General features: G+C 41.0%; 1 protein-coding gene across 3 annotated transcripts; it reads right to left on the bottom strand.

Moving 5' to 3' along the window:
- Positions 1–25,298: 25,298 nt before the first annotated feature.
- Positions 25,299–59,487, bottom strand: GPBP1 (GC-rich promoter binding protein 1). Of its 3 annotated transcripts, XM_061369236.1 has the most exons (14): positions 59,351–59,487; positions 58,285–58,594; positions 57,530–57,851; positions 56,698–56,768; positions 45,008–45,127; positions 39,371–39,494; positions 37,914–38,137; positions 37,201–37,267; positions 34,988–35,172; positions 34,042–34,182; positions 32,838–33,002; positions 28,871–29,049; positions 26,392–26,494; positions 25,299–25,774 (listed from the first exon to the last, which is right to left on the bottom strand). In XM_061369236.1, the coding sequence occupies exons 5-14, from the start codon at positions 45,068–45,070 to the stop codon at positions 25,616–25,618; spliced, it is 1,410 nt and encodes a 469-aa protein (XP_061225220.1). In that variant the 5' UTR covers positions 45,071–45,127; positions 56,698–56,768; positions 57,530–57,851; positions 58,285–58,594; positions 59,351–59,487; the 3' UTR covers positions 25,299–25,615. The 3 variants fall into 3 exon arrangements, with proteins under 3 accessions (XP_061225220.1, XP_061225221.1, XP_061225219.1); XM_061369237.1 differs by having other exon boundaries at positions 57,530–58,590; XM_061369235.1 differs by having other exon boundaries at positions 56,704–56,768; positions 57,530–58,594.
- Positions 59,488–60,948: the final 1,461 nt, after the last annotated feature.

A 60,948-nucleotide genomic window follows, 5' to 3' on the forward strand; every position in this document is an offset into this window, starting at 1 on the left:
TATATATCCGGCAAGAAAATGTCTCTTTCAAGGCCAGTATTGAAGTGTCTTAAACCTTTCAATTTTTCCTAATGACTTGACTGCTTTTTTGTTCACAGAGCAAAACACGTGTCAGTTGTTGTATTGTCCTTACAGTATCCATGTACTGGCTGAAGCCCAGAATTAGTTGAGATGGGAATGGGAGCACTGACAAAGATGTCTCTGCCTATAGAGCTTCAGTTCTTTAGGACAGATTCCTATTACATGCCCACAACAATTTCTGTGTTTCACTGGGACGTCACTCCATACACCACAACACATGGAATCACAGAAAGAAAACCACTGCAGTTACTAACAGACAAAACCAAAGACATAAATGCACCTTTCTAACACAGTTTACCCTTTCATCTGCTCTCAAAAGAAGCCCTCTTCTAAGCCACTTTTTATATGATTTGTGGAAACACAAAAGCTACCCATTCCCATGAGTTCTGGGGCCTCATCCAAAAATACAGCTCTGGATATATACATGCTGCAAATGTTCAGGTCCTTCAAATTAAGACTCGCTTCACTTTTAACTGCATCTATTATTTTTTTCCTAAAGCACAACACACACATAGAAAGATGCTCCTGCAGCTCACTGCATAAGCAACTGGAACCTGTGGCTCAACATTTTGTATCTTTGCAGCGTCTACACTAGTATTAATACCGGTAAGTGCAAAAAAACTGTAACTTCTCATTGGGCCTCAGCTCATCACTGAGTTTTTAAATTAAAAAGCCACCAAAAACTATTTAACAGTTTTTAACTATGTAACTATTTAACTACAAACAGAAATAGTGCTTCCTGCCGTAAAAGGAGTGCTTAATGGGGTAAAGGTAGTAGGGCAGCTGTACGTTCTTGGTTCTTGTGGGCAAGACATACATGTAAGTGACATTATTCAGCAGTGTGTGTGCATCCGTTCTTGCCACTGTGTTACAGGCTGATACAGAAGCTATGAAACAATACATAAGAAAGTGCTGTAGCTGAGCTCTCATCTGAGCCATATGCTAAGATGGTATCTCCTCCAGTTTACAGTCCAGTGCATTCAGTTTTTATCATGTGCAGTCTGGAAACACTCCGAGTTTTTCCCCCTCTGTAGTAGCCCAGTGGAACAAGATCTTTTTATCTTACCATACCTTCCCTGGCTTTAACCGGCTGCTTCGGTTAAAGAGAAATCTTTAGCATAAAAGGATGATAGAGTATCTGCTAAATACAAGGCTACTGAGTAGGACTTATTTGTTCTCATGCTTATTACTCCATTATTGGAAATTAAGTACGTTTGCCATCTGTTACCTTAGTGACCTACTGTGCACGTCAGTAGAGCTCTGTTCACATTGGCATCCCTTGTAATTGCCCTGGAAGTTTTTTTCAGGAACAGCAGCAGCAAGACAAGGAAACAAGAACAGCTGATAGAATGAGTGGAATTGACAGAATGCACACCGGGAACACAGTCATTAAAAAGCTGCAGAATTAATTTCAGCTTGGAAATTATCTGTGATCTAAATGCCTTTTATGGATTACCAATTCTAATGACTTTCTGCCTAATGGCACATTAAAAGCAGTTTTCCATCACTTTTAATTAATTGTTGAAAGCAAACAAACATCCTAATGTCTGATAGCATAGCCTCCATTCTGTAAACTGAGGTATGCATTTAATTTTACTCACATGAGTAGCTCTTTTAACTTCATACATACAAGAAACTCTGGAAACCAACCACATTCATCTGTGCTTGCAGAATCAGAGCCAAGTATCATCACCAACCTTGTCTCCTCACAAAGAAAAATGTGTCCTTCCTATTTGTTCCAGAGCACTTGTGGTGGAGACTGGTTAATTTCTTTGTTCTGAGGCTGGGGTGGGGGAGCAGGAGTTAGGAAGGAATGTGTAGAAATGAGAAAAAGAATAAAGTAAACATTTCACTACAAAGTCCAATGAAAGTGACCACAACACATGGCAGCACTGCCAGATGGATTGAGTAAATATGAATTTCAACAGACTTTTCTCAGAGATGTGGCCCTAGCTTGAAAAGTGACTCCATAAAAGTTGACTGTTTATGGTTTCGGTTTACAGCATCTCAGCAGCTTTAGCCTAGATGTGCTCCATTTAATAGAAAGACCACAAAGCAAACAAAATCCTTTTCTTAACTAAAACTTACTTCCCAAGAGGCATTAGAACAACACAAGATACAAATTTATCATATCCTGCTTTAGAAATATTCCTGAAATTACATCACGTTTCTTCCTTTAAGATGCTAATTTGAAATTTAGTGTTACTGTATGAGGTTAAGCAGCTGCTGTGAACAACTACAAGCATGGCTATCAACAAGGTGGGGTGATTTCTATACATACTATATACAAGCAGCTATACAGCACTGGCACAAGACACGTGAAACTTCAAGAAAGTAAATAATGCATCACAAGTAAGCAAATATTAATTATTATATGTAAGGATTTACAAATTGCATGGCAAATCAGAGCTTCCCGGGTCTGCAGCCCAGCAGATGAAAGCATATACACTAAAATATTACCTAAACCAGAAACAAACAGAGCTTCTGAGAGCAAATATTTGCTAGTTACACCTGAAGAGCTGATGTATCCTTCAGACCTGCAAGCCTTTATTCTGGGTTCTTACCACTTAATTAAATAGGTCAAAAGCAGGTCCTCTCAGGAGAACAAATATAAACATAGGCTTATGTAAGAAGCCACAGGCCTACTGTTTTAGACCTTATTGATAAAGGGGAATAGATTGGCAGCCTGGGAAGGCATTTCATGAAAATACACAATGCAAGTTGAACAGTGGGCTTTATACAGTTATTGGCCTCTGCTCAGCTGAAACTGCTTCTGCTACCAGTTATAACTGTGAAGCAATGTTGGCAACACCAAAGTCCTTAGGTATACCTGAATAGTTTCCTGCCCGTCCATCTTGGGCTGCAAGCACCACATGGAAGTCTCACAGGTCCCTCTGCCCCTTCCAAGGAGGAACTTGCTAGCCAAGCATCAGGGCCAAGTCTTTTTTACCTACCATCTGCCTGGATGAGAGGTTCACACACAGTGTTTTCCACTACTCCGTATTGCCATTCTGTTTCTTTCCTCCATTGACAAAATAGGTAAGCAGACCTTTACTGTGAAAAGCTCAAGGCAGCCAAGAACGGCAATGAGCAGAGAAAAGGAGAGCAAAAACTGCAAGGAGCTGCCTGCAATTTCATCACAGCCAGAATTACGGCCCCCAGACCACCACCTGAGCAAAATGTTCCCAGCTCATGCTCAAACTGTGGCAGAAAACTGTTATTAAGGCTGAAAAAAACAGTATGAGCAAAGTAAAAAACACCAGAAATTAGAATCACATTTGCAGTGTAGGTAGGACACAAACGTTTTTTCTAAGACAAGCCTAATGTTTTGGAATTGCTTCTCCGCTCAATTTTAGGTACAAAGATCACATTCTGAAAATTACTATTGCCTTAACAATTGGGTTATTTTAACATTTTCAGAACATTTGTTCTGATTTTGCCCTTTTAATTTTATAAATTATTTGATGTGAACTAAATACTTTAGGTGAAAAACTGTTTGGCACGTAAAAATAAATTGTCTCTAAATGAAAGGGGGGAAGAAGGAAATGGAGCATTTTGGGCAATTTTGATGTTTTTACACAGAACTATCTTACTGGATGCTGCTGTTAAACCAGCCCCTTCCCCACAAATATTTTTGCTTGATCAGCATTTCTGATTCTCCCTGTGGAGGACATACGCTCATGTCTTATTTACTGCCCACTCTTCTAACTGCTCTCAAAGAGCATAATTGTTACTCTCCCACTGAGCTTTGCTGTGGCTTTCCTCATCCACAGTGTCCCTTCCCAGGCTCCCCAGGAATATCTTGGACCCTTATGCCTGACACTGTCCAACTATGACACTCTCTTCTCCACCACACACAACATATTCTTGCCCCGGCTAAATGTTCTCCTTCAGCACCATTTTATATTGTTTCACTTCTGTCTGCTGATCACCTGGGTATTTTTATTTCCCATCCCAGGCTCCCACTAGCTGGGTTTGCTGTCCCCAGCCACTCATCTCTCCATCTGACATTCCCTGCCTGCAGCTCACAGACAGCCATGGGCAAAACTTCTCCATGCTCCACCAACCCTTTTCCAAAAATAAACACATACAGAAGTCAGATTGAGACAGACTCCTGGCACCCATAATTTCAGCCAATGCACTTCTAGTCTGTCAAAGTAATAAGAAACTAAAACATCTTCTGAAGGAAAGCATTAAGCAGCCTTAATAAATAATGTACTTTTTGCTGCTGGAGGAGACAGGCTTCATACAACATAATCCTGACTCCCCTGCTCAAGAGGGCATTTTTCCGGCTTTTACTTCTCTCTCCCTACCTGACTCTTGTGCCTTTGCCCACTCCCTTAGTCTCTTCTGTTCCTTCCCCCATTTTAGGCAAATGCCAGGTCTCATTAAAACAGGTCAAGGCCTGACTGACTGTCCTTTTCTATGGAGGAGAAAGTCATTGTGCCATTGCAAGGGAAGGCTCAGTTATCCAAGAAGCCACAGCAAGTGATGTCAACACTTTTATTTATTATTAGTCCATGGATTTTATAAATATAACTTAGTTTTTATCCCAGCAAGATTTCCTTCTCATTTAAAAAGTGAGTCTATAAAGCAAATAAGCATCATAGGCAGAGGTTATTGGCAGCGTGGACTCCAGAGATGCATTATTTAAAGCAATGGCCCTGGGTAGGTCAAAGATTGTGTATTTCAAAACCTGCTTACAGGTTCAGCAGCTGGAAATCATGCTGTGTTGTGGAAAGGGGAATTGCTGTAGGAAGTGGACACACATCAGGCAGAACCAGAGAGGCCTCCTGCACTCCTGTCCACCAACACTGTCATATTCTGTATTGACTGGCTTTGCCCAAGGGAAAGGGATATGCCACACACCAGGAGAGGTGTGTGGCACAGGCGAGATAGTCCTCCCACATGGAGGACTCACACATTTTCAAACGTGAAACAGAAAGTGAGGGGAGCACATAAATAAATTTGTACATTTGCTGCCAAATCACCTGGCGTACTGTCACAGGGATGTGTTTTTAGCATAATAGTTCATCACACAATCATCCCAGAAGTAGCACACAGTAGTGAAGGTGAATAAGAGCTGCTCGCATTGAAAGTGCTAATTTTCCTATGGCTGATGCCACAACAGCTACACCAATGCCTGAAGCGGCTCTGAGGGTCCCTTCCTGCTGGGCACAAAAACAGCCCAGAGCCAGAGGGCATACCTGGCAGTCCACAGAGACTAAGGTAGCAGCTTGCAGGCACCTGCCAAAACATTATGGCAGCACACAAGGATTAGGAGGAAGCTCTGCAATCTGGCAAGGGCTAAACTAGTATCAGCCGCCCTTGTCTGGGAATACAGCAGCTGTGCAGTGCAGCATGGATGGTGACCTGGTGCTAGGAGACAAGACTGCTCCAGCAGCTTCAAACCTTGCTGTTATATTCATTAAAAGGTGTCCTAGGGGGTGATAGATAAGAAAAATAACTACTGAGGGCTATTAGTTGTTATCTGATTTAATTAAAGAGATGCATAGTTGTGTGCTGATAAATACACAGAAAATGCTAAGCATCCACAGAAGAGTGCATTCCCACACCTTTCTTTCCACCTTAGGAGGGTATTAGAAGCACATGTGATGAGCTAAGCAGTTCATCATCTCTAAATGATGAACTTCATCTTTTCTTCATGAACAAGTTCAACAACTATTGGCAAATAAAAGTGTGCCAAGAAATTCTGATGCCCTGATACATCTACCAAAAACCTGAAACTCATAGTCGGTTCACCTGGAATTAGGCTTGAAGGTCATTTCCAGTGTACAGTTGTGCAGTAAGAGTCATCTAATAGTGGCAGAATATACTGTTGACAATTTAAGGCCTCAGATACAGAACACTGAAATTCAGATGTAGCAAAGACATGGTGAGAAGTGTGTTAAAAGAGAAAAAAACACATGAGACTGTAGAGACACAGCAGGGTGCAAGCTTTAAAGCAGGATAAGCACTCTGCATGAGAACCAGGGCAAAATAAGAGATGAGCAAAAGCAGTATTTACAAAACAAGGTAAACCTTTAGAAAACACCGTGTCCAATGAAGAAAACTTCATTTTCACTCCTGAGCCCAAAGGCTTGCAGGTCAGTGTTCTTCTTTATGGAGGATCAGTCTCCAGGAGAGCAGGATTCAGGTCCCACATCCAGAAAAGAGCCTGTTCCTAGCACTGGCTCCTACATTTCCTCAACCAGTTCCCCATCCTGCTCAGCACAACATTAGATCAGTCATGGGTGCTGTGAGGTTTCAGCAGGGCCAAAGGGGACACGCCACAAAACCAGACTGAACTAGGTAACTGATAAAGAAGCTATGGAAAATCAGAGGTTGAATAATATCTAGCAAACATAGAAGCAGTCTTAGTCCATTCCACTGGTTGACAGCAAGCTCTCAGCTGCAATTTCTCCCTCTCCATAAATGTAACTGTTGCATTTTTTAAAATTGCCTTATGCTGTACTTCTGTCTTCTGCTTTCATATCACATACTTTTCCTAACAACCCTGTTTGCACAAATTGCAAGAGACTCTGACTGATTTAGAGGAAAAGCAAAGTATATCAACAGTTAAACTATCTTCGCTTTGTTTAATGCTTTTTTAACTACTTCATTAAATAACATGAAAAAGTCTGGGTTTAAGCCCATTAGCTCAAACCAGCAGAAAATAAACAAGCAACAAGCTTTGCCAGGATCAAATGCACATTAAAGACCATTTTATTTCCATTAACCATGCAATTTCCAAACAATATACTATTTGCATGAACTTGGTGTGATTCCTTCTGGCTCAGTGAGTTTCAGATCATGTTGGTGATTTATGAGATGCTACACTTATGTGTCATGCTAACGTGAAAGCACTTGGAAGAGTTTCAGCTGCAGGAGGGGGCATTAGTTGCATGTAAACAGATTGTCTAAAAGCCAGGGAGACATTTTACAAGATGGGCCAAGCAAACAGCTCACAGTCAGCAGAAGACACAGTTCATGGAAGTCAGGTGAAGTTCCTGGTGACTGGAAAAAGGGAAATGTAACTTCTATTTTCAAGAAGGGGAAAATTCATTTCTGGTGTCCTCTCCATAAGAAGGACATGGATCTGTTGGAACAAAGCCAGAGGAGGGCCACGAGGATGATCAGGGGACTGGAGCACCTCCCATATGAAGACAGGCTAAGAAAGTTGGGGCTGTTCAGCCTGGAGAAGAGAAGGCTGCGTGGAGACCTCATAGCAGCCTTCCAGTATCTGAAGGGGGCCTATAGGGATGCTGGGGATGGACTCTTCATTAGGAACTGTAGTGACAGGACAAGGGGTAACGGGTTAAAACTTAAACAGGGGAAGTTTAGATTGGATATAAGGAAGAAGTTCTTTACTGTAAGGGTGGTGAGGCACTGGAATAGGTTGCCCAGGGAAGCTATGAATGCTCCATCCCTGGCAGTGTTCAAGGTCAGGTTGGACAGAGCCTTGGGTGACATGGTTTAGAGTGAGGTGTGCCTTCCTATAGCAGGGGGGTTGGAACTTGATGATCTTAAGGTCCTTTCCAACCCTAACTATTCTACAATTCTATGATTCTATAAAATGGAATACCCAGGAAACTACAGACATCCTTGTCTCTCACCTGGAAAGACATAAATGTGCTGAATGGACACCTGGCGGATGAGGAATTGGCTGGATGGTAGCACACAGAGAGTGGCAGTCAGTGGCCTAAGATCTATCTGGAGACGAGTAATGAGTGGTGTCCCTCAGGGATCAGTGCTGGGACCTATCCTTGTTCAACATCTTTGTCGCTGACATGGACAGTGGGATTGAGTGCGCCCTCAGCAAGTTTGCCAATGACACCAAGCTGTGTGGTTTGGTTGATACACTGGAGGGAAGGAATGCCATCCAGAGGGACCTTGACATGCTTCTGAGGTGGGCTGATGCCAACCTCATGAAGTTTAACCATGACAAGTGCAAGGTCCTACACCTGGGTCAGAGCAATCCCAGGCACAGCTATAGGTTGGGCAGAGAAGAGATTCAGAGCAGCCTTGTGGAGAAGGACTTGGGGGTGTTGGTCGATGAGAAAATGAACATGAGCCGGCTTCAGTGTGCGCTTGCAGCCCAGAAAGCCAACCGTATCCTGGGGTGCATCAAAAGGAGTGTGACCAGCAGGTCGAAGGAGGTGATCCTGCCCCTCTACTCTGCTCTTGTGAGACCTCACTTGGAGTATTGTGTGCAGTTGTGGTGTCCTCAACATAAAAAGGACATGGAACTGTTGGAACAAGTCCAGAGGAGGGCCACAAGGATGATCAGGGGGTAGGATAACTCCTAAGGAGACAGGAAGAGAAAGTTGGGGCTGTTCAGCCTGGAGAAGAGAAGGCTCCAAGGAGGCCTTAGAGCAGCCTCAGGTGCCTAAAGGGGCTGACAAGAAATATGGAGATTTTTAGAAGGACATGTAGTGAAAGAACAAGGGGGAATGGCTTTAAACTGGGAGAGGGGAGACTGAGATTAGACATTAGGAAAAAGTTCTTCTTTATGAAGGTGGTGAGACACCGACACAGAGTGCCCAGAGGAGCTGTGGCTGCCCCATCCCTGGCAGTGTTCAAGGCCAGGTTGTACGGGGCTTGGAACAACCTGGTCTAGTGGAAGGTGTCCCTGCCCATGCCAGGATTTTGGAACTGGATGAGCTTTAAGGTTGCTTCCAATCAAAATAATTCTGATTCTATGATCACCACCATCAGACTTGAAATCCTTATAGCCCTTTGTAACACGTGGTTTAAATCAGTGCCATTTTACTGTTTTCCGGTATAAAAGGCCTAGAGTAAAAACATCAGGAATCACAGTGACAGAAACTGGCACTGGATGTGCACAACAGCACCTGTCTGGGGAAAAACTACACTATGAATTCTCAACCTAACATAACAGAAACAAGGTCACTTTATAACTGCAATTGAATTTGTTTTTGTAGTTGCATAAGGTGGAACTCTCCTTCCCCAGATGCAGAAATTAGGACTCACTGGTAAGCCTGTGACTTAATCCAAAATGTGAAAATTATCTTTTGATAGACACATGAGACTTGACCTTATTTCTTCATGGTTGAAGCGTGCATTACAACTGAACATTGTAAGTCACATAAAGAGCTATTTTGGAACATTATTTTCCTTCTCATGAATGCCAAGAGCATCACTTGCTAGCAAGAGTGTACATCATATACATGTTCATATGAACATGAGAACTTTGAAAACTAATATAGAAGAAAAAAACCCTAATTTGAGTGAAAGCTCTTCAGATTCATTCCTGTCATCCTGCAGATAGTAAACAGGCCTCATCATAGATCCCATGTTTTGCAAAGAACCCAGTGTGGTTCCTAGAATCCACCTACGTGTCAGATGAATAAATAAATAAATAAACAAACAGAACTTCTCCTGCCCACCATCCCAAAGAGGATGTCAAACAAAAAAATATAACCTTGAATTTCCTGTGGAGATTTGCTTATTTTTATAAATCTAGTGCAGAAAATATAAATTTCTGTGCTTTGCTCTCATGTTTTCTGTCTCCTGAGCAACAACTCTACAGCCAGAATTGCTGGCTGTTTATGTGATTAGAGACCAGACAGATGTCAGCGCGCCTGCTGCAGCAACCAAACTGAAGTCCAACCAAATTAAACAAATACACGTGACCAGGCAGGACTAGGGAAGGACTCATCAGCACGTGTCACTGCCTCACGTGAGCTGGCCTAACACTGTGTTTCAGACTCATTTCAGATTGCTGCATCCAGTTCCTGCCACCCCTTTCAATTCTATGCTTAGTTTGGAAATCAGAGGCACTTCCCCTTGTAGCCAGATTTGTTTCAAGGAGGAAAGTACCAAGGCAAAAACAAACTTGAACATCCTGAAGCACTATCTCCAGGATTATCCAATTAATATTAAAAAAAAAAAAAAAAAAAAACCAAAAAAACTAATCATGAGCTATTTTGATGCATTAATAACCTTTGAATTTTTTTGTTGTCCTGTGAGTTGGGACCCACAACCAGATTCCAATCTCCTTTCAGTCATCTTCTCTTATGAAAAGAGATGTAATATAACACAAGACTGTCCAAAAGGAGTAAACTGGGAGCAAAAGGCACAGAGTAACTCCCAGGAGTTACTACAACTGAATTTGAGAAGTCAGTTTTTACAAAAACCAACGTATCCTTGCACCTTTTTACTCTTCAGCCCCTAAAGCATCTCCAAATAAGTTGCATCCATAGACTTCACTGGTCTCTCTTTATTTGCTTTCAGACTGTACTACCATTTTGCTGTGTTGATGCTGGCTTTCATACCAAGCAAACTGTTTTAAGAACCTCAGACTTTGAAATAGTGGCCAGGATGTGCCTAGCATAAAAATCAGTGCCACCATCTAAAGACTAGTAACCCTAATCACAACATGATAGCTCCCAAAAATGTCATAAGGTCAACTAGGCACAGAAAATTGAAGTTGTTGTTATGAACCCAAACCTCACCAAATCAACCCATGAGAGTAATTTCACATTTGGACTAAGTCCACTGAGCACTCTGTCTCCCCAGTAGCCAGCAACAGAAGTATGGGTGCAAGCAGAATGGCACCACAGTGATCATTCCTTATGACATTACCTCAGCTTCCAAACTTCTGTACCTACAGGCCTCCATGAATCAGAGTTTGGGTATTCGATCTATTATCATTAAATTACCTAAGGTCTTCTTAAGATCTTTTTGCTCAGCTGTTACTTACTTTGCTTCAATCCACTATCAAGTTGCTTCCTATTGCTACTACAAAGGACAGAGGGCAAAGCTGGACTTCCATGGCTTCACCCACACTGAGCAGGAAAAAAAGCAGCATGGGGAAGCACAGTGAAGACATTGTCAATCTGCATGGATGCAAACCAAACCAACATAGTAATACTGGCTACCCTGTTTCATGTTCTTTGAACTTTAAGAACTTACTTTGGCATCTTGCTGCTTTGCTTTCATGTGGGCAAGAAACCTGGCAAGAGAAGAGAGACACAACTCCCAGTTTGCTGTGAGACTTGGTTGGGTTTTGTGGTTCCAAGTGAAACCTGAATAACAGGGAAAGATCCCCAGACCTTGCACTTCAGACATCACTGCTAACTTTTATCCTAACCAATCTCTCTGCTTAGAAGAGTGGGATGGATAAGGGGAGCAGTACCCACTCCCGCAGTTCTGACCCTGGATCTCTGTGTTGCCACAAACTGCTGTTGTCACCTAATTTAATATTATTGCAGCTCAGATGAGCACATGTTGGTAAACAGAGCTGCAATGGAATGGCAGCATCCTGTTTACATTTCACTGCAGGATGATTCATTTACAGTTCTTCAGCAGGGCAGAAGCTGTAATCATGCAAAAGGTCAGCAGTTTCGGCTAAGGCTTTTGAATTTAGTCAGATAGTGTTTAGGTTAAAAAAATCCAGTGTTGATATAATCTTGTTGAACATCTTCATCTTTCCTGGAAATCGAGAGTTTGACGTAAATGGAACTCCTTAAACTTAAGGTATGGAAAACACTCCCCATGTTTCAAAAGAAAGTTGATTGTCTGAGTACAGCAAATGTAATCTGCATCGCAAACTGTACCTTCTGGTGGACACTGGCAATACACCATCTCCCACAGATCCCCAAACCAGCACTGCCAGACTTGCAAGGTGAAGGAATAAGAAATGGCCCTGAGCATTATTGGCCTCTGTTCAGTGACGCTGGGGGAAGCTCTCTCATTGTTTGGATAAATAATTACAGATGAACAAATAATCTAAAGCACTTACCCTTCTATTATACAGCAGATGGCCTGCAGGATCAGCCATTTAACTTCAGCACTAAGATATCGAACACAACATCTAGCACAGTAGAACTTCTTCATGCTCAGCATTTGCCTGAAATCTCATCTTCCACCCAAACACTGAGCTTTACCTTTTGAATGTATTTTGTACAGTTTCTTATGCTGTGGCTTCCCTGTGAAGGTAAAACTACATGTGCAAGCAGTCTCTGCAGAAGCACACTTTACGAAATCTGTGCACAAACCCCCACATAAGCTACTGATCTAGTTGACACCAACTCTTAAATATAGCAAACCCTTCCAAGGTGTATCCTCTTCAAACACTAAACTTAGCTCATCTCTACCAGAATACACACACGGAATAACCTTCTGCAGCTGTTGAAGAGTCTGACCTTACAGTGTGACATGATTTATATTACATTCAAACAAACATGGCCTCTGAGAAGGTTAGAGCTACTTACTACATTCCAAATACTCCCTCACATACACACTTACAAGCCAAAGATGTCCTTAAATCAGTAACTGCTTCAACAAGCCCTCCAGGAACTAGGATGTAATTATTACAGCACCAGCTCCTGATTAAGGACTTGTTTGAAAAAGGGCTCATTAATTTGCATGCACATCTGACTGAACATGATGGAAGCAAGCCGGCAGAGAGTTATGCAGGGCACTGGTTCCCCTACACAGTGCTCAGAGCACCAAATAGGTGTCTGTCAGAAGAACTGTCACCTGCTTTTTAATTTCTCTCCTATACCTGAACTCCTAAAACTCAGATCTCTCCTTTTCTTGCTACTCTAATAAGTTCCAACAGTTCTGTGCAAGTCTATCCAGTCTGATCTGTTTCCAAAGCGTGCACAAAATGGGGCAGGGAGGACAGTATGGCTGGAAAATACCTCTCTGCCAATGCTCCACTCTGTTCCACTGCTATATAAAATGGAGCCATCTTCTAACAATATGAAAAGCAACACTGTACAATGGTTAACATATTAAAGACTGCTCTGAAAAATGTAAAAATAGCTCAATTTTATATTTTAATAAGCAGAAAGATTTAATCATGATTTTACCTGCACTCTGCAAAGGGAGGATCATAAGCTTTGGAAGCCTGGGGTATGCAACGGTATTATGACAGGAGAGTTGGCCAGAGTTATGCTGGAAACCACGAGGCAGCTAGCTAAAACTACCCCATTACTTAAGCAAGACGAAGGCCAATGGAACAGGAACAATTGGAATGATTAATACACAGGAGTACCCAGGCCCATTTACCTGGAAACGTTCCTCAGCATCAGCTAATAGTACCACAAACCCACAGCATGGATGGAGCCCTGTCTGCAGAGAATGCCAGGAGAAAAGCCTCCATCTCCAGTACCACCAGCAGTGCATGCATGTGTAGACACTTTGGCTTCAGTTTCCCATGCCTGCATATAGCTGGTGGGAAGTACCTACCATCTCGCTTTGAATATGATAATGCTGACTCTGTTTTGACAGAGCATTCTGTAAAAATGGGGAGAAGCTGTACAGGGATGTCAAGAAGTTTCATTTTCTTCCTGCCCTGGCTCAGTAGAAATGCAGAGCTAACACTTTTGTCCTCCCAGATACTTTTGCACTTCTTTCATTTGTGTAGTACACAGACTTTTAGGTCATACACTGGTTCTGCTTTTAAGTGAGTGGAACATCTTGTGCACAAAATCCTTCATCTTCTTAATTCTAGGGAATCATGCCCTGAATAAATGGTTGCAAGCTGTCTGGGGCCAATTAGCTCTGCCCTCTTAGAAGAATATTTGACTTTACCAGATCATTGGGCACTACCAGTAACACAAGCTATTCACCTGCTGCTGGTTAAAACCATTTGTAAATTTTATCTCCAAAAGTTTTTCATTTTGCTTTCCTGAATATCCACTTGCTTGTTTATCTTGGCAAAAACATTCCTGTGTTCAGTTAAATTTTCAAGAGCCTGAAGGAACTCGAGACATCCACCTTTTTCTACATAATCTCAAACTGATCACACTGGGAGCTGGTACCATTCTTCCAGGTTATACATACTCTTTCCAAAGACCACTTCTCCCTCTCTCCCCCTCCCTAAGGACTCATTCTTGCAGTCTTGACAACAGAGTACAATCTGATATCTAGACCCTGGAGAGCAATTTCATCTGCAAAAGGACCACCTCTGAGAAGGACAAATGCCAGTTATTCAGTTATTTTAAAGCTTTGCCCACAAAACCTGCACAAAGAAAAGCCTATTCCTCTGTCTTCCTATCCAGTTTGCTTCCCTTGCTTTGTTCTTTGTACTTTTATGATGGTGATAAACACAGAGGACTGATGGCAGTGAACACAGGCAGCTCTCTGCTGTTAGTAGCTATTTAACACCTGCAAGCACAAAAGGCTCGTCAGGGTTGGGCACATCCATACAACCCAGAATTAGGGACAAACCCTTTCTCAGCGCCACCGCAGCTCTGTCAGAGCAGCAGCCGGATCCAGCATCTTGCACTGTCCATGGTGGCTTGTTGAGGACTGTAGAACCAGAAAACAACACGAGATCTGAAAACCCATGCAATGCAAATCAGCATACTCAGATGAACACTGCCAGCTGGTGTTAGGTCCAAGAAAATCTTGATTTCCTGTATCAACATGGTTTTAGAAAGAGACCAGTTAGAATTGAAATATTTTCTTGAGGAGCAGAAAAATGGCTTAATCAATCTGTCTCTGCATGGCTGCAAATCAAACACCATTCCAGTGCATGAGAGCTCTTCAGCTTATGTAATCTGCCTAGAGACATCCAGAAAGACAAGTGAAAATTGCTCAAATCAGTATGGACGTGAAAATTCTAAAAATCAGTAAGACATGAAGTGAGTCACTTTCATTGCTCAATGAACAGAGAAGAAAACGCAGTTTCAAAACCTGCAGGTAATGAGCTACAGAAACACAGTTTAAAAAAAAAAAAAATTACTTTGCCCATACCTTTTTATTTTATTGATGTGACCAGCAGTGACAGAAAGAGTTTAATAAATAATGTCAACACAAAGCTAAATATTACAAAAGCATATTTGCAGTGCATTTAGGGAACATCTGATAGACAAAAGCCAAGAGCTGCTGATTGCTGCTTTTGTTTCCCAAATGTAAACCCATACATGTTGTAAGGTCTATAAAAACCAACAAACAGACATGATGAGTTCATTGAACCAAGTGTTTGCTTTAACCCCAGAATATATTAACCTGTATGTACAAACACTGCGGGAGAAGAGCTTTCTGTTTCTCAGTTACACACTGTGGTTTTTAAGCATACAGTAAATAACCTTTGGAATTCTGCCTCAAACTTTCCTGTGAAGTAAGCCAGTTTAGTGCTCAAACATGAGCGTAAATCACAAACTTCAAGGGGGGGGGGGCCCCCCCCGAACTTATATTGCACCGAGGGCTTTTTAGAAGCAGGCATAGTCCTGTGGGTAGGGATGAGAGCATCCTCTGAGTAACCTGGAGTGTAGAACTGCCCTTACATAAAGAGTGCATCCCTCTTGAGTAGGGCAGGAATGGGGATAGGCCAGAGCTCTGCAAGGAGGTGACCCCAGAAGTGATGCCCAGTGACAGCTTTATGCTCTGTGGTTCTCCTCACAACTGGGCAGAGCATGTCAGAGGGACAGACCAGCTCCTCACTTTGCACAGAAACACTTGCCATGTTCAGAAGTTATCACAGAGCTTAGTACATCCTAAAAAATCATCACTCCCAGCACAGGAAGGATCACTGAGATGTTTTTAGGAAGATCTGTAGGTATTATGCTGGCATAGATGCCACCTGTGGGTTATTAAATAAGCAGTACAAGGAAGGAGACAGCACAATTACTCTTAATCATTGTTTCAGATTATCCTGGGTTCAGCAGTAGCAGTCATTTTTCTCCTTAGCTGGTGCAGTGCTGTGGTTTTGACTTTCAGCCTGGGAACAGTGCTGGTACCACTGATGTTTTGGTTACTGCTCAAATTTTAAACCACTACACAGATTCTCGCTCAGACTTACTCAGTCCATACCTACCATACTTGAAAATAACCTGTGAGCACTCAAGCCTCAGCAAAGAGTTTACATTCTGCTTCCCCGAGGCAGGGTTTTAATCAGTAACAAACACAGACACTAACTTGTGACTCCTGGGAAGTAGCCCCAACCTGGAGGGAGGTTCAGGGCACATTCTGCTTACATAAAGCAGTACATGCTGTAGCTAGGTGCTCCTCTGAGCACCCTTACGTATCTTCAAATCAGGCGCCTTCAGCAAAAGTTGCATTTCTGATCACTGCAGCAACCAATGTGCCACTGGATAGCTGTGCCTTAGTGCCTGCAACAGCAGTTTTAAACTTCTGAGCAGTGTGTCCTTTAACAGGGAAGGCAGAAGCAATGAAACACCCCACAGAAAACGATATGGTTTTAGAAAAAAACGAAGGACTGAAACAGGATCTTTTCTTGGAGTCCTCACAGAGATTAAAAATTATATGCATATGCATGGGCTTTAAAGAATTTTCTGCGGGGTAAGAATTAAAAATCAGCAAACCCACAATGTATGTTTTTTATTCTTTAATAGATTTCCATATCCAGCAGAAAGTTACAGAAGATGCAAGAAGAAAAAAAAAAAACTCAAGTCTTCAGCTGAAGTACATTTCCTGCTTAAAAGTCTCATCTCCAGAATGTACTGCACCCTACATCACATCATACAGTAACAAGAAATGGTTGCTCAGTTCTCCTGTATTCCACCTTCCTCTGTTGTTCAGCTTCTCTAGAAAACAAAGAGTAGTGAGTTATGACCAGTGTCTTCACTCAGGCTCCTACTGCCCTGGCAGCCTGATCCTTCACATATCAGTCTGATTTACATATTCTGCTTTTACCTGTAGAGCAAGATAGAGTACAAAATGTTCATACCTAGAAAAATGAATGATTTGGGCCTGTGTTACAGGCAATAGAAATAATCTCATAGGACTTTCTTTTAGGTTTTCTTCTGCTGCGTCTGACTCGAGCACTAACACACAGTGGTGCTACCATCCACGTCCCAACTTCTGCAGCACTGCTGTAATCATCAGTGTGTGAAAGAGGGAATCTGCTCTGCCTCTGCCATGATGAGCAGAAATCCTTAGATTTGAAACACTGTGTGATAGTCCTGCCGAGTGGAGGGAGAATGCAAATGCCCAAGCTCTTCTTACAAGGCAAAAAAAAGCAACTGAAGAATGCTTCAAAAAGATGGGGGCAGAGGGCTTCTTTAAGATGACTTTTTGTAGGTACAAGTTTGAGGTTTTGTTTTTTTTGGGGGGAAAGGGAGGGATTGTTTTGCTTTAGTTTTTTTAAAGGAGTGAAAACCTAGGCCCTGATTCAAATGGTGGCAATTTGAAGGTCTGTATGAGAGGTATAGCAAAAACTCTTGAGTATCACCGTAACTCAAGTTGAGGCATAGGCAGATGGCGGAATAATTCCTCCACTACAGAACTAGCAAGACCAAGTTCTGTAGATTTATTTCTCCTCTCTTGAATGAACATTTCCAAGGAGCTGGAGACAGCAGCAGGGAGCTTTATTTTGCTTGGACCACTCCCAGGATAAAAGCTAGCTTCTCCTTCAGTGGTAGACTCTATAAATCCCCAAAGTCTTACTATAAAAGAACTTTGTACTATGTACATACACACATGGCCTTTGATTTTTACTTATAAAAATACTTCAGCAGCTTTCTTGCCCCACACATCTCTGTTCCCTACAACAGGATGGGCCAACGTCTGCAAACATGTGACCAATGAACTAGAGGGCATTTAACCCACTATGCAAACACCTGCTGCATCTCTTACCCAATTAGTGTGACAAGAAACTAGTGAGAACTGTTGTCTTCCTCCCACAGCAAGAGGCAGAGCATCACCTCACACCCTAGAGACAGGCAGGTGCATTAGTATTATCTCATTCCCTAACTCCCTTATGTTGGCATAGTTAAAACAAAATTGGTTTTAAATGAAAGTCTAAAACCCAGTTGTGAAGTCATATTTTCAGTCATAGTGAGAATCTGTTAATCCCGCTGGTGAAGAGGAAAGGGGGTTCCTCTCCATCTTTGAAAAGTGAAGCAATTGCATGTCAAAATAAGGGCGCTTCCCACTAGCTACCCAGATTTGAAGGTTTTGACCAAAAGCCACAAAAACTTGTTAGAAGTGCTCATGGCTCATCTCCAGCATGCAAGTATCCACATGAGAATTGCAATGCAGGAGAGAGACAAAATCTTCTTACAAAAATCCAGTGGAAAACAAAACTCTTGAGTTGTAAGGTGCAGACTGCAAAAAGCCTTCAAGTTCCAACTCCGAGAAGCAGTCTAGCTCTCATAAATGAGAGCATATCTCACCTGTATCTTTTCCGTTCTCTAGTGTCAGCTTTCCATGATGAACAAAATCGCAATCAACTTTTTCCTGTTATCTGTTTTAATCTGTTGGTTTTGGTTGGGGTTTTTTTAAGCAAAGAAATACCTCTGCTATTGTGAGCCCTAGCAGAAACACCTCTGACAAGAGGCCAATTTTTGAATGAAAAACATTAGTCTTCCCCAGACCCAACTGCAAAGTTTCAGACAGCGTCAGTGGATCACATCAACACAACCAGCAATCTTCAAACAGGAAATTTCCTTCAGGGATGAATCATGACAGAGAACACAACTGATTTTGCTCCCAGCCTTTCTTTAAAAAAACGGGTTTTTGAATGCAGAGAGTTTGTGAAGCTAAAAACATAACGGAACTGTGTTTCCCTCCTTGATTTACAATATACCTGCACGTGCAGGCTGGTCTGCCTAAAAACATCTCTAGCCAAACTCTGACCTGCACAGGCAGTTATTTCAGTCATTTCACAAGCAGAGTCATAAATTATATCAAAGTAGAGCAGTTCTATTAACAATTACCTCTGCATTTAGGTGCTGGTAAGGTATCCACAAAGCCGAGAATACTTAGTTCCACTAGTTCAGAAAAATGAAACCAGATTAACTAGTAACAGCTGTACAAAATCCGCGAGTAGAGCTGGAGCAGAGACCAGAGCCAGCCGTAGATCTCCAGCACCCTCTTTTGGTTCCTGGAGCCAACAGGCACGATCACAGCTAGAAACCATCCTGCTCAAGGGACATAGATAGATGCAGCTAATAGGCACCCAGATGAGAGCTAAAGGCATGCAGTGCCCTCAGCAGCACTACAGTGAACAACAGATGATATTCTATTGTTTTGAAAATTTCAGTAAGTTTCAGCTCTTGCTATATTGCTCCTATGAGTCTTAGCATCCATTAGTTGTGTTACTGCACTTGCTGGAAATCAGAGAGCAAGGGCCAAAATCTTAGTGTACTGGACAACGTAGAGACACTGTGGAAAATGGCTTACAAGAAGTGGGTGGAGAGAAGAGACACCTCACATGTGGTATGGTCCAAGAGCCAGGCAAAGATCAGAGGATCAAAGATGGAAGAACAACCTGTGCAGCATCATCCTGCGGCAGGGGGGGCGGGCCAAGATGGTGCTGAGGCCAGAGATGACACTGCTGACTCAAGAGCTGGGCAGATAAGAAGAGCCCCAGTGAAGAATCTTGAGGTACAGAGGCAGAGTAAGTTACACCTTAGAGATGTTATACAGTGAAAATCAGCAACAGCCAGAGGTGGATATGAGAACTCACAGACTGCCAAAGATGGAGACACAAGATAACAAATTAATAATTAGGAATGGAAGTGAAGAATGGAATGGTCAGAAGATACCATTTAAAAGTAAGAAAATATAAAACAAGTCACTGATTGGAAAGTTTGTTCTCTTGGCTAAGTCATACTGCTTCTGAACCGTGTGGAGCCATTCACTATTCTTCCTGTCAAGACTGGTATTTTAGGTCACTGGTGTTAATAGGTCTGAGGTCTCAGCCACACAACACTGAGCACTTTCTTTCTCTTGGGGATCAGATACTTCAAAAACAATCAGCACCAGCTCACCATTTTGGGGGTGCTGTTCAATGAGAAAATGAACATGAGCCAGCAGTGTGCGCTTGCAGCCCAGAAAGCCAACCATATCCTAGGCTGCATCAAAAGCAGTGTGACCAGCAGGTTGAAGGAAGTGATTCCCTTTGCTCTCAGGAGACCTCACCTGGAGTATTGTGTACAGTTGTGGTGTCCTCAACATAAAAAAGACATGGATCTGTTGGAACAAGTCCAGAGGAGGGCCACGAGGATGATCAGGGGACTGGAGCACCTCCCATATGAAGATCGGCTGAGAAAGTTGGGGCTGTTCAGCCTGTAGAAGGGTGCATGGAGACCTCATAGCAGCCTTCCAGTATCTGAAGGGGGCATATAGGGATGCTGGGGAGGGACTCTTCATTAGGGACTGTAGTGATAGGACAAGGGGTAATGGGTTAAAACTTAAACAGGGGAAGTTTAGATTGGATATAAGGAGGAAATTCTTTCCTGGTGGGGTGGTGAGGCACTGGAATAGGTTGTCCAGGGAGGTTGTGAATGCTCCATCCCTGGCAATGTTCAAGGCCAGACTGGACAAGGCCTTGGGTGATATGGCTTAGAGCGAGGTGTCCCTGCCCTTGGCAGGGGGTTTGGAACTTGATGATCTTAAGGTCCTTTCCAACCCTAACTATTCTATGATTATATCTCTGTTCTGTCTGGCCACATCAGGGTCTTTTCTCTCTGCAGTTACTAGAGCTCAGGGCTACCAGGTAGGTAACAAGCAGCTCCTGCTCCACAGCTGCAGCACTGCCAAAGCCCTTGTATTCAGCAGAGCCAGGGTGCCCATCTTTCACTGTTCTCAGATATCTCTGCTGTACAGTGCTGCTCATATGCTTTCTGCTGAATAGCTCCTCCACCACCCACCCCCACAAGCCATACTCCTGTATAGTCCTCTTTGCTCTTACCATTTCTTTACAAATCACTTTCCATTCTTTGAGCAGTTTCTGCTCCAGCCTTATCTTTTCACCTTGCTCCTTGAAGCCCACTCCAGCTGTAACTGCTGCCTGTCAAAAATGCAAAGGTGAGGCCATCTGCCATTCTGATGGCTTAATAGTATCCAGGCAAAAGAAAACAAGCTGAAGAAAATTTCAGATTTAACCTAGACTGTATCTGCCAGTTTTGATCAATGCATGGTTAAGCCAGGTTACACATACTTCTTTTGATTTCATTTCAGTCTAGTAGCAGCCTCACCTCCTTGCAGAGCTCTGACCTTTCCCCATTCCTGCCCTACTCAAGCAGTGATGCACTCTTTACTTAAGGGCAATTCTACACTCCAGGTTACTCGGAGGGTGCTCGCATCCCTAGCCACAGGACTGTGCCTGCTTCTAAAAAGCCCTCCAGGATTTTACAGAAGCTCCACTTTTTTCCTAATCCCTTTTTAAATCTTAATTTTCCCATTCTTAAAATCAAAAACTGTTCCAACACCAGGATCCCCTCCGTTAAGCAGCGAAAGCAAGGTATTTAAAGAAAATCAAGGTCAGGCACTAGGGAGGTGAGAAATACAGAACCTGACAAGGCCAGGAAACACAAGCCTGTGCAACCTGTCAGCCCTTGCAGGCATGAATTACTTGTTAGCTTTTAATCGCATAAGGACAAACCATCCACCTGGCAGGACACCTGCCTTACTCAGTATTTTTACCTACTTCACACATCATCCACACACACATTTTGTGCATAAAATACAGAACTACTCCCCTCCTCATAAGCATGCCTCTGGTACTTTCACACTAAGTCTTTCACTAACATTAACTTGCCTTCATATCCTTGTGGCTAGCCCACAGTATTCATTTTCTCCAAGTAAACAGATTACCAAGATAAAATTTTTCAGAAATATCCACTAAAATCAACATCTTGCTGGCTTATTGTTAAACCTGGCATGTCCTGACCAGCTTATTTTATCTCAACACAAAGAAAAAAAAACGTCAAAAATAGAGACAAGAAATAAGAGAACCACATCAAACCTCTATACAAAACATCTAGAATTTTTGCTTTTTTACAGGGCAACTGCATAACTTGAGGCCCTAGAATGATATAATCAAGAAATGGTTTGGGTTGGAAGGAACCTCAGAATTCATCCAGTTACAACTACCCTGCCTTGGGCAGGGACAGCTTCACTTACACGGGGTTTCTCCAAGCCCCATCCAGGCTGGCCTCGAACAACGCCAGGGATGAGGCAGCCACAGCTTCTCTCGCAAACCTATGCCAGGGCATCATCACCCTCACAGGGGAGAGTTTCCTCCTAATACCTCAGCTGTATTTCCCTTCCCCCAGTTTAAAGCCATTCCCTCTTGTCCTATCCCTAACTGCCCTTGTAAAGTCCCTCTCCAGATTTCTGGTTCACCCCTTTAGGCACTGGAAGCTGCTCTAAGGTGTTCCCTAAGCCTTCTCTTCTCCAGGCTGAACAAGCCTCATCTGGACTCACTCCAATAGGCCCATGTCCTTATGTTGAGGGCACCAGAGCTGAAGAGAGTAAAGGGGAAGAATCACCTCCTTCAACCTGCTAGTCATGCTCCTTTTGATGTGGCACAGGACACGGCTGGTTTCTGGGCTGAAAGAGCACACTGCCGTGTCACACAGAGCTTCTCATCAACCCATACACCTGACTTGTCTCAAGGCTGCTCTCAATCCAGTCTCTGCCCAGCCTCTGTTTGTGCCTGGGATTGCCTCAACCCAGTGTAGGACCTTACATTTGGCCTTGTTGAACTTCGTAAGGCTGGCACTGGCCCACTTCTCCAGGCCCCTCTGGAACCTATCCCTTCCCTCCAGCATGTCTACGGCACCACAGAGCTTGATGTATTCGGTAAACTTGCTGGGGGTGCAGTCATCACCAGTCTTCATTTGACACTGACCCATTGAACACAACTCTCTGAGTCACCTACCATTATCACCCATCACTTTTTCCTAGTTTCACCACTGCTTTCTTTGGTGCAGGCTTGTCTGCCAGACTTACCCCTAGTGTCTCTCCTGCTGTGGTGGGTCTTTCATCATTCAGCACTCAAAATATCTCCAGCAGACATTCTTTAACATCCAAAGCTTACTAGAATCTACTGAGGGAATGTACAAATTTAGTCCACAACTTCTTAAGCCTTTAAGGTAGACTTCCTTGCTCGTACTTAACCTGCTCAAGCAGAAAAACAACAGAGGATGTATCCTGGGCATGGATTACAAGCAATAGAAAAGAAAGGCCAATGAACAACTAAAATTGTCCTGGGTTAGGAACAAAGTCAAAGAAAGATGTAAAAAGCTGCATTGTTGCATACTACAGAATCAGATTTCCTTCTGCTTTACATCCTCATGCACTGAACAAATGGGAGGGGTACAGCACAAAAGAATGCTTTCATTTTACAGAAGCAAAATGTAAGAACTAAACTTTGTTTCAAGTGACATCTCCCAGGAAAACAGAAGTGAAAAACAGTTCTTTTGTGAGTGACTAAAAGATGTGTTTCTTAAGGTGGCAAAAAAGAGGATTAATATCCTACTTTCTCTGCCGTAAGTAAGTATAACATAAGGCAATCCAGTTCCTCACTGGAAACATCAAAGCTTCCCCACTTCCATACTGCAGTGAAGGGCAAGAAGTAGAAGAGGTGGCAGATAAGACAGAGGCAATGCAGAGTTCTGGCATGTCTCTGACCTGGCAGAACGAACCACTTTATAGAACTACAACTGAATCCACAATCAGTAAGTTAAGTTCTGCACAACACAAAATCAAGTATCATAGAATCATGAGCCAAACATGTCAGATTTCAGGAACACAAATATGGTGTAGGAGTATAGAGGAATTATATCATGTGCACAGTCAGGACAGACAACACAGCAGACACAAGAAAAGCTGCACACTTACAGAAAAGTTACAAAGGCCATAAAGGTGTTTTACTCTACAAAGCAAAACCACTGCTCACTTCCTGCTACCTCCTTTGCTCACAGTTCATTGTAACCACTGCTTCCATTACCAGTTTCATGCTATAAAGTAGTGAAACAGATGTACCACATATAACTATTTTTTCTACTTTCTCTGAAGAGAATTTTCTCAATTACATGACATTTGTTACTGAACCAAATAAAGAAGGGAAAAAGCCTACACGTCACTTTGAGAAATACCAAGGCAAAAAAGTTTCACTTAGTAATAAAAATAGCGAATCACATACCACTAAGTAATTTGGATAGGCAAAAGATCCTATTGCTAGGATGCGAACAGACCACAGCAAGGTGTCAATGTGGGTTAAATAAACAAACGGGAAAAAAAATGCAGGAGAGGAGAAGAAAAAGGTGAGGCAAACTCGTAGGAAAGACCTCATTACTGACAGAGCAGCATTCTCTTTAAAAAAAAAAAATAATCCTTATTTGGACAAGAAAATGGTGATTCCAATACATTGTGCCACAATTACCTGTATCAACATTTGCATGCCTGTTCCAGGACAAACACTGACCTCTTGAATAGAAATCTCTATTTAAACTAGTAATTTACAAAAGAAGCTTACCACCTTTGGCCAAAAATTGATAGGTACCACCCTATAAAATTGTCTTTTCCTAAAAAAGTCAAATATGGACAAAACCAAAAGCTTTACATATTTTTGCTTCAGAGTTTTACTTACTATAAGAAATACTACAGTTCAAAAATATCTTGAAGGAGGAATGTCTGTATGTATGCATTAGCTGTAAGTGTATGTGACAACACCATGAGCAATTGTTCTTATGAATTAATGCAACAGTTTGTTCAACCCTGTAGAAAATACTTAAAAGAACTAAAATGAACCAAATAAACCTACGAATAATATAATATAGGTTTTCAAATGTGTGATTATGAAGAAAAAATCTAACACCAGATAAGCAAAGCAGGTGCTTATTGCACAGATATACTTCTGCTGCTATAAAAGCAAGATCTGGCGATGAAAATATTTTTACCTCATTCTGCAATGCAGTCAATGCTGCCAGAGAACATTTAATACAAATGCAAACAAAACTTACCAGATCTAAAACCAATACCCTTGTTGCTATGCACTGAGACAATACTCCATAAAAGTTTGTTTTCCACGCAGCAGACAAATCCAGCCAGTGCAATTATTTTCCTGTATGTGAATAGTAAAATCAAAGGGTTTATTTTCCCATTAAGAAATGTGTTTGGTGCGAGAATGCTGGGTTTTACAATACCCCCCATAAAGCCTTCAGCTTAAAGGCTTGTTCTAGAAACTTTGAACTGCAACATAGGGTTTTGCCATTAATAACTACTACATTACAAATGGCTAAAGTGCAGTTATGGGCGGAAGAGTGAGTGGAAGAAGTACAGTACAACAGCTCAATTAAGAAAAAGAGATTTAGTGCACTTTACTCATTTTTAGCCAACACGCTACATTGCCTTTTTGCATACAAAGTGGACGCAAGGATTTCCATTGTAACAAAGAAATGACCTCGCAAGCAAAACGCTGCATCAAACTGCCCTTTTTTTCTTACAGACTTGGAAATTTGAAACAAAAGCTTTGCAAGACATTGCACAGCTCTTCAGTTTTACTATTAAACGTGAAAGTCTGCTTTGTTACACTGTCATACAGGTAGTCAGAAATGCTTCAGTGATGAAGGTCAATACTGGGTCAATCCAAGCCCTCATTCTACAGCATTTGCTTAAAAAGAAATTACAGTAATGCTCAACACTCCCACCCCAACATTTCTTGCTTTCTTCACAGAAAAGTTACAACAATTTTTCTCTGGTGTGTATATTACTATATAGATTAGAAAATCTTTTTGGACAACATATCCCCAAACTTTCAGGAGATCAAAACCAGCTTCTGCAGATGTTACAGAAGTCTTCACATATCATCATCATCTGATGTATCACTGCTGCTTGTCTCAGAATCCTCATTCTCCAGAGCAGGTTTGAAAGTGCTGGTTTTCCAGGGGCTAAATTTAAAATCACGGGTCAGACTATTTTTCAAAATGCCAGTTTTCCGAAGACCATTTTTTCGTAACTGAAATGAGAAAACAAGTTGTGTACAGAGAAAGAAAAACCTAAACACAACAACCTGTTGCATTTCAACATTCCAAATGCTCTAATACGTCTGTGGCTAGACTTACAGAAATATCAACTATTCATATTTAATACCATGTAAGGTTCCCTCTTCCAGCTCCTCCTGACCTACTCATTCCGGTATATACAACACTCCTAACTAAAATGAAATTAAAAATCAAGTCTAGACTGCCTTTTCAGTCTTTGTTACTAGTGAACTAAATGTCTCTTGATTTCCAGAGACAATTCAGATTTGGAGACCCAAGGACATGGCATAAAAAACCTTGGAGGAAAATTCCCTTTCTTCAGGCTAAGCTGACAAGGAGCTAGAAAGCCTGTGCTATTCTAGTAGCAGCAATTCTGAAACTACTCAGAAGCAATGCTCCTTTATTCCCCTTTCCCTGATACTCAGAGAATAGGCCTCACCAATCTTTTTAAAGCAATTACGCTTCCAAAAGCACAATACTGAAATGATACTGAAACAGCAACATCTGTAACCATCAAAATTACTGCAGATCTCCTCAAAGACAGGAATGTAGGGTAGCCAATTATAAGTTTATAAGGAAACATTACTGTTACCTGCTCACTAATGACCTGAAACTCTCTCATCTCATCCTCTGTTAGCGGAGCATATGCTTCATCATTTTCACTGTCTTCCTGCCAGCCCATCTCCTTTAATAACCTTTAAATTAAAAAGGACAAGGTTAAGGAATCTGCTCCACATACTCTGACATTTCAAGCTGTGCCTACATATTTGTGTGAGATCTGTAATAAATGGGTTAATCAGTCCATAGCATTTTTTGAACAAATGCTTATTAAAGATAGATTAAAAAGCTTACAAATGATAAATAAGGCATAGAAGCTGAGAAATTTTCAGGGCTTTCACAGACCACCCTGCTTTACCACTGCATGTGGTAAAAACGATACTTTTATTCCCAAGCAGAGATCTGTGTCAGGTAGAAAATTAAGAACGCATTTGCTTTGCATAACTGCTCTGGTGGAGCAAGTGGCTACATGATACTTAGTTACCACAAACCATAACAGGATGAAAACAAAGAAGAGACAGATTCCTCTCATAACTACGTTTTAAGATACCCAAAGATGCAACAATCAACATGGTTTAGCTAGTGCCAACATGCGACAGCAGTATCTGAGCAGGAAGACACTGGTTTTACATGAGCTGCTGTAAAAACGGGGGTTATCTGAGAATGAAGACACATTTATTTAACAACAAGGACAGTAAGTTCTCCTGCTCCAAAGTTTTTGCAAGAAGGATCAGCACATTTTTCAGGCAAACCATGAACCTTTGACCTTATATGGTGAGGGAAATTAAAGCTATTTCATAGAAAATAAAGATGTTTCATAGTAAAAGTCTGGAACTGTAGAAGGGAGAAACAGAAAAAAAACATTACTCTGTTAAACAAAACAAAACAAACAAGAAAAAAAGTACAGAAATGGAAATTATATTCTCTGTAGCATTTGGGCCAAATTGGACAATGTGACAGCCAGGAACAACTAAATCCTTAGGAAGCAGCAGGAATAATATGCAAGTCATCCAAAACTCTCTTTCAAGAGAATGCACGCATTTGTGTAGACATACAGAAAAAGACTCACGATGCCAAATTCAGTTCAATAATACTTACTTTTTGGCAACAGCAATTTGAGTTAGAAAATTTTACTGGAGCAAGGTAAAATCTTAAAAATATTATGTACAATAAAGTGAACAGCCACAGAGCTCCTGTTAATGTAAATTAAACTTAAGGCAATGGCTAACTAACGTTTAAGCAATGCTGTCTAAAGTTAGCAGGGCCACTGTTCTTTTAAACCAATACTAGACTTCTAGAATGGTTAAAAGGGTGAACTACATGAAAAAATTAAACTTCAGATTAGCAAACTTGACACCAGCAGGATGGCTGCATTTTGGCAACTTCCCCAGCAAAAGGAAAGCCCAAGATATATTTTGTACAAGATACACCAATGCTGTTACTAGGTATGCACAAGTATCCCGTTGAGTTAACCTGGCCACTTCAAATTAAATTAACTACAAAAAGGCTTACCACATAACATCTGTCTACATGTATGCAGAAATCACAGCCATAGGGCTGGGACACTACAGAGACACAGCCTTTCTGGAATACCACAAAAGACAGACACATGCATGGAAACCCTATGAAGGCCATTCAAATAACTTGAATTGAAAAATGAGAATTAGACTGGATGCCTATCTTCTAGTAAAAAAGTCAGCAGCAGTTGCCTCTAGTGCTCAAAGATTTCTGTTCCCATAGTCAATGGTGGAAAATAGGAACAAAGCAAGGTGCGTTTCATTTTCCATACTCATGAGGGATAAGGGGTCATGACAGGTTCCTCTGTGGGTACTATAAAGTTCTCTAGTCCAACGTAGACCTATCATCTATCACTATAAACAAACAAAATAACTGCAATTCTGTAGTTGGCAGGAAGAGTAAGAATCTGACAGAGCTCATAACAATTATCTCCAGACTGAGTTGTGATTTCCAAGCCAGTCATGTCCACCAGTTGCTACTGCAGTTACTTTTCTGAGATACTAGAACTATTTCAATCCCTTTTTTAAGTTACTTTCTCCTTTTCCAGTACATTTTCTTGTGTAACACTGCCAACTTGTCAGCTACAGGAGTAATTAACAAGGAAAAACTCACTGAAGATTTTTTTACATCAGATGCAGCCATTAAAAGATTATTAATACAAATAGCAGTTACATGCATTGCTCCTCATAGACATGCAGACCAAAATCAGAGGGATGAATTCAGTACGCAGTTTAAGGAAATACATCGGATTTTTAGTAAAGCAAGTTTAAACCAGCACTCAAATCTAGTGGAAATGAAGCATATGCCACATTACATCAGTACATGTCTAAAACTTAAACTTTGGCAGTGCTCATTAAATATTTTATGTGTTATCAGTTTTCAGATTCTGACTTCTTAACTAGTAAGAATTTATGACATGCTCACTTACCATGAAGGAACTCTCCATCTTATATAAAGCACATACCTTTGTTCTCCATATTATATAAAGTACATACCTATGCTCTGCCTCAAGTGAGCTTGAAAGAACGCCTGACTGAGGGAAACCTGAAGATTGCATGACCTGTTGAGATGCAACTGAAGTGCTGGCATTCTCCTGTGGAATTTGATTTTCAAAGTTTCCATCTCTCTCATGAGGAGGACTGTTGCTGTTATGCAAGTCAAAGGACTCATCGTTCTGTCAAAAAAATAATTATACATTGCAAATTTTAAAGAAAATTCTGTTCACAAGCAAGCACCTGCAAGTGCTGCAATTCAGTGATTCCATTTAAGTTCCGTTTAAATGGAGACACTCTATACTACCTCTGTGGTAATCCTGTTCATACTTTTACAGTTTGCAATACCTGAATACAACATAAATCTTAAATTATGCCACTGAAAAAGTAACATGGAAAGTAACTCCCATGCTCTGCCTCAAATTTTTTCCAAGAAGTTTCAAATGTATCTTAAAATTCAAACTTATTTAAGCTGCCTTTCAAACACACCAAAGTAACAGGTTATCTGTGAACTTGCAAACAATGCTCCTAATTAGGTATCAGAAATGTGTGTCAGGAGAAGTTTGAAAGCACTGAAGTTCTGAAATCTACTTAGTGTACAGGACACGTGACAGTCACCTCAATCAGCAAATTCACCTGCCACACATTCAGAAAGACAGGGTACTGCTCCTTAAATTCAGACAACTTCCCCTACATACATGTATTCACCACAGCTTCCCAGTTACAGCAACTGTAACTTAGTAGCCACAAAATAAGAAATATTAAGAAAGTTTATTTAGAAACAGGCTGTTCAGAAAACAGATGTTTCAGGTTCACTCAAATATTTAAAGCTCTTTAATCCTATAAACCAGTGTTGATTCTTTTTATTCTACTCATTCAGCAACCTGTAATTCTTATTTAATGCAATGAGCCAAATAGCCTTGTAAGTCTTACCAACTGTAAAAACAGAGAGGATAGTACAATGATTACCTAGTTAACACCCTTTTGACAACAAAATCCCTAATATGGGCATATGACAGCACTATCCACAGCATTTGGCAATCACTCAGCCAGTTCTGCACTTGCAAGAAAGTATACTTCAGAGTCCAGATCACCACCATCACTAACATTCCTTTCCCACTCCAGAAATTTTAGAATCCTCAGCAAGAGCTTAATATCACAATACACATATATTCAGCTGTTAAATCACACGCCTGAAGAATGGATCTCAGATTATTAAAAAAAAAATGACAAAATTTTTAAACAATTTCAATACACACAGGGCAAAATAGCTTCTTCCAAGCATGATTCAGCTACTGATTATGATTTGCCATATTTCAGAGGTGAAATCTGTTACTGCAGTCCTCAAAATTCTATCAACGAGATGATGTAAGACTGTTACGCAGTTACCTCCCCGTCCACTCAGTTGCACACCATGTCTTCTACTGATGATCACACAAATGAATGTTGAAAGCAGGACAACTATCAGATGACTGATCCAACATCTTTTCATACCTGCTAGTCTGATAACTATGCTTATATGGCTTATTAATGGCTGGTAGCACTGATACAAATATTCTCTGCTGATAGCTGAGTACCCAATAAACAGATCCAGATTGAAAGAAATCTGACAAATATTATATACTGACAGAACAGGCCTCCTGAGTTCTCAATTAGGAAATAAACCCAGGTTATTTATACATGCAGAAATTGAACAATTGCTCCTATGATTAGACCAAGATATGAGAATTTCTGGCTACCTAAACACTCTTAACTAGAAAGGAAACTGTTTGAGAAGTAGAACCAAGTTTTTTCGATTGAATGTTTTGCAGGATAACTAACAGCCAAGGTATGAAATCCTGCCCTCCATGAGGGGGGTAGATGGGATCAACCACCCAAGGCGATCAGCAGCATCCTGGCCTGTATCAGAAACAGTGCGGCCAGCAGGACCAAGGAAGTGACTATCCCCTGTACTGGGCACTTGAGGATGCACCTCAAATTCTGTGTTTGGTTCTGGGCCCCTCACTACAAGGAAAACGTTGAGGTCCTGGAGTGGCTCCAGAGAAGGGCAACAGAGCTGGTGAAGGGTCTGGAGCACAAGGAATAACACGGTGGATGGATGATGGTAGAGCGGTGGATGTGGTCTACCTCGACTTCAGCAAAGCGTTTGACACCGTCTCCCACAGCATCCTTGCGGCTAAATTGAGGAAGTGTGGTCTGGATGATCGGGTAGTGAGGTGGACTGTGAACTGGCTGAAGGAGAGAAGCCAGAGAGTTGTAGTCTATGGGGCGGAGTCCAGTTGGAGGCCTGTATCTAGTGGAGTGCCTCAAGGGTCGGTACTGGGACCAGTATTATTTAATATATTCATCAACGATTTAGATGAGGGAATTGAGTGTACTATCAGCAAGTTTGCTGATGACACTAAGCTGGGAGGGGTGGCCGACACGCCAGAAGGCTGTGCTGCCATCCAGAGGGACCTGGACAGGCTGGAGAGCTGGGCGGGGAATAACTTGATGAAATATAACAAGGGAAAGTGCAGAGTCCTGCATCTGGGCAGGAACAACCCCAGGTTCCAGTATAGATTGGGGAACGACCTGTTAGAGAGCAGTGTAGGGGAGAGGGACCTGGGGGTCCTGGTGGACGACAGGGTGACCATGAGCCGACACTGTGCCCTTGTGGCCAAGAAGGCCAATGGCATCCTGGGTTGTATTAGAAGGGGGGTGGTTAGTAGGTCGAGAGAGGTCCTCCTTCCCCTCTACTCTGCCCTGGTGAGACCTCATCTGGAATATTGTGTCCAGTTCTGGGCCCCTCAGTTTAAAAAGGACAGGGACCTGCTGGAGAGAGTCCAGCGCAGGGCAACTAAGATGATTAAGGGAGTGGAGCATCTCCCTTATGAGGAAAGACTGAGGGAGCTGGGTCTCTATAGTTTGGAGAAGAGGAGATTGAGGGGTGACCTTATTAGTGTATATAAATATATAAAGGGGGAGTGTCACGAGGATGGAGCCAGGCTCTTCTCAGTGGCAAACAATGAAAGGACAAGGGGAAATGGGTACAAATTGGAGCACAAGAGGTTCCACTTGAACCTGAGAAGAAACTTCTTCTCAGTGAGGGTGACGGAACACTGGAACAGGCTGCCCAGGGAGGTTGTGGAATCTCCTTCTTTGGAGACATTCAAGACCCGCCTGGACACGTTCCTGTGTAACCTTATCTAGGTGTTCCTGCTCCGGCAGGGGAATTGGACTAGATGATCTTTTGAGGTCCCTTCCAATCTCTAACCTACTGTGATACTGTGATACTGTGAATGTTTGAGGAACCTGGGGTTGTTTAGTCTGGAGAGGAGAAGGCTCAGGGGGGACCTGATCACTTTCTACAACTACCTGAAAGGAGGCTATAGTGAGATGCAGGTCAGTCTCTTCCCCCAAGTAACAAGCCATAGAACTGGAAATGGCCTCAAGTTGTGCTAGTGGAGGTTTGGATTGGATATTAGGAAAAACTTCTCTGAAATGAGAAGTCATTGGACCACACTGCCCAGGGAAGTGGTTGAGTCACCATCCCTGGAGGTATTTAAAGGATGTGCAGATGTGGCATTTAAGAGACATATTTAGAGGCATTTCATGGTGGACTTGGCAGTTCCAGGTTAATGGGTGGCCTCAATCTTAAAGGTCTTTTCCAACCTAAACAATTCTATGATTACATTAGTGTACTATGCTTAATTTATTCTTTTTATTGTTGCTATAGATAGAGATGTACCTGAGCTATTAACATGTATGAAAAGATACTGCAGAAGATAAACTATGAACAAGCACTGGAGGAAGAACAGTACTTCAAACAACTTCAAATTCATCAAAATGTAACTCTTTTCCTTCATTTAGAGATCCTAGAACATGACTTAACAGCTGTTTAGAGCAAAATAAAAACTAGTTTATGGTCCATATGAAAACTACTGCTGTAGTACGAGATACACATACAAAGGTAGGAAAACAAAACTACCTTATTTTGCGCAGCATCATTTGCATTTTCATGTTCCTCTTCCACTCTATCTTGTTTCAAAGTTTTCAAAAATTCACTCTTCTTATCTGTCTGCATTCTTGTCAATTTTGTTAACCGAGGCTGACTAACTTTGTCAACAGGGGATGAAGAATTTGACCGATTATACTAATATAGGGAATCAGAAAAAGAAAGAATGTTAGAAAATTTAGGCTCATTTAGAAAATTTTAAATGAAAGACAAAAAGACTCCCTGGTTCCTGTAGCTTCAGATTTTACATATATCCACAGCCAAAAGCAGATGGAAAATACTTGTATTTCAGGATATGTAGTTCTTCCATGGAAACCTAGAAATGCAGGTTTATGGAGCACTGCTAACAAACAGTGGGCCTTCTGAAGTGTTTCATACTATTAACAGTTTTGAAATTTAAAATCATCAGGTTTGTCGCAGTTTAAGCCCAGCTGGCAACTCAGAATCACGCAGTCGCCCGCTCACACCCCCCCCTTCTTCCTCCCCCAGCTCTCGGAGGGATGAGGAGGAGAACCGAAAGATGTAACTCCCACAGGTTGAGGTAAGAACAGTCCAGTAACTAAGGTTATAACAGAAACCACTACTGCTACCACCAGTAATAATAACGATAAGCAAAATAGCAAGAGAAGAGAATATAATAACAATAAGCAAAATAGCAAGAGAAGAGAATACAAACACTCACACCAGCGGACAGACACGAAGTCCCACCCAAGCAGCGATCTAGCCCTTCTGGGTAACTGCCCCGAGTTTATATAGTGGGCATGACGCCTTTGGCTAGTTTGGGTCAGGTGTCCTGTCTGTGCTTCCTCCTGGCTTCCCCTCCCCCCTGGCAGAGCTTGAGACTCAGAAAGTCCTTGGTCAGAGTAAACATTACTGAGCAGCAACTAAAACTATGGGTGTTATCTGCACTGTTCCCAACCTGAAAGGCAAAAACACAGCACTGCACCAGCTACTAAGCAGGACAAAAATGACTGCTATTGCTGAACCCAGGACATACTTCCTAATGCACCATTTTTACTCCAAACTTACAAAACAAATTGTGCAGTACTTGAAGGCCAGTGATACGCCTTCCAAAAAAAAATTATGAAATACAATTCTGCATAAAACTTCCTGATCTCCTTATCTAACTAGACTAAATATTTTATAGATTTCATAAAAACTACAGGCATTGCTTTACCTCTTTCACTGAATTCTGTGATACAGTAAACGCCTTGGCAGTTGATTTGATAGGACTGGAACTACAAACACCATATGCAGATTCACGAGGAAATAGATTTCCAAGTTTATTTTCTTTTGCTTGGCTTTTCCACTGTGTAGGCTAAACAAAAATTTAAATAGGAATTTAAAGAGTCATTAACTACAACAGGATTACTTTCAGGAATCTTCAGGAAAATGTTTACACAAAACCAAATCATAACTACAATTTAGTGCAAACAACTGTCTTCTTGTGCAAAAGAGACTGTTTATGAGCAACTTCACACTCACAAATACTATATAAAGACCAAAATTTAAAAACAAGCAAGACCCTCATATCTGAACTATTAAGACTGAACGTATGTCTTCAACAGAATAAAGAACTGTTTTTAATGTAGAATGTTAGAGAGTTAGGAACTACTCTATCATATGCTCTCAGGAGCACAGAAAAATTCCTGAAACAATCTAGAGATGAACATGGAAAGCTGCATTTGGCAAGGAACCAGAATGACACTAACAGGTTGCAATATTGTATCTATCAATAACTGGGATAAATTCTGAAGATATTTTTATGTTGGCTATCTCTTTCCACTAACTGTCTATTCTGTTAAAAATTGTATAAACAAAAGACATTGCTATTCCGTAAGTTAAAAACAACCTTTTCCCTCTCACTTATACAGCTCTTGCACTTCTCAAAAAAGGTAAATGAGAAACAAAGAAAGAGCAAGGTACAGTAAAGTTTAAAAAGAAAAGTGACAAAAAGTTGTTTCCATTCACTTTTAGGCTGTGCTGAACTTACCAAGAGCCAGAAGCACAGTACTCCAGAACAGTACTCTCAGGGTGAAATGAGCACATTCAGAACTAAAGAATCATTTTTTTCAGTATGTTGCTCATGTATCCATGAATGTATCCATACATGCAAGACTCACCTTTACAGTTGGAGTGACAGGCTTAGGGACTAATCCTTTGTAAACACTTGTGCCAGTTCCATTGTTTACTGATTGTGAATGAAGATTTCCTACTACTGGGAATCCAGTTATCTGCACTTCTTTTGTACTGCCCTTTTTAATAACCAGCATTTTCTGACACCTAGATTTAGGATTCAAAGGGTATTCTGGAAAAAAAAAAAAAATATAGATATATATGTTTGCATGTGTGTGCATGCTTCTGTATATGGTTTTAAATTTCTACTTTATTAGGTATTGCAGCCATATGGTCCAAAGGAAACAGACATAAATCAAGAACGTAGTCCAGTATTAGTTCCACAAATGACACACTGTACAAACCAGGATAGATGCAGGTTCTGTTCCGTTTTCTACAACCAACATTTGTAAAGTATTTCACTTGGCAAGGCTACAATTTGACTTTTGGAAAGTATTCTTTACAGTAGCCAGCTACACAGTTCTTGTTTGCAAATCTAAAATCCAAGTACTACTATTTGTTGATAGTTATTTAAAAGATATTATGGTTTTCATATTACTCTTTAAGATTACTACAAGAATAATTACTTATATATTAACAGGTCATTTTAGAGCCAAATGCTCCCCCGAGGCTCCATAAACAAGAAGTAAGTATGTGCACTATTGTAGACGATGGTAATGACCAGTTTCTCTAACTCCACACCTCAGATAAATGAAATAGAACATGAGAAGCTTACATTTCCATGTTAAATGGAGCACTTTCCATAATATCTGCATGCTGCCATCACATATATGCAATGTAAAATGAAATCTAATAGAAGCACACATTTTTAACAGGCATTAGAAGGGGATGTTAACATCTCTCCTGTCCTCAATACTGCTGCCTTTAAAAGGGAATAGTAGCCTTAAGTTTTTCAATTACAAACCAAGATTTGCAATCGCAGGGCCATAATATAGCAAGGAACCAAGCTCTAAGATGTAACAAAGCACCGCACTGTAGCTTACAGGTTTGACTGTATGATCCTTAAAGGTGCCCTCCGAAGTAAAACATTCTCTTGATTTTACGTAAATAACAGGTATGTTCCTTCCTTTGCTTGTGAAGAGTGAGATCCAAAAAGCTTGGAAAGCTTGCCCTCCTGCAGGTCAAGTTATGCCACACTATGCAGCAGCACAGCCAGAGTGCTGCAAAGGTTGCAAACCTCTCAAATTGGTCTGTAGTTATTCCCAAGTTGGTTAGGAAACAATTTAGTCATTGTTGCTCTTTTTTAAAGAGATAACTGTCTTCTCCAATTTTCACAAGAAAATTGCAAAACACACAAAACTGGAAATCAGTCCAATTTTCAGCCTTCAGTGAAATTTCTTAGCAATTAGGTATTTATATTGAGGGGCTGATCTACACCTAGTACTATTTAAGAGTGCAAAACATATTGGAGAAGTATGAGAAAAAGAATCAGCAGAAGAAAGTATCATTTAAGATCTCAGCATTGGCAACAGTTTACACAGTAGCTTTTTTGTTTAATTAAAGTTATTTCTTCATAAAGAAAAAGCTGTTTATTTTCAGTAGATTCATTACTTTAAAACTTGTGCAGTTTAAGCTGCCACCTTCTTAAGAATGAACAATTAACTACATAAAGCCCACAGAACTGTAAAGTGGTAGCAAACTTAAGTGAAATGAGAAGGCAATCCAGGCTACACTTCAGTTCTCAGGACTGGATTTGTACAAGTAATTCATAAGCACAACCAACAGCTTAAGAAACCTACTTCCAGGAAGTGACTTTAAATCTCTGCAAGCTAACATGCCTTTTCTAACCCTCCTAGGTTCCTCTCCAAACTCTTTCAACAGCTCTGATCAGTCATGAAGCATTCTTTCACAGTCTTCAGCTACTTTAGGTAACCCATCTTCACTGCATTTCCTCTTGAAAACAAAGTGAAGAAAAAACTCTTGACAGCTTTACAAAAAAAAGATATACACTTGTCCTGGGAAAGAATCCTAGTTGTGGCTGCCATCTACATACCAGCAGATTGATATCCAAATAGAACTGTTACCTCTAGCATACCAAAAGATACTTACACTGTAATAATGAAGTTTCCTCAATTTCAACCTATAGCTTTGTAATTTAAAGTTGTAACTTTATAATTTTAAGAAAAAAAATCCTGTTTCAAATAAAACAACTTCACATTTCCATTACATTTTTATATTTAAAAACATCAAAAATACTCACCCCACACACCTGCTGCAAAAGATTTATGCTGGTTTGGTTCTCTCTCATATTTAGGGTTCAAAGATGGCTGAAAGAAAGTTTCATCATTATTAAATAAGTACTGAATTCTGGGACCAATAAAATAATCACAATGATAACAGCAGTATGACCTCTGCTGTCAAAGATTTTAAAAGGAAACAGACTAGACACTTCTCCCTGTGACCCAAATAGGTCAGTGCTCACTTATTTCTCTTTCCCAACAAAACATCTCAAGCAGCAGTCAATACCATTACATGAACTGCCCAGAGAAGCAAAAAACAGTGATGTACTTCAAAGAGGACGTTCACATTCCTCTTACATTCTACAATTTTACATTGAAGCATGACATCTCAAATAGCCCCTGGCAGAAAGATCACTTTGTTAGTGCTTCAGATTTCCAGTAAAGTAACTGTGTAGTATTTAATACATACACATGCTACAGTAAAGTGGAACCCTACTGTAGTTTCACTTGAACACTTAAGTGATAATAAAAAGCATATGATAAAAGCTGGATATAAAAGGACGAACAAGTTAATGGACAAATGACTAGCACCCTCCTACCTATGGGTAGGGTGATCCCTTATATGATGACCCGAAATTGGTTAAATCTCAAGAAACAGCCTGTAATGGATAAAATGGCACTTGCAGAAACAATGAAACCTTGTTCATTAAAATTATAATTAAAATTAACTTACAAAATCCTCAGCCTCAAACTGCTTGGGTATTCCTCTGTCTTCCTTTTTTCCAGTTTTGTAATCAGGTACATTGTTTTCATGCAGTCCTTGGCCTTTTCCACCGTGGAAAGCGCTGGTACAAGCACGGGAACTTCCACCATAGTACCCTCCACGAGGGTTTAAATTTTCTGTAAAATTTCTGCCTTGTGAACGCCAACTAGTCTTCTCTTTTCTTCCAAAATAACCTTAGATTTTAAAGAAATGTAATTACAAACAATTTAGAATAATATTCTACTCTTACAAAATTACTGAAGAAGCTAAGTCAGCAGCTCTATACTCTGGGATGAGATATTCATATGAGCAGCAGGGAAGGATCTTACAAAACAGTGCCAGAGAAAGAAAACAGTAATCCATCGTAAAACAAGTAAATCTCCTTGATGAGTGATAGCTGCTCGTTCATATATTGGTGGCTAGAATATTAACTTGACACTTTTCTTCTTAAGAGAGAAATACACCTGGAAGCACACTACTTTTAACCAGCCCTAGTCCTCACATCCTTCCCCAGAAGATCAGTCTTTCCATTACCTCTATTATACTACAGAATAACAATTTAGCATAGGAGAGCTATCACAGAATACCAGATTGGAATCCACCTCAAGCATCATCTGGTCCAACATTTCTTGGCAAAAGCACTGTCCAGATAAGACGGCCCAGCACCCTGTCCAGCTGAATCTTACCAGCGTCCAACGCTGGGGAACCTACCACCTCCCTAGGAAGATTATTCCAGTGGCTGATTGTCCTCACTGTGAAAAAGTTTCCTCATGTCCAGTTAGAATCTTCTCAAGAGTATCTTGTACCCATTATCCTTTTGTCTTTGCCATGTGACTCCTTGTAAAAAGGGAGTCTCCATCTTTTTTTGCAGACACCCTTTAAATACTGGAATATTGTGGTACGGTCTCCCCCGAGATTTCCTTTCTCAAGGCTGAACAAACCCACTTCCCTCAGCCTGTCCTCATAAGGCAGGCTTCCCAGCCCTTGAGTCATCTCTGTGGCCCTTCTCTGGATCCTCTCCAGCCTGTCCACACCTATTTTGTACAGCAGGGACCAAAACTGAACACGGTATTCCAGGTGTGACCTGACAAGTGCAGAGTAGAGTGGGATAATGACATCTACCTCTGCTGATGACCCCCTTGTTGATACAAACCAGCATCCTGTTGGTTTTCTTTGCACAGCAGCACACTGGTTTACTTACATTGCCCTTAATTGTCCATGAAGAACCTCAGGTCCCTTTCCACAGAGCTGTTCCCCAGACAGGTAGATCCCAGCCTGTGCTGCGCCCCTGGATTGTGTTTCCACAGAGCTGCAAGATCTTATATTTGTCCTTGTACAACTTCATCATCAGATTTTTTTTCTGGCTAAAGTTGCTACAAAGCAATAATGTTAAGTATTCAAAATGTTCCATGAAAACTAAACTGTACCTCCACTAGCCCGTCCAATGTTAGGATCAAACCCATCTGAAGAGTTGTGTCTTCTGCGATTTGCTTCATAACGATTCTCTGTGCACGAAAAATTTTCAGAATGTTTCTCAAAATTCAGTGTTGACTGTAAAGGAGCACAAGCAGTAGACCTGAGACAACTGATTAATAACAAAACTGAACTATCAGAACCGTAACATGCACGTTACTCATGGTATACATGCAATTCATTTTTAAAACGACCTTTAATAGCAGGCAATGCAGCAGCCATATGGGATACCTATGTTCAGAGCTATGTCAACATCTCAGACACCAGAAAGTGGAAGCTGTATCTTCTGCCCCAGGACACTGACACAGCGCCAAGGACCACGCTTCTGACATAATGTAAAAAGTCCAAGTGTCTGTTTTGTTTTGGCAGCAGTACAGAGCACAGCTAATATGTGTTGCAGGAGAGAAAAAATGAAAGAAAAAAAAAAGGTAAGAAAGGAGAGCACATCACAGCTTGGAGCGCAGAAAAGAAGTCTGGGATCATGATCTGGGTCATCAGAGGCAACACATACACATTCCATAGAAAACAAGAAGTCACTTCCACCCAAAAAGGCCCAATTTATTAATCTTGTCATTATAACTTAATAAGGCACATGCAACTAGTTATGAAATACAAACAGAACCTAGAGTCAGAAGCATGCTGGTCAAATTAAAGTATGTGAGTATACTTCAAATTATCAGCTTATAAGTAGGCATGGTAGAAATTTAAAGAAAAAATATATAATACATCAGTAGGAAGTACTTTGGAAACTTAAAAAAACTTATACTGAGAACAGCACTGAGATGAAAATACATCCTGATTCGAACTCATACCTGAGAGGATTAAACCAAAAAAGATCATGTCTTATAGCAGCTGTGTTCCCTGCTACTTCTATCTGGCTTTATTATTTTAAAACCATAACATATCTCTTTTCCTGTTCAATCTTAAAAATTCAAGAAAATATTTTCATTCTGCAAAAGCAGTGCTTAGTCTTACTGCTGTTCACACCACACATCTCCCAGTGAGTGACAGCGGAGGGCTGTGTTACCCAGCATCTCCCTGCCACACAGCCAGCCTTCGGTGCACATGAAGCAAAGCCCCCTTCCTTCCAAGCAAGCTTACCATGCACACATATGTCAAAATACACACGGGATCAACACAATCCAGGGCCATAAGAGGTACAAATGCATAAACACACAGCTATGTGGAAATGTACTGTGTCAGCAAATTAAGCTTAATGAAGAAGTATGAACTTCACTGCACTCAAAGTATCAGCTTCACTGCCTGAAGCTCACTCCCTTTCCAGACTAAATAACATTCAGGACAAAAAGTATAGCAGTAATGGTATATGTCTGCAAATGAAAGCCCCAACTTTATTTCAACAGTTATTATCCATTAAAATCTAATGGAGCTTTATTACTATCTGAAGTAATGCACTGATCACAGTGAGGGAGAGAGGGGAGTGAGGAAGGAAATCACAGTAGTAAGTTTAACTACTTTGGGGAAAATATTCAGTCAAATTAAAAAAGATAGTCAAGTTCTATTGACAATGCCCTAGCAGAGCTCAAGGTGCTATTTAAAATTCACTGCTCAAATGAGGGGTTGCCCTCTCAATTTGAGACCCGGGAAGCAAATTATTTTCTCGACAAACTTCGAGAGAGACAAAAAACAGAAAACCACAAGAAACTATCAAAGGATCTAAGTAGTTCAAAAATTATGACAATGAATCTCAAATATTTATGTAAAAAAAAAAAAAATCCTTATAATACGTTTTGAATAAGCTTTCCCAAAGTTTCAGAAAGCTCCAGATCTGTTGATCATGATGGCATTTTTGAAGATAACTTCATGTGTTTGTTTACATGCAACAAGTTTCTAACACTGCCTTTGTAGTTCAGCTATGTTTTTTTATGAACTCTGAAGAACGATCAAATTTTCCCGAAGTATAACTGACTCCATTTTATACATAGTGTTTGTGTTGTACAAGACATAACGTATCTGAAGTTTCTGCATTTTGTGCAAAGACGGTGCACTTTGCACTTTCCCCACACGGTGGAGGTATTAGCCTATCAAATCTCTTGTGGCAGAGATGACCGTACACTGTGACTAACAGGAAACCTACTGGCAGTTTCTGGAAGTTGAGAAATTACCTTATTTCAGTCAGCCAAGTAAGCAAGCAACACACATTTCTGAAATATAATAGTAGTCTTATTGCTGAGCATATAGGAAAAGTTTGTAAAAACTGAGTTTACCAGTCCACCTACAATCTTCCCATGCGTATCTTACATCAATCCTCTCTGAAAAGTTTTGTCTGTATCCCACGACTGTTTCACTATTTACAGTGCCTTCCCATTTACATCTGCCCAACTGCAATACTGCACTGACACAAATATAGTAGTTCCAGACCTGAAAAAAAGCTACTTAGCAATGGATACCCAGCTGTAAGTTGACTTAGCTATGTTAAGTGTCAGGAAGACAGTATTATAAAAGCTTATCCTTAAAAGGAAATCATTAGCAATAGGTGAGATGGATTTCAGTCAAGCTGTAACCTGTACCTGTCACATTAAGAAAGCTCATTCACAATCCCAGCTTCCTGGCACCACATTTTTCTAATGCTAGCTTTCACCTATGTAAGGAAAAGCCCCAGCTATCCAGGATTGAGGGGGAAACCAAACTCCTAAAGATGCAGTTTCTCCAAGTGCCTCTTCAGAGAAGGAAAAACTGACAGAGCAATTTCATTTCTCCTCAAGTCTGAACGTCATTGATACCACAGCCTCACCCCAGCTCCACTCTGCATGAAACACGAAACACCTTGCCTTCCTCACCCCATCTTTCCTCTTCCTCTCCATCCCTATTATCTGCTCTTCAGATGCTTTGTTGATACATATATGGGAAATAGAAATAAACATCTGTTTTTAGGAAATGGAGAGGAGAGGGGGCCACAATATTTAAGACCTGTCTTGTAGATGAATGACAGGAAATGCTTTATTCTGTAAACTAAGAATGGCTACACAATGGGTAGGACCAAAAGACTGCAGGTGATTAATATCCAAACATGCTGTGTATCACAGAATGTTGGCCACTGAGTAAGGCAGTGACACAGGCAAACAAGCTGCTTTTCAAACAGGTGAAGTACAAAGACTATAATGGAGAAAGCATAAAACTGTCGAGATTTTGGAAGAGGTTAAAGAAAATCTATCTGAATTTCTTGAGGCGAGGTGTCATGAAAGAGAAAAGGATGCACAACATACGCTTTCAATGGTATTTCACAGAATTCAGGAACGAGGTGACAAATACAACCCATAACTCAGATACAGTTGAGAGGTATTGGAGTAGCTCTGGAACTTTTTATCCTGCTGTATTTACACTTTAAGCATGCAGGTAACACTCTTCCAGCAGACTCTTGAGATATATGGTGAAGATTGCTTTGTAACTGTGACACCATATTTAACTAAGCTCTGATTACTTTTCCAGTTGAAAATGTATTAAGTTGTAAAAAGCCAACCACAAGAGCTGAACGTATCAGAAATCAAGTGGAACAAAAACAGATCACAGGAACCAATCTATAATGAGACGGGCTCAATGTTCCCAGAACAGCAACTGGGTTGCTGATAGACTACACGAAAGCTGCAAGAAGCTAAGTAGGTCAGTGGAGAAGAAACATAAGTAAAGCAATATGAATAAGGACATTCAATGACCTGACTGAAGAAAACGCATGCACATATGCACGTGCGCGTAGACATATGTAAGCAAAGCAATGGAATCATAGAATCACAGAATAGTTAGGGTTGGAAAGGACCTTAAGATCATAAAGTTCCAAACCCCCTGCCAAGGGCAGGGACACCTCGCACTAAACCATATCACCCAAGGCCTTGTCCAACCTGGCCTTGAACACTGCCAGGGATGGAGCATTCACAACCTCCCTGGACAACCTATTCCAGTGCCTCACCACCCTAACAGGAAAGACCTTCTTCCTTATATCCAATCTAAACTTCCCCTGTTTAAGTTCTAACCCATTACCCCTTGTCCTGTCACTACAGTCCCTAATGAAGAGTCCATCCCCAGCATCCTTATATGCCCCCTTCAGATACTGGAAGGCTGCTATGAGGTCTCCACACAACCTTCTCTTCTCCAGGCTGAACAGCCCCAACTTTCTCAGCCGATCTTCATATGGGAGGTGCTCCAGTCCCCTGATCATTCTCGTGGCCCTCCTCTGGACTTGTTCCAACAGATCCATGTCTTTTTTATGTTGAGGACACCAGAACTGCACACAGTACTCCAAGTGAGGTCTCACGAGAGCAGAATAAAGGGGCAGGATCATCTCCTTCGACCTGCTGGTCACGCTCCTTTTGATGCAACCCAGGATACGGTTGGCTTTCTGGGCTGCAAGCGCACACTGAAGCCGGCTCATGTTCATTTTCTCATCGACCAACACCCCCAAGTTCTTCTCCACAGGGCTGCTCTGAATCTCTTCTCTGTCCAACCTGTAGCTGTGCCTGGGATTGCTCTGACCCAGGCATAGGACCTTGCACTTGTCATGGTTAAACTTCATGAGGTTGGCATCAGCCCACCTCACAAGCGTGTCTAGGTCCCTCTGGATGGCATTCCTTCCCTCCAGCGTATCATAACTAATACTGATAGCTAACCTTAAGTAACACAGCTAACTGTGCAATTAACAACAGCACAAGCCTATTTCTGTAAATTTATAAAGGCTGAACTTTTCCCATGGACATGAAAGACAGAAAGAAACTTGTATGAATACGTTAAAGTAAGGCAACACCACCTTCATAGCTGCAGGTATGGATATTAGATTCAAAAGATTACAACAAAGAAAGGTCTACAAACAGGGAAATAGTTGACAGAAGTTTGAATATCCAGTGCTGCCTTCTCCTTCTGCATTCACACAAATTAAGAAAGATTAGGATAGGCCAGAAGAAAAATAAACATTTATGAGATAAGACATATTGATGACGTCCTAGAATATTTACAAATCCTAAAGATTCAGACGTTGCTATTTCCTCTTTCCAAGCTAACTGTCCCATTGTATAAAGTAACAGTAGTCTAGATGAAAAAACCGGAGTGAAGATGCACGACGAGTTTTAAGCTCTATACTGCACCTGTAGTACGAAGTAGTAAGAAGCATCCCATCAGCAAATGAGAAGCCATTTCAGAAGGTCGTGGTCTATTTCGAAAGCTGTTTTTTAGTCACTTAGATGATAGAATAACACGTCTGTGAAACTTACAGGACACAGATCAAAATCAGAAGGAAGAACATCAAGCACGTGTCTCTGCCTTGGTACTTCTAGCACAAAATAATTCATTTTAAAGTCCTAATGAAGGCAACCTTAATTCAGTAACAGCTCTGATAATATGGCCAGGCACACGGTTCTTTCCATGAACTCCGTTCAGCTGCTCAAGCAAAAAACTCCACTGAGTATGATGAGCTTTACAATCACAGCACAACTACTTCAATCGCAACAACAAGACTTGCCAAGTAATATCTGTTATCACCCTATTCACATAGAAATTTGCATTTTTTACTATGATTGAGGTTATGACATTTAGACCTCTCTAATAATGAGAGTGCTGCTTGGAAAGAGCAAGGAAGAACATACCTTTGTTGATGATGGTGGAGTAGGAAAATTAAGCCAGGCTGGAGCAAAGTCATGCTGCGCCATTTAGGTCCAGTCTCTTCAAATTAATGAAATAAGGCTTCAACACCTCATGGCAAGTTCCTGTAGTTGTAAAAACAAGACATAAATACTCTTCAGATGCTTATATTACAAAAGGATTACACTTGTGGTGTTTCAATTATTACTTCCCTTCTGCTTTCTGTTACGATTTTCTCACACAGATCTGGTTTAGAATCTAAGTATCCTCATCTCATTTATAGCATCACATTTGTGCATTTACTACCAAAGTGTCACATTAATGAAATATATCACAGGTATCATGAAAATACAACTGTAACATTCAATCCTTTATTTCCTCTTCTAAATGGAATGAAGCATCTAGTGTAAGGTCTGATCCAGAAATCTGTGGCAAAACTACCTTGTTGAAATACTTTCTGGTACTATCTAGAACGGATTTCAGGAGGTATTTAATTAGTTTACTAGAAGAAGCTGATTTAATTAGCCCCTGAAATTTAGTCTTAAAGGCTATATTAAGTTTCCTTATGAAAAAAATAGATGCTCAGGCCCACACAAATCCCGTATTATCTGTGGAATCAACAGGAACAGAGTCTATCTGTCCGAAAACACTGTCAAATCCAATAAAATTCTCAAGTTTGAAAATGGGCAAGAGGAAGCAATGGCTTAAGATTAAAATATAAGAATACTTTTTCTACCTCATGCTTTCCCCACAGGTAGGAAAACATCTCTCAATAAGCAAGAGAATGCAAGATAATATGAACTGTATTACCTGAAGCTGAGCTATAGCACAGAAAGGAAAGAAATGGATGAAACACTGCCTGCTGGACACTGAAATATTGCCAATGATGCAAAAATACTTTAAGTACGATATACACACTATTTGAAATACAGCTAATAAAAACATAATGAACACCCACATGCATTTCATAGGGAAACCCAAATAAACACATATTCCACATCTCTGCTCAACAGAATACGTATCTGTTAAGTGAGAACTAACATAGTTCACTTTAAGGCTGCTGTACTGTATTAGTATGAGCTGTGTAATCTGAACTTGGTAACTCATAACTATTGTAGTCTTCTGGCATGAACCAGGCTAAAGCAGATTTCCAGTGACAGATGAGAATGTTCCAGCTTCTAAACGGGAGCCTAACAGATCTGTAAGCATTAAACTGCACTTAGTTGAGCTGCCGGTTCTTTTTTATGCTGTGAGCTCATACATAGGTTTTTTAGGTATCTCCAATACCAGAGTTAAACTGTAAGGTGAGATGTATAAAACAGACATAAGTGTAAAGATATCTCACCCAAATAACATTTCAAATTACTCCTGTGAAATCATCCAACACTCTCTTCTAAATTAACCTTAACAAAAATTTCAGAGGAATTTTCTAAAGAATGCAACTGTGTCAGACTACTAAAACACAAATGAAGAAAAGTTGCAGAGTCAAAGAACCAACACAAAAAATGGCTTCTCTTTCTAACAGGAGCCCAGCCCAGTTCACTTTCATCTTCAACAGTAGTACATAAGCAGAAATGAGTGTGTGTTTACAGATGAATGAACACTAGAGACGCTACATTAAGAAACAGCAAATTAAATGTGAGCAGAATGCAGCTCATAACTTTTTTCGCATTCCCTCCGATACAGTTCTCCTACCCAAGCAGGAGAATCGTGAAATCTTTAGAAAGGATCAAGACAGGTATTAACCCTGGATGATAAGCATAACAAGAACAAAATCTTCATTACAAGCATGAGCTCTGTTTTGATGATTGACAGCTCTAAGATACTCTTCATTCTCCAGAAGATATTTTTGGTAAATTGAAAACAGATCACAGAAAGTGAGAACAGGATGCCAACAAGACTGCTCCACTGCCACAGGCAGGATTTACTATGCTTGAACACTTCATTATCAGCTTGGTTGCCAAATACCAGTTTGTTCCTTCCTTGATTGCTTTCCAACCTACATTAGACCAACAACTGAAACTACCACGTTATTCTGCAACACATCACCCCACTAGGAATTTCCTTCTACCAGGTCCTTTTTCCTGCTTTTTAGGTCCATTACCTAAGCTGTCCTCAACAGTTAAGAGACTTTCTGCATTCTGTGTCCACCAAAGCACTTGCAACCTCTATGCAGATTTGTACTATCTACAAATCTAATAATCAACCATTCTATTTCATAATTGAAGTTATCAATAAAAATACTGGAGAGACTTCTCTAGGAATTTACTGATAACATCTTTCTAGCTTGACAAGAACTACATCAAACAAGAGCTGCCTTTACAGAGACTGAGGACCCACTAAGGCAAAGAGGTAACACTGATCAGTAATTTACTTTGGAAGAACATTTCTGCCCTTCAGAAACATAGAACTACTTCTAAATTAAAACCAAAAACATTTGAAGTATTTTAATAGAATTGCAGTCAGTATGCACTCACACAAGCGTTTAGAAGGAACTGCTTTAATTATAACAGATGTGAAGAACCCATTTGTCTGCTAGCAAATCTTCTCTTAGGTACACACCACACAAAGGATCAACTGCTGTTCATTAACACCAATAAACCAGCTATGTACTCCCTGCATTAATTAAGATAAACACCACAGATCCAAACATGATTCCATCGCTTTCAGAAATTCTCTTGGTAACAAAAGAGTAGACCCAAAATTTAACACTGAATGTTTAAGTCATCATTCCCTACCAGCACAAACTCAAAATAGACCCACCATTATTTAACAAAAGTGTTATAAAAGCTAACTATCAGGTTGCCTATTACTGAAACAAGGCTGCACAATTCTAGAAAGGTAAGCAGTATTTTTTTCTCACATTTTAATGAAATTTGTGTAATTTCTTCCAGTAAAACTAATGAAGAAAAAAACAAACACCAAACTCTTTTCCCCCTCTATTTACAAGGTAGCTCTCATTCTTACACTGTCTGACCTAAACAAGGGACTTCTGCCACCACTACCAGCACTTACATATTTCACCCTCCTTCACTGCTGAAAGACAGGCAGACTGGCAATACATGGCAGCAGCTTCTAACAGGTAAGTGAAGTGTGAGAGCATTATAAGCTAAGCATAGCACAGAACCCTACCATCTGTTAGTCCAGCACATCAAAAAGGGAATACAGTAATACAGTGTAGTCACATCGCAGACTCATTACAGAGTAACTGTAGAGTTACTACAGACAAAATAGGGTGGATTTATTAACTCGACTTTGCTGCAGTGCTAAGCCAGGAAGCAGTTGTGCTGCCAGAAGTTATGGAGCAAAAGAGTATGGCAAGGAGACAGACACTTTTTTTTTTATTCCCCATGCCAGGCATATGTAAAATGCTGGAAACAATTACACCTGACAAAGCCTTAAAATAAACTTCAGAAGTCTCCAGCTCGAACACTTACAATCTAACCTGACTTCCTTCATATACTAGAAAATCGTATTTCCTGCACTACTCCTGCTAACACAATGGAGCAAGTCATCTTCCTTTACAAATGTCTTCAACCTAGCCTTAAAAGTATCAAGACAGCAAAGGCTACTGAGCATTGGAATAAACTGGTTACACAAAAAAAAATAATGTAAGTGATCATTCCTACTCCTTTATAAAGATGATCGACCCTTTATCCAGAATTATTCTAGCTTCACTTCCATTCATAAAATCTTTCCAGCAACAGAAACCTTCTCTCTGTCTACTTCTTCAATATGAAAATATAGCATCTCTGGAACTGCAAAGTATTCTTCGAGCTGGGAAAGTGACTCTCATGAAAACACATCTCAAGAGTACCTCTGCGCTGGCTACAGACATGGACATGAGAGCCCACAGACATGAGGACAAAATATCTTCTGGGATACTGCAAGTGCAAAGAACAGAGCAAGCAGATACAATCAAAGCATTCTGAGTACTAGTTCCATGTTTTGCTTTTTATAAACACATCAAATAAGAAAAAAATAGCCTTATTATTAAAGTACAGAATCCAGACAGCAGAATCCTGAAAGGACTATGGCACAGAAGGTAATATGCATTCACATTTAACTACTGTGATATTGGAAGACTATTTTCATTATTTGTTTAGGTAGTTCCAACAAGAGCAAATGCATACAGTATCACATTTTTAATGTATTTAACTATAAATTCTGTAACAATTCTGCTACTTGTAAGAACTAAGTGTAAAAACATGTAACCTATCTTTCCACAGGTCTGTACCCACTGCAGATTATAGCAGGAACGGCTCAACAATTCAACTCTTCAATTTATGACAGACAGAATTTATGAACTTTTTATGACATTGTAACATGGCAGCATTACCTTGTGTTTGTCTCGTGCAGTGTTGTGTTTTGGCTTTAATAGAATAATGTTGATACACACTGATATTTTAGTGGCTGCTCACAAAAAGCTTGCTCAATAGTTGCTCAAATGTGCTAATTCTGGTGAACACTTTCCAGTCTCTCGTGTTCTCCCAGTGAGGAGGGACACATGAAGCCTGGAGAGATCACAGGCAGGAGAGCTGAGCCCAGCTACCCAAAGGGATATTCCATACCATGGAACATCATGCTCAGTATATAAACTGGGTGGAGATGTCTGGGAGGGCCAAGTCACTGCTCTGGGACAAGCTAGACACTTGTTACGGGTTGGCAAGTAGTTGTACTATGCACCATTTGTGGGTTTTGTTTTTTGGGGTGGGAGCACAGTTTATTCCTTCCCCTCTCTCTCCATTTTCTACTATTATTTTACTTTTATTTCATTATTAAACTCTTATCTCAACCCCTGGGGGTTTGTATTTTTTCTGACTCTTCTCCCCACCCTCCTAAGGGGGGAAATGAGCAAGCAGCTGCATGGCACTTAGATACCATCTCAGGTTAAACCATGATACTTGTAACATCCTTCTGAGGGCATATTGTCTGCTCCTGTCCCAACTGTTTGTAGTCCCATCGACAGCATTAACAGACTCCCTCACCATTTTCGCCTTCACATAACCTTACATGAGAAAAACTGGTTTAATGGATTACTAATTAAAAATCTGGAAACTATCTTCTGAAAAAAAAAAAAAATATAATGTCCAAATAATGTTCTAAAAGACTGAGGACCAACTCACACTTTCTTTAAAGATTTCATAGAGGAACAGCTTCTCCCCATAGAAAAGTTGCTGTAGTCCCTTAATCATCTTTGTGGTCCTTCGCAGAACCCACTCCACTAAGTCCACATATTTCCTGTACCAGGAGCCTATAATGGGAGACAGGATTCCAAATTGTGGGCTCAACAGGGCTGAGGAGAGGAGAAAGATTAACTCCCCTTGACCTGCTGGCAACAGTCTTCCTAATGTAGACCAGGGAGATCGTAGGCATATTTATTATGAAGATGCACTGTTGGCTCGTAGTTGGCTCGCTGTCCAACTGGACTGCCAGGTCCTTTTCTGCAGAGCTGCTTAGCAGCTAGTAAGCCCCCAGCATGTACTTGCACATGCCACTGCTACTACCCAGAGGTAGGATTTCACATTTACCCTTTGCCAAGCTCTGTCAGGATCCTCTGCCCAGTTCCCGAGCCCTTCCAGGCTCTTCTTTATGGCAGCACAAACATCAAGCGTATCAGCCACTCCTCCTCCCCACTTTGTATTATTTGCAAACTTGCTGAGGGTAAATTCTGCTCATTGTCAGGACTTTTATGAAGATGTTATATAGTTCAGCCTCTAGTACTGAAGCCCAGGATACAATAATGGCTTCCTCCAAATGACTTCTGTGGCACTGATCACAATCCTGCACACCTGGGCCTAGCCATTAAGACAGTTTTTGGTAAACCTCATTCACACTTTGCCAGCTTTTCCATGAGAATGTCATGCAAGACAATGTCAAAAGCCTTACTGAAGTCAAGACAACCACCATCCATTGCTCTCCCAAACTAGTCACCTCATTGTAGAGGACTACCAGCTTGGTTTAGCATGGTTTTCCCTTCCACTCACCTTCCTGTCCTTCAAGTGTTTGTGTTTCCAGGGTAAGTTGCTGTACCACCTTCCCATAAACTGAAGTGAGGCTGATCAGCCTGTAGTTCCCTGGATCTTCCTTCTTACCCTTCCTGATGATAGGACTGAGATCTGCTGTCTTCTAGTACCTCTCACAGTGGGGTGACCATAAGACCTCTCAAAAGATCATACGGAATAGTCTTGCAATTACACCAGCTGGCTCCCTTTGCACTCACGGGAGAATAATGTCAAGGCCACAGATTTATGTATACCTTATTTAAGTGTTCTCTAACCTGATCCTTTCTCCACTGAGGGTGGAGAAAAAAGCACAGCAGAATTTTAAGACGACAAGGACATGAGATCAGAGATCATCCCCACCCAATTTTAAGGGCATGTTGCTTAACTTGTCTAACCAGTACTTAGCTGCCAGAGGAGACAGTCCCACTGGTATTGAAGAGATCCAACTTCAGAGACGTTTCTTCAAGTGTACAAAATTAAAATACTTCTCTAGCCTAGAAAGATGCCTTAAATACTGAAGACAGGTTTCATTACTGTAGGCAAGATACCTTTGGTAGCACTATTTGTCTGAAGTACCAGAATGATAAAAACAATTTTGCTTTTTTATAATGTCCTAGAATCAAGAAACAGACAAAAATGGTGGCATCACTACAGTAAGAAAAAAGCTGGTCAGTATAATAGTAAAATAGACAAAACACCTACAATCTAAAAACTTAATTGACCTTGTGTTTGTATTAATTTGTATGCTTTGGCCATCTTATGAATTTAACAAATTAAGAAATGTATCAAATTTAAGTGGAGCTGACCAAAATTTTATAGAGGGGAGAAAAAACAAAATACTAAAACTGGGGGAAGACCAGGAGGAACAAGAACAGATGAACCCATCTCACCAGAAGCTAAAGACAAGGAAAAATAGTTCTGCATTTTCAACTTCTGTACTTCTCGTGCTCTCTCAATAGCCTACATTATTTTTCAGGAAGTAGTTTCTGTGCCTCTGGATAATTAAGAGGTTGTCAGAAAGCAATTAAAATAAAAGGCAATACACAACAGCTAGGAATACTTGAAGCTTGAGAGTGGAATTGCAGAATTATTAACATGGAAAAAAAGCTTCAAGCCACAAATTCCTGAAGTTAGAAGTAAGATACAGATTCAAATTTCTTGATGCTCCCTGAGGACCAGTTTAGAGATTTAGAGAAACCCACAAGCAGGATGTTAAAAGCACATGGATATATGCACATTCATAATTTTCAGGATACTCTGAGATTAGCATGGGTGCATATCTAAGTGTCACATACCCACGATCTTTTACCTAATGCCTCACAGATTATTACTGTCGTAAGTACAGCACACCACAAAATACTCATAGGAACCTTGACTCCAGCTACACACTTGTTTGACAACCTACCCTCTCCTTGTCACGTAAGTTTTAGTGTAATACTTATAAATGGGGCAAAGGCTGTCTGGAGACCTCAGAGCCGCCTTCCAACATCAGACAGGTGGCCTGCAAGGACGTTAAGAGAGGGACTCTTCATCAGGGATTGTAGTGATAGGACAACGGGTAACGAGTTTAAACTTAAACAGGTGAAGTTCAGGTTAGATATAAGGAAGTTCTTTACTACGAGGGTGGTGAGGCACTGGAACAGGTTCCCCAAAGAAATGGTAAATGCTCCACCACTGGCAGTGTTCAAGGCCAGGCTGGACAGAGCCTTGGGCAACATGGTTTAGTGTGAGGTGTCCCTGTCTATGGCAGGAGATTGGAACCAGATGATTTTAAGGTCTTTTCTAACCCAAAGCGTTCTATGATCCTATAAAAGAAGGTTACAAGTCATCAGAATTAAAACCACTAGACTACAGTCCCTCTTCTTCATAAAAAGAAATGTTGAGGGCTTTCCTCAAACTTAACAGGCCCTTAAAATAATCCAGTCCATCAAACATTTTTTTTTCTGCCACAACTCATTGAAAGAAAAAAAAAAAAAAAAAGAAAAAAAGTTGTGATAACAGATCCTCCCCTGTTACCAATAGTCCAGAGCAGCACTGATTTGAGGTTGTTAAATGTAAGCTTTAAACAGTACTTTTGTTTAAAGCCTATAGATCTCAATTTTCATTACCCTTTTAAACACACAGATTACAGATCTTCCTTACTCTGAGATTTATTTAGTTTGAAAAAGCAAAATAAGCTAAATCCCAGTTTTTCTACTATCCAAAATTTTCATGTTAATAAAACAGGAATTAATATTCAAAACCTAACATAAGCTTTACTAAGTCTGCAAAAACAAAAGCATTTCCACTGATCATGTATCACTGCAAAAGCATGACAACTACTTCAATTGATGATTATTTATTTCCTTTCTTTTCTATGTAAATGCATAGCCACAACAACAGAATAAGCTTAAACCTATACAACCAACCTTTTAATACTTCGAAAGGAAAGTGTGCATGCCACACTCACCACCACACTTCAGTGCAGAAGATTGTTTACAGACACTTAATTTACACACAAAGTTAAGTTTGGTTATGGTAACTCTCTCAAGTTCCTTGATTCTCTGAAATGTATTGTCAGACTCACACCTCCAATAAAAGGAGAGAGAGCTGAACCTTTAAAGGTCTTCTCTCCCACTGCTTCAACAAATACTAAACAGCTCTTGACAATTCAATGAAGCCTCTTCTTTTTCAACACTGCTACTGCAGAGCAAGTAAAATCTCCAGTTTTAGCCTTGCTGTCCTCACCATCCAAAACAGAACTGTTCTGATGACTGTTCTAGCACTGGACAATAAGGAAAAATAAAATAAAATATCCACAGATTTATTTTTGATTTACCCTCTTGCCTCATCTTTTAAAATGATGATACCAGGGCTTCCTGCAGATAACTGAGGAAGGAACAAGGTCCTCTCTCAAATCCAAACACTTCCAAAAGTCTTATGAAACATCCAGATATGAGAATTGCATGGAGTCACATTGTAACAGTCAGTTTTTTAACCACTGAAAGCAAACACGTTCTCCAGTACAGCCACAGCCCTAAAACCTAGCTTTGCAGTGCCTCAGCAAAACAACAAACAAGAAAAACCCACTTTAATTTCTACTTGGGGATCAAGCTCCTTATGTGAGGCAAATAAACAGAACCATGCTTCGTTTTGCATAAGGATCTAGAATGCCAACAGACCTAGGCAGACACTGTTCTAAAAATCCCAACCACTGTTCTTTATCGTGTAGTCTCCTTTCTGTATACAGATATGGTTCCAAAGCAACACAGTTTACATCACTTTGTGAATCATATATTAATGTCACAATGATGTATACCAAGTTCAGGACAGTGACAGTAACAATTAAAACACCTTTTACAAAGTGTTTTAGAAACAGCCAGAGTTAATGAGAGTGCTTCAAATAACTTAATCATCAGTTCTACAAGTTGCCTTTTTTATTTCTTGCACTGTACCAAAATGTAAATTTAAACATAAAATGTATTTTGTAACACAGAGAGACTTCATACTTGAAGGTAAACTACAACCAGGTTCCTTCTGCTTGAAACCCAACACGCCTGCAGCATCATTCAGCAGAAAGCTAGGTATAGGCTAATCACTTGCTGTTCACAAGGTTTAAAGTCCAAAAAGCCTGAAGCACTGGTGCAATAACATTACCACCCCATTCAGCATACATCATGTAACAAAATTCACCAGGATTTCTTCTTCTGCACTTTGCAGTCTTCATACGGATCTGAAGAAAAAGTAGTTGAAAAAAGTAGCAAGTTTGACATATCCTGAGTGCAGAAACCAGAAAAACTCAATTTCAGCTGTTTCCCTGACTATGTAAAATAGGAAAGGAGGCAATTGTGGAAGAGCTCTTAGCACCTCACAGGACATTATCATCAGTTTCTGTGTAAAACCACTGCTGAAACACACACAGTAACAAAAATCCAAACAAAAAGCACACCAAGTCTCATTAAAGCTCATTTATAATAAGGTCTGCAAATAGTTCTCCTTCCAAGAGACAATCTATTCCTAGTACTGAAAAATAAACGCTACTTCCCCAAAACTTACTGATGAACTCTCACTGTCACATTGCTTTATCCACATATTTTAATCAGAAGAATCTTATTAGAATGGAGAAAAAAAGGAGCCTAAAATACATTAACTTATTAATACTAACAAACCTAAATATCTACATGATCTCCCTGTATCATTTTACCCATGTAATTCCACTTAAGCTTTGCTGTAAGTGTAAACTCTGCTTACTCTTAAAAAAAGCTTTCACCAACAGATTTTTCACGCAGCAGAGCAGCCTACACCATTCCAGAGAACTTCTCAATACAAATGTACCTTTTTAGGATTCTACCAGAATAAACTCATCAGTAAAAGAGTGAAGCTGCTGACAGTTATTCCAGTACAAAAGCTATGTTTACATCAAGGCTTAAAGCATAAGCTCTTGGAGACAAAGACCTTATCTTCATAGTTGTCTGCAAACCACTTAACAAACTGTCATCACTACACAAATAAAAACCTAAAGAAGGAATTAAAATGGCCCACAATGCAAGGCATTTTCTCCTCAGAGAGACTCACCGAAGTATGAATTTTACTTAGGGTACAAGGACACAGGTGTAAAACATGACTGAATAGGCACACAGTAAGAACAACTGGTCTTCCCAAGGTGCAAACATGGTGAAAAGAAAAAAAAAAATAAAGATCCTACCAGCAAACAGAGATGTAAAGACAAAGTTAATTTAATAAAGCTAAAAAATGCAAACTCTTTGCAATATCCAGAAGAATCCAGATAGAGATGTCACCCAAAATAGTAAGTGGGGGATGCAGCTCCTTAATTTCACTGAGAGCCTCTCCTGAAGAAGTAAAAGTACCTCACAGCACTGAAAGTCAATAGCTTGAAAAACAAGACACATCACTTTGTGAGTTAAGAAGCAAGTACTTGTATTACTATTGTTTGTGACTATACAATACACAAAAATAAAAAATGGCCACTTACTGAACTCTTTCCATTTACCAAATGCTTCCAAACAAAACACAGATTAACCCAGATAAAGGAATGAGAAGATCATTCTTCCCTGTTGGTTTCCTTCCTTCACATGTGGCTCAGTTCATTCAATCCCCCACCATGCTGAACTCAATACAGAAGAGCCACAGCCACAAGAGAGTACAGAAACCACCTCCTGTTCACATTCCACACTTCCCATGTTTTCAAAACAAAACTGAAATAGAAGTTATGTAACAATACAATAAAACTACCCAAAGAAAGCAAAATACGGAAGCTATATCAACTTTTAGATACTGACAACACACAGAAATACTTCAGTGAGCCTCAAAATTTGTAAAACCTGCTTATATATACGGAAGTCTTTCATCTGCGGTCAAAATAACAAATGACAGGGGAGGAAACACTCCAACAATCCTTAGATACAGCATCACATAAGCACATAAAACTTCACTTTTTCTAGAAGGCTTTAACATATGCCATCTTCCCAAGTACCTCTGCACTGCCCTTAGAGAAGAACATTTTTGTTTATGTTAGCTCACTACTACTACTTCAGTATTGCAGAAGCTCTGAAAAAAAATTGAAAGAGATGGCAACTATGCTAAATGTGTCATCTTCACCAGATAAAGTTTGTCCAGTAATGTTTTAATTACCTAAAGCTTTATGAATAACCAACGTGGGGTAAGGGGAAAAGAACGCGAGGGAAAATAACACTAACTTTTGAATTACGTTGTTCTGTCCATCTTACTTTTCTTTGAGGCAGCAGTTCTGCTGAAAACAAACCTACAAGGAAAAACAAATGTGAACATATTAATTCAACATTTAAGCTGTATCTATCCTCAGAAACATTTAATCACTACGGCAGGAAGGGAACAGCAATACATCTAAAAATAGCATGTAAGATCAGTTATTTCACCACTAGATTTTGTTTTGAATCCTTCCAAAAAGGTACAGTTTTTCGTAATATTATACTTGCAGACCAGACTCATTCACTTCCATTACAGAATAGGAAATTCCTCTGAACCTAACCTTAAAGTATCAACACATTAAAAAATAGCTTGCATAGGCAGTGAACTAATTTTTGGTAAAGAACACTTGGCTTCCATAAGTGACAAAGTACAGAAGTGGGGAGAAACAAAATCTACATTAGTACAGTCATACTGCAAAAACGACTAATACAAATGGAAAGGACTGGCATGCGCAAGCCATCCAGCAGACTTGTTCAGTAAGCATAACAGCTCACTGCTGAGATCACAATATTAACTTGAAGGTTGTTACCTACAGATACAGTCTTGATGTACCTATTTTTCAATCTCCCAGAAAAGTCACACTCCTATCCACACATTTTTCCCTGTACATGTGTTCGTCAAATGTTAAAGAATTATTTTGTCAATTATTAAAACCAAGTAAAACTTAGATTCTGCAAGCTCATTTCAACACTCTCAGAAAACCCAACAACCTCTAGGCAGTAAATGTTACTGGTTTAACCATCCTAGTGATGCTCATTCAAGTGTAAACTTATTTATGACCACCACACCACTTACCTAATCCAACAGGACGATACAAGATGTTAGTACTGCGTGGTTTATATTTTTCCAGTTTGTTTTCCTTGAGGTAATATCCCCAGTTCTCGTTGATACTACATTCGTAGCTGTTTGACATAGATTTGACCTCACAGAAATCAGCTACCCATCCTTCTTGCTTACAGATTCTGCAAGGCTATTTCCAAATTTGCCAATTCTGTTTTTAAAAGCTTTTTTTTCTCCTCTGGCAGCTTCTTCTCTCGTCTATTCCATGTACGTATCACTATGAGAAGCATCAGCTCCAGGTGAAATAAATACACTTTTTACGTCACAACCTGTGAACCTGAAAAATCCAGATTTCACATCTGAACTGTGGAACACTTCCTAGCTTCACACAACAGGCATTTGTAAGCAGGAGCTATCTGGATACCTCCATATTGCTTATTGGCAACAACATTTTTTAACAAAAATACTGAATAAAATATAAAAGAAAAAATGATAAACAGGCATCTATTAGAGTCTTCATTTAGAAAATAGGTCTCATTACAAAATGACAGAAGGTTATGTCAGAAAATCTGAAAAGTAAGGTAGGGAAAAAAATATCTGCCATGAAACTTCTCAGCACTGTCTACACAGTGGCTCAGGCTGCATTTAATGTGGAACCAGCTACCAAAACCGGTTATACCGACGACTTAAGACAGAATACTGCCCAGAAAAAAATAAAAAAAAAAGGTATTTAAAAGAAAGCAAGCACTTTATTTTGGCAGCTGGAATACTGAGAACGTAGTGAGTTTAGGTATATATCCATGCCATGTGGACAACAGTGTCCATGGGTGAAGTGCTCAGCACCGCTAGAAAGAAAAACCTCACGACTTCAACTTCCAATTCGCTTCCCAGATGCCTGGTGATTGTTTCACAAGCCTTTTCAGGACGAAGCACTTGGCCAGATTATCCCAGGGCAGTGTTCGGTATTCCTCCCCTTTCACAGGGCGCAACTGCAGCAGGTCGGTTTCCACCTCTCTTCCTCCCTAGCAGCTGAAGCAAAAGGCTGCGAAAATCCACAACTCTAGCTGTAATTCGAACTGCCTACGGTAAAAAGAACCAGATCAGCTCTCCCTTCTGAAACCTGGTGTTACACACACAGACGCCCGAGTCTAGCAAAGCAAAACACATGCAACCAGGGGGCCGAACGCGGGTACAGCTGCCTCAGTTAAACCTTCATTCATCCCGGAGAACGGAACAATCACGGTTATGGGGAACGCTGCCTCCAGCTCCCTAGAGAAGGGGAGGAAAACAGGAAGGACAGGAAGGGACGCGGGGGAAAGGGCATTTCTCAATTTATTGGAAGGACGAACATCTCCACACAACGCAGCCGAGAGCGAGGCGCTGACCTGGGCCAGGGACACTCAGCAGAGGCACAGAACGAGCCCGGGAACCAGCGGGAGCCGTTGGGGAAGCCCCAGCGCGCCCGGGGAAAGCCCCGGAGGGGGGCGCCTCCTCAATTGCGGGGGCAGACCCTCTGCTCCGCCGCCACTCCCGGCCTCTCCGCTGCAGAGCCGCGACGGGCATGGGGCAGGGGCGAGCTGGGCTCATCGGCCCGCGCTCGTCCTGCCTCACCGGGGCCCCGGGGGCGGGCCTGGCCGCGCGGCAGGGCAGGGGACGGGATGGGACGGGGCGCCCCGCACGGCACTGCCAGTGCCCGCCCAGCCGCCCTCTGCTCGGCGCCATCGGAGCCCCGCGGGGGCGCTGCCCCGAGCCTGGTGGCTGTCGCACCCGGAGAACCGGGGGAGGGGGAGAACACACGGGCGCGAGAGCGCAGCACACACACTCATACACACGCACACCGCTCGCCTCGCTCTTAAAATGGCGCCGCTCCGAGCCTCAGTGCTCCGCGCGCGCAGCCCTCGCGAGAGCGTCCGCACGACCCTGGGGCGGGGCCTGCCGGCCGCGACACCGCCCCGCCGCCGGGAGCCCCCCGGCCGTGACGTCACGGAACGATCCCGAACGTTCCGCGGGAGGCTGGGAATCCCCCAAGCGCGCCCCGCCCGCGGGAGTCCCCGGCGCTGCCGCCACCGCCGCCGTAATTAACAGTGTAGCTGCGCGGCCCAGCGAGGCACTGCACCCGCTCTGAGGGGCCGAAACGGGGCACTCGGGCTGAGGCGAGGTGTCGGGGGGAGTCCGCTGTGCCCGAGGCGGGGTGGGAGGGCGGCGGGCGTAGCCGGATTCCACGTCCTCCCGAACCTCGACCCGGCCAAGCGCGACTCGCGGGCGTAGCGGGACCAGGGGGGAAGGGAGAGCGCCAGTAAGCGCCGTTTGATCGAGGGGCAGAAAACAGGCATAAAAGGGGCATCTTCACCCAGCCAGAAAGAATGGCTTCATTTTATAAGCGTAAGAAAGGAAAAGCGCTGGACGTGCGTGCAGTCCTTTGGCTTGCGCCTTTTTTGGAAAGAAATGTGGTGGATTTCTGCCGGCTGGGAAATAAGTGAATTCACGTTTTGGGCGTTTTCGATTTTTAAATCCCATTTCCAACGTGAGGCAGGTTATTTTGCAATCAGGAGAAGAATACATGAAATCGTGCTTAAGCATCATTAGAAAGGGTACTGGAGGGCGTTTCTAGAGCCTGCATTTGAGCCTGGATTTTTTAAATGCGTTTTTTGATGCATTTAACAGGCATATATATATATGTATGTATATATATATGCTGTCAAAATAAGCCGCTTTCATAATTGATAAAATTACTAGAAAGCAACATTTACTATAAAAATTACTAAAACCTAAAAAAAAATAGTAGAAAATGCACGAGTTTAATCTTTAAAAAGCTGTCAGAAGCTCTGAAGCTGCTGTTGTCACATTTGCCATCCGCTCAACTCTTGAGTAGTCAACCCCAGTTCCAATTCCTAACAGCAGCAGTGTTCTTGTAGGTTCCCATCACAGTCTTGCCAAGGAGCCAAGCCTGATTCCTCCATATGCAGTCACCAGGACCACAGTACCAAAAGTGCCCACGCTCTCAGGTTTCATTATTAAAATATCTTTCGAAATAGTAATTTGTAACCCATAACAGACATGTGCTGAAGTAGTAGCTAGAAGCTAACAGATTTGTTCAATCAGGAAAAGTTACCAAAAACATCTTGGGACTCCACAACGCTTTATGCTGTGTGATTCAGGGATATGTAATACCAAGAAAGCTTTGAACAAAGAGGTCATATACAAATCCCAAGGCAACATGTATAATCCTAAAATAGGATGGGTAGCGGTTTCTAGGAAAACAAGGTAAGAGGTGAACCTGAAGCAAGATGAAAACAAAGAGTCAATAAAGCATTTCCAGGCCACTTTGACAACACACACATAGGGCTGTATTAATGATCTGAAATTACCTTTCAATTCACACTGCTCACCTATTCTGAGCATTTTCTGGCTTTGCAATCTATTATATACCATGG

Source organism: Neopsephotus bourkii, unplaced genomic scaffold (assembly GCF_033783945.1).
Source record: "Neopsephotus bourkii isolate Nb327-2 ecotype Australia unplaced genomic scaffold, CSIRO-AGI_Nbou_v1 NB_1481, whole genome shotgun sequence".
NCBI classification, from domain to species: domain Eukaryota; kingdom Metazoa; phylum Chordata; class Aves; order Psittaciformes; family Psittacidae; genus Neopsephotus; species Neopsephotus bourkii.

Coding starts and splice junctions, on each gene's coding strand:
- GPBP1 (XM_061369237.1), bottom strand. CDS start 45,070: ATGGCGCAGCATGACTTTGCTCCAGCCTGGCTTAATTTTCCTACTCCA. Junction 33,003..34,041: donor CACAGAATTCAGTGAAAGAG/GTAAAGCAATGC, acceptor TCCCTATATTAG/TATAATCGGTCAAATTCTTC. Junction 29,050..32,837: donor ATGATGCTGCGCAAAATAAG/GTAGTTTTGTTT, acceptor TTTTTTTGACAG/AACGATGAGTCCTTTGACTT.